The sequence below is a fragment of the Ammospiza caudacuta genome, chromosome 5 (assembly GCF_027887145.1).
Source record: "Ammospiza caudacuta isolate bAmmCau1 chromosome 5, bAmmCau1.pri, whole genome shotgun sequence".
Classification (NCBI taxonomy): domain Eukaryota; kingdom Metazoa; phylum Chordata; class Aves; order Passeriformes; family Passerellidae; genus Ammospiza; species Ammospiza caudacuta.
In genome coordinates, this window is record NC_080597.1 from 47402429 (window position 1) to 47474517 (window position 72089).

The 72089-nt window shown below is 38.6% G+C and overlaps 2 protein-coding genes across 5 annotated transcripts; one reads left to right on the top strand and one right to left on the bottom strand.

The window, feature by feature from the left end:
• Positions 1-23045: 23045 nt before the first annotated feature.
• On the bottom strand, positions 23046-29098 carry ATP23 (ATP23 metallopeptidase and ATP synthase assembly factor homolog). Of its 2 annotated transcripts, none has more exons than XM_058805071.1 (6): positions 28846-29098; positions 27554-27599; positions 27365-27446; positions 26948-27085; positions 24504-24587; positions 23046-23589 (listed from the first exon to the last, which is right to left on the bottom strand). In XM_058805071.1, the coding sequence occupies exons 1-6, from the start codon at positions 29027-29029 to the stop codon at positions 23386-23388; spliced, it is 738 nt and encodes a 245-aa protein (XP_058661054.1). In that variant the 5' UTR covers positions 29030-29098; the 3' UTR covers positions 23046-23385. The 2 variants fall into 2 exon arrangements, with proteins under 2 accessions (XP_058661054.1, XP_058661055.1); XM_058805072.1 differs by having other exon boundaries at positions 27554-27652; positions 28846-28982.
• A 59-nt stretch (positions 29099-29157) lies between these two features.
• On the top strand, positions 29158-47493 carry RPAP3 (RNA polymerase II associated protein 3). 3 transcript variants are annotated; one of them, XM_058806132.1, is made up of 17 exons: positions 29158-29216; positions 31060-31218; positions 31805-31945; positions 32361-32483; positions 33227-33354; positions 33872-33993; positions 34317-34387; positions 35310-35441; positions 36822-36949; positions 38579-38700; positions 40146-40216; positions 40379-40495; positions 42210-42421; positions 43545-43740; positions 44346-44443; positions 45838-45938; positions 47007-47493. In XM_058806132.1, the coding sequence occupies exons 2-17, from the start codon at positions 31063-31065 to the stop codon at positions 47096-47098; spliced, it is 2010 nt and encodes a 669-aa protein (XP_058662115.1). In that variant the 5' UTR covers positions 29158-29216; positions 31060-31062; the 3' UTR covers positions 47099-47493. The 3 variants fall into 3 exon arrangements, with proteins under 3 accessions (XP_058662115.1, XP_058662116.1, XP_058662117.1); XM_058806133.1 differs by having other exon boundaries at positions 29161-29336; XM_058806134.1 differs by lacking the exon at positions 29158-29216 and adding an exon at positions 29626-29644.
• Positions 47494-72089: the final 24596 nt, after the last annotated feature.

Here is a 72089-nt window from a genome sequence, read left to right on the forward strand (position 1 = left end):
AAAAGTCTCCATGGTTGTAAAAAAAATTTAAATTCTCTCATTTTTTCACAGTTTTAGATAACTGTATATAACTTTATTTCAGTATTTGCTGAGAAGAATTGAACAGAAGTGCTAGAATTTATGCATAAAAATTTTCAAAATACATTTTGTGCTAAAATATGCTAATAAAAATAGTAAAATTATTACTGCACATCAGTTTCATTATGTAGCTTATTTTAAATGGGGCAGAATATTTTAATAGCCCAAGCAAAGACATGTTTTATAACTTACAACTGGAGATATATCTGTAATTTAGTCCACAAAATATGCATGAATGATTTTAAGCTCCATTTAACTAATGTGTTTTGAAAAGTTTTTGCAACAGTAAATGCAACAAATCTCAGGCAAGACAAGCAGTAATGTTTAAGCATGGTTAAGAGTAATTTTTCATTTTGCAGTTCCAATTTTGGATCAGACATTTCCTCAGATAAGTTTCAGTATTATTCTGGAACATGACAGAGTAACAACCAGGTATAAGATTGCAAGCTGTGTCAATAAACAAAAATGCCCAAACATTATAAACTACTCACACTGTATTTGTTAAAGGAAAAATAAGGTTGTGTGTCCTTGGATTGACTGGGAGACCCTCTGGGAATTATGAGGTGCTCCACAGATTGATAGAAAAGACAGTCTTGTCCTGAGACAAGAGGTACTGAACACAGAGTTAAAGACAACTGAGAAGAAGTGGGGATTATTTGGTCCTGCCCAGTGCTGGTGAGTGTGGTCTAAGATCTGTTAAAGTCTCCGAATTCCAAAGACATTTGGACTTGCAAGAGCACATTGTACTCTGCCCATCTCCCATTCATCTGCTATGGAAAGTGTGTCCCACCCTTCCACTCATCTGCTATGGAAAGTGTGTCCCACCCTTCCACTGCTGTAAGCTCGGCTCAGGTCAGCAGTGCTGGGGTCTGGAAGGCAGGTTCCCATGTTTTCTCAAGTCAGTGGGAACAGGCTAGGTTCCTAAAACTGAACAAAGAATAACAAATAACTGATGTGATATATCAAAAAGGACTTAAAATATATTTTAATAATTACTTGCTCAAAACAGGTAAAGTTGTCCCATCAGAAGCAGTTGGCTGAAGCTTCAAAATGGCACAAAAAATCCCTGTACCCAGAGTCATCCCACTTATCTCAGGTATATAATTTACAGGAACCAGCTCAGGAAATGAGCACCTCAGTTGTTTCTTATGATTAATAACTGATCTTATTATGATTAATAGTTAATGAACTCTATGGAGAAATTCAGCACCTAAATAAAGTGATTTTTACAATAGAAAAAAATTAAACCCAGTTCCAGACAGAGGGAACAGAACTGCAGTTCTGCTCCACCTGTACTGAATTTGTAGATAATTTACATAGAAATATGCCCTCGTTCACATATTTCAAGGCCTGTGATTTTTTTCACTTGTGTCTATTCAGAAATTTAGTTTCAAGAGGTAGAATGAATGGGGTTTTTTTTGTTTGGATCCAGTATGTTTTGTTATTAGGACACAATTCTAGGGCTTAATGAAGAATCTAATCCTGGAAACCATTTCCACACACTTTATGGTCCTCAGGGAAACTATGGATGTACATTCTGCATGAGCAGATAGTGAGATGGACTGAAAACTGGCCATCTGAATGGCCTGGTCCAGAGGGTGGTGACCAGCAGAACAAAATCGAGTTGGAGGGCAGTCAGTAGTCAGATATTCCAGGGATCTATACTGGGTCCACTTCTATTGAACATGGTGGGGCAGACTGTACCCTCAGCAAATTTCAAGACACCACCAAACTAGGAGGAGAAGATGATAAGGCAGATCATCCTGACATCCAGAGGGACCTCAGCAGGCTGGAGAAGTGGGCTGACAGAAACCTCCTCAAGTTCAACACAGAGAAGTGCAAAGTCCTTCACCTGGGAAAGAACTACACCGAGTACTAATATATGCTGTGGGCCACCCAGCTGGAAAGCTGCCTCACAAAATTTGTACATCTACAAATATCATCAATATAGATGGGTTTTTTCAATGTGGGAAAAGCTGCCTTGATGTATTCTGTTTTCAGATGTTGTAGCAAAAAATGGAAAAACAGTATGAGAAGTATAACGATGTATTTTACATGATTGGTAGTTTTGAAATGAAAATACAGTTATACACTCATCTTTACTTTAAAGACTTGAACATTGCTATTCATAGAAAGGTGGGATTGAAAATGCAGCAAACAGAAACCTAGATAGTAGTAGAAATATAACCCATGCAATGGCAAATGCATTATTTATTACATGCTAAATTGCCCCATTAACACATTGTTTTTGACCTTGAAATATCACACTGAAGACAAAAGTGTAGTTCTGCCTCAATGCTCTTTGCTCTTTTTTTTTTTTTTCTTGCATTTTGTGCAGAAAATGACAAGATGTCTGGGATATCTGGCCATTATAAGTGTATCTGTTGCTACTCCTTGTCAAGAACATACATCAAGCATAATATTCAGATAAGTAAAGTGTGAAATAAAGGTCAACTAAACAATATTTGAGCAAATATAGACTAGACATTGATCTAACATTCAATTTCCTGGAATGAGAAAAATATTTGGGGATTAAAGGATTATAAATTAGGTGTGCAAGTTATGTGTCACCTCTGCATATAATAGAGGTTTTAAGATCAAAAAGAAAAAGAAAAGTCACCACTACCTGGAATGCAAACTTTGTTTGCTTTCTTGTGTCAGTGGCATATCAGACTGTCATGTAGCATAAGGCCTCTTTTCTTCCAAAAAAACCTCAAAACACACACAGAGACACACATACACAAAACCAAAACCCAACAAACAAAACAAAAAAAACCAAAAAGGGAAACCCCCCAAATACCCACTGACACAACTATTCAGCTATCTATTCCAGTGTAAATAAATCAGGTGACTAAGAATTAAGTCAACAATGTTAAAGACTCTGATAATAAAGGAATAAATGGAATAAAAATATGCAAATATTTTGCAAGCAACAATTCATTGTACTATCGTGGATGATAGGTGTTGGTGGTTGATGATTTCTTTTTTCTCTCCATGAAGAAACAGATCAAACCCAAGAACAGTAGCAGAGCTTTGAGGAGCTTTTGCCTGATTTCCCTGTATTACTCCCCTCTAAAAGCAAAATTAAAATTAAGAATTTAGATATAGTATATGACAACAACTGGAATGGAACCAAGGAAAATGCTCTAGGCATATTGCCTGCATACATTCAGGTTTCAAGGAGGTGGTGTGAGTTTCACTGAGTATTTAGTCAGATTCTTATATTAACAATTTACTCAGCCCAGAGACCCATGTAGCAGACACAGAAACAGTATCCTTTTTTCCGTGCTATTAAAACTATCATCAAAAGCTTCCGTTTCAACACAAAATTTGAAAATTCAAAAGCACTTGCTCACAATTTTGCATCATTAGTATTACAATTTATAACTTCAACTCAACTCCCAGTTCAATGTTTTAAAGATCTTATGTGGACGTGTATATTTATCTATCTGTGGCTGGTAGAATGTGCACGCCCATATGCCTGCATATAAAATAACAGGTGCGTAGGATGTAGTACAGAACACTTTAAAAACTGGTGATATTGTGCTGCTTATTTGACAGCCTGAAATAAAGTCTGGTGTATAAATATCTGTTTGGTATCAGAGGAGTGCCAATATTTTATTCTGGACCAAAAATACCCACAAGACAATACCAGTAGCAAGATGTTTAATTTCAATATATTCCCTCTCTCCCCCAATGAAGTTTGGTTTTTGTTGGTTTGGTTTTGCTTTTTTTTTTTTTTTTTTTGTAACAAAGGAAAATATTTGAGGGTGGTAGTAGTAGAAACACAATTTTCAAATGCTGTTTTGGAAGAGTTTTGCACAGTGAGGGTGAAACACATTAAAGACATTTATTATCCTCAGAATAAGATATGGATTTATAGAGAATATAAAAATCAGTAAGTGTGGCTGTTGGATATGTGTCTTAAATTGCTTCTTTTTTTTGCTGTCTTATGTATTACTCTAATGTATGAGAGCTGTGATTATTTTCTGATGTGAAATTGGTACACTGTTATTATTATTTAAATTTAATAATTGGATTTTGCTAAAGTCCTTGAGAATTTTTATTTCTAACTTGAATAAGGTCATCTCTTCATCTTTTACTTTTCTAAGATACATCTGATCTACAGAGCTATTATGAGTAGTACCCTTTCTTCATATTCTGTTTATATAAACTGGAATCTACAGGTTCTTTACCTGAATATTAAGGAATATTTTGCCATATTACACCAATTATATAAATCCTTAGTTCATTAAATTTTTTTCCAGATAAAGTAACATTGCCAAAGCCACTCTCCAAGAAATCATTGACAAAGGTAAAAATCATGTTTCCTAATTTCATTAATTAAACTGCAGGTTTGGGAAAGAAGACCCACTTTTAGGGGTATGAATTTCTTTTGCTAACAATGAACACTTCCACAGCCTTTTTCATCTACAGCTTCATCTACAACCCATCCACAAGGCAGGGCTGTGCAAGCTGTACAGCCCAAGCTCACATCCTCACCCCTTCACCACTAAAGCATCCTGCCTCCCAAGAACCAACTTTTAGAGGATGAAATATATACTGGTATATAAGAAGATAGCTTTTATTGATTTTTTTACTACATAAGTTTGCTTTAAAAAAAAAAAAAAAAAAAAAGAAACAATTATAATGAGGGAATGGCCAGGAACTCTAAGGTAAGGAAGATCTCAGAAACAGTTCTGAATTTATCCAGTAAACTCAATGAGGTAACACTTATAATGCACTTTTATTAAGAGTATAAAAATGGATGTAAATATTGTGTCAGAAACGGGCTAAGCACAGACTAGAAACAATACAAACTGTGTCTTTATGTGTGTTGAGCTACAGGGTTTGGGATCAAGTAACACAGCTCAAACAAAATTATTCATACTCAAATTATTCATACTCCACCTTAATGTGTCTAAACCCCTGTACAAGGCAGATAATTATTAAAATTATTCATCATTCATGCTAGTTATCTCAATAGTAAATTATTGGCAAATCTTTCGGATAATCTTTAAAAAATATTCTTGAAAGAAGAGATTTTAATATGTCTGAACAAATACACATTTGGTCCTAAGAGTATTTTTTTATTTATAACTTTCTTGATGCCTTGAAGAAATAAAAATTCGTGTGAGTATATAACCTTTGGTGACAGGAAATTTACTGATCCACTTACTAAATCAACAAAATATGATCAGAAGATACTACTGGCAGGGACTAAGTCCTTGCTCATTTATCAAGCTTTTATTTAATTACAACACTGTATACATAAACAACGAAGCTTAAGGGTCTGTAAAGAAGGTAATTAATGTAAAGCAGACAGTGGATGAAGACCTGATTCCTAAGATTTTGTCATGTCATTTAGAATATACAAAACATTTCTCTCCACATTTTCCATTAAACTCTCCTCTCCCTTCATCACAATGCTCAGCTTCTTCATCTTCCAGCAGCAACACTACAGCCCCTGAGACCCACACCTGTCACTCACCCCAACTTAGCCACTTCTGGTATTCTCAGTTCTCTCCCCCTGCTCATTTGAGGAGCATGGGACATGGATAGGATGGATCCATGGACAGTCACATTGGCAGCGTGGACCCGTAAGCCATATTTCCTGAGTGAACCAGCTTGGATGGTGCTTCCTATTCAATATTTTACAGGTATCCCCTAACACAGAACAGATGTTAACAGCTGTACCTCAGAGTTCTCTCAGATCCTGTTCCTCCACCAGCATCCTTAACATCCCTAGGTTCCCAGTTGAGCCACTCCTGAAAACTCAGGGTTCAAAGTTTGGTGTGCACATCTTGCAGGCCTGATGGTGCAACAGTTTTCTCGTCTATGTAGACCCACAAATGTCTTTCAAATAAGCATGCCACAATAAAATCTGGTGTTAATTGCAGTACTCTGTTATTCAACATATTAAAGAGGGAAAAGACTGAAGTAGAAAAAGGGATGAAATAGCATCATATCATTATGGCATGAATTTTTCCACATTTTCTCCTATTTGTTACACGACTTAAAGCTTGAATAAGCAGGGACATCCTGGGAGCTGTGTGGGTGCTCTGTGCAGTTATTCAGGGTATGTCTAAAAAAATCGAGTTAAGGACAGTTTTAGCAGATCCACAATGTGTGAGCAGACAGTCTCTGCAACACGTACACAGTGGTCAACATGTTCAGAAAGCAAATGCCTACCCAAGGGCAGTCGATTGGGCTAATCAAGCATGCAAAATATAGATGACCTGGACACAGACAGCTGTCATTTGTCCTGTTTCTGTTTGAGGGCACTCAAAATTCCCCAAGAAAAGGGCTAATGCTGATAGGAGACCAGGAGGTGAGACATAAAAGCAGTCAGCTACTGCCAAAATCAGCAACGTTAGCAGGTGTGTATTCCCTCATCTGCTTCTGAGGCAACCTGGGTAGGATCGCTGTAAAGTTACAGGCAGGACACTATAAAATTGGATTGCAGTAATTATGTACAGTACAAAGTCCTGTGTCCAGTTATTGTCTCAAGCTACAAAGGGTCTTGCTTTAGATAAAAAATAGATGCCAGAACCATTGATACTATCAATTCTGTTCTGTGGCAAAATTACTGCATAGCATCCAGCTAAAGATCTTCATGCCTGTCTAAGAGAGGAATCTGACCTATTATGTTTTACACAAGTATTTGTCTTACAATCTTCATCCCTATTATCCCTCCTTCTCAGATTGATTTTATCATTTTATGTAGTGTTCACTCTTAGACAGGCCTTAGTAGCAACCACCTGGCACAGTACGGCCATAAAATATTTCTCAGTATTTGCTTTTTTAAGTTAAGCATTAAGATGATTATGATTTTTTTTTTTATCAGGAGCAAAACCTATATGGCAAACTCCAAAACAATGGTATACATGGCATAGGTATTTATGTGCATGTTTGTATGCTCTCCAAACAAGTGACACATATTGAAATGTATTAGAGCACACATAAAATAGCACACTAAAATGATAATATCTATTTTTTAAAGCATGCAAATTGCATGCTTGTCTCAATAGTTTAGAAACAGATGGAGCGTTGTGTTTAGCACATTTCTTTAGAGTTTCTAAATCTGCCTGATGGGAATTCCATTACCTGCACCAGCTGCACAGGTGACCTCTTTGACTTCCACTTGCTAGGCTCTGAATATATATAAGACAGTACTGGCATGTTTTTAACATAAAGTATATGCAAATATGGACATATTTGACATGTTGCTGTAGTGCCTATTTAAAATGTATGCCATCTGGTTTAACCCTTGCACCCATAATCATAAAATGTTTCAAACTCTTTGTGCAATAAAATGTTTCTATGTCTTTCTCTTGATTAATCTACTTTACTTTTTTGCATAATCAGAATCAATTAAGATTCCTTTTCACCTATGAGTCTTTTTTGTTTCTTTTCACTGGGGAATGACACTACTTTATTCCTAAAGGTGAATTTTTCAGGCACTGAATATCTAATTTCCTCTCTAGTTGCAAAAGTTCAGGAAGATCTTGAAAGCCTTCCACATTAGGAATCTTATTCCTACAAGAAATAAGATACATTTCTTGTTTTCATATAAATATAGCACACAAAACATTCCCGCTTGTGTTTCTGTCTCATTTATTTGAAAATGTTAAAGTGAATGTGTCCCCTTTACAGTGTTTCAAAGATATCCTAAGGCTCTAATTGAAGAATTTCCTGCAGTTGTGTTAGTTTGTAGTCATTTTCTAGCTCAGAGCGACCACACACTTGAGATATTTACTCTGTTACACAATAGACAGAATGCTTCTTTCCTAGGAGTATAAATAACCTGAGATGTAATAGGCCTGATTTTAAGAAACCTCAAGTCAGACAATTTCCTTTGAATTCAAGTGTTGACATGAGTATGGTTTTGAAGGAAGATTTATGGCCCCAGTGAAGTTAGGGTTGATTGATAGAGAATAGGTTAATGACAATGTAGTGTTCCACAGCAAACAATCATAGGATCATGGAATGGTTTGGGTTGGAAGAGACCTCAGAGAATACCTAGTTCCAGCCCTCTGGCATAAGCAAGGACACCTTGCATTAGACTAGGTTGCTCAAAGTCCTATCCAACCTGTCATTCAGCACTTCCAGGGATGGGACATGACATCTTCAGGCAATCTGTTCCAGTGACCAGCCCACAGAAAAAACCCTGTCCTTCCACTTGAAGCTGGTCTGTGGACTGGCTTCTGACAGTTTAGCAGACTATAAAACAAGGAGACAAAACCTCTTTACTACCTGTGGTCTTTTTCCATTTCCAGTGATTACTCTTGCTATGTTTCAGAGTTTGTCACCAAGCAAAGGGAAAATACATCTTGTATGAAAGTCATGAATTTGCTCAAAACTACTACAGTGTAATCCAAGAAAAAATTTCCAGTTTAGATCTAATTATTACTTTTTTTTTTTTTTTATATGGGGAAAAGTCTTTGTTGTAACAATAGTAACAAGAAAAATAAAGAATAGTAATCTTGTCATGTGCTTGGTTTCTACCCCTTTTCCTAGTGTTACACACACCCTCTCTTCACTTGTGCAGATCCTGTGGTCGGTGGTTTTGGCCTGGCAGCAGTGATGGGTTATATGATGTTAATATTGGTGGTATCTTCTTTCTCAATAAGTGGTGTACATCACTGAGAACATTTTTATATGTTTGCTGACATGTTTTTACCCTTTCTTTATTCTCCAATGATCTGAAGCTCCACATTACAATGAAATTAACCAGATACAGCGCCTTTTACTTGTATAATGTACTATTTTATCTGTTCTCTTTGTTATCCCTAAAAATGGTGATATCCCTAAAAATGGTGATATCCCTAAAAGCAGTTCCAATTGTTGCTTCCTTTACTTGACCACTGGTGAGTTGTTTACAGCCCTGTGTCATAAGCAGCCTCAGTGTCAGCCTGTGCCCATTTATAATCACATCTGCCCTCCTCTGCTCTGCATTCTGAGTTTCCAATTCTTGATGTCTTTTCTATCTTACCAGGCTGGTATTTCCATATACTACATATTCATGGTAGCCAAAACTATATCATTCTACGTGGAAAAACTGCTTCTTATTGCTATCTTAATAAATCTATGATTTAATACTTTACAAGGTTAAAGGAAAGTAGAATGAATTAGTGACAACCATCTAGTCGATAGAAAACTCAAAAGTGTTAAAGCCAACCCAAGTAAAACAACAACAGTTCAGAGAGGGCAAGCCTGATGCACCTCTGTTCTGGGCCTTGCAAACTCATTTCGAAGTCTGTAGCCAGATATAAACAATGCCAATATTGTATTGCAGGTTTACAAATTCACAAAGTGTATGTTTTGTAACTACATATCTCATGAGAACCCCCCAGAGCTTATTTTCATTTTGTGAGGTGGTGGTTGCTTCTGAGCGCTCTGCATTGTATCAAATTCCCCTATTGAATTATTGTCTGGCAAATTTTCAGAGTCGGGATTTTTACAGAGCTGCTCTGATCAGTGTGCAGAGCACATCCTGACCTAACACACCCAGTTGCTGCCTGGAGCTCTCTCCTGTCTCCAATATGAGCCTGTGAGAGACCTGCCTCGCTGCTGCTGCATCAGCTGGGACTGCAAATTTGCACAGTAAAGGGAAGACACATAATCCAGGCAACCTTGGGAAAGAATTTAAAAAGAAACTGGTGTGAGGCAGAAATAGGACAGAAAATGGAATTAAGCAGGTTTTAGGAATGGGATAGTGGGAAGAACAGGAGGTGTCAAAGAGTCTGAGCTCTCAGGAGAGAAAGAGACATGATCAGCAAGAAAGCTCAGTGTCTATTCCATGTGAGGCAGAGAACTCACAAATGTAAAAGTAGCAGCATGTTCACCTTCAGCTTCACAAACTGCCTCACTGTGAGAAGTATAGTGATAATTCAAATACCAGATGAGTAATAATCTTTATTAAATTGCTAGATGACATTTAAGATATGTCACCTAAACTAAATGCAAAAAGTTCTACAGATCCACCCAACACCTAAAATATGATAAATTTCTTCTGTCTAGCACTAAACCACTCTCTATATTTCTCAGCACTGGTTAAATGTAAAAACATTGTCACCATGGTCACAGGGGTTTGCAGGTGAAGCAAGAGACGAGAATGTTGACTCCATGATCAGAAGGCTTGATTTATTATTTTATGATATATATACTACATTATAACTATACTAAAAGGAATAGAAAGAAAAGTTCTCAGAAGGCTAGCTAAGAATAGAATCAAAAAGAATGCATAACAAAGATCTGTGTCTCAGCAGAGAGCGAGAGCAGCTCTGCTATGAGTGGTCAGTAAATCCAAACATCCACAGGAGACCAATCACGGACCCACCTGTTGCATTCCACAGCAGCAGATAACCATTGTTTACACTTTGTTGCTGAAACTTCTCAGCTTCAGCAGGAAAAACGCTAATGAAAGGATTTTAATGAAAAGATCTCTGCGAAAAAATATATTTACTTTCAATCTTAAAACAGTTGGGCAATTAAAATTCTAATCTAAATTTACACAGATCAAGTAATTACTTATGGAAAGTGTTCTATAGGTGTTGCAAAAAACATTTATGGCTTACAATGGTCCAACAAATGCAAAAAAAGAGGCTATGCTTGCAAAAAAAGCACAAAACTTAAGATTGTTACTACGAATTTGAAATCTTGAAATAAAGCCAATCTTTAACCTAAAATCACCTAGAAAAGTGATTGGAACATTTTTGTTAAAAGTCTACATATAGGAAAAGGTTTCTGAAGTCTGATATCTAAAAATGAAACAACAACTATTTAATTTACTTTGGAAAATATTTTTTTTATTTTCCATCAAAAACCAGTTGAAACACGCAAGAATTTATCTGCCTTCAAAAGTCAATTTGAGCAACAGCAGTAATCCCTTCTTAGATGGAGAACACTGAAGCTACCTGTAAACCGAATTGCATTTTCCACAGATGACAAGGCAGCTCAGTGTAATGGAACCCAGGTGTTAGACTAATTTCTAATTTAACCATAAATGAAGAAAAGAAAAATATAATCCTCAATGCAAGTTGTTGTGATATTACAGAATCCATCATAATGAAGAAATGCCCCCGCTTTGCACAAAGGTTAACTGTACAAATGGCATTGCATCAACGGAAATGTTAATGAGTCTGTGTGGCAGCAGGTAAGCAGGAGCTGGCAGGAGGAAGCTGTTGTGGTAGGCAGATAATTACAATGGAAGTCATGTCTTTGGTAATGACTGGGATTCACATCACATATCTTTTCAGTCACAAGACAATTTCGCTCACTCTGTTTATGGTAATCTATGGGATTATTTGACAGCAAGGTGACACTTTGACTTTGGAACAAATTTCTTTCATAGACAGCACAATTACTAATATTGTGACATTCAATTAGACATATCACTGATGTATAATTTTAATTTTAGAAAATAGACAAACATAAGATATATTTTTTATTAGTACATGAAGTTCTTTTGGTTCTCAATTTGCTTTTCATCATGCTATTGCTTTGATCTTACTAATGTGTAGATGTTGGGAGAAATTTAAAAGCTGTGAGTTTTTAACCATTCAGATGCAGGATCAGTAAAGTAAAAGAAAAAATTATGCAAGCATGCAATTGTCTTAACAAGAAGGAAAACAGATTTCCAGGCAATGTTTATCTGTTTGTTATAAACTCTACCATGTAACAACAAATCTGTAGTGTGCTTTTCAGGAGGGAATTCTTTGTAGCAGTAGCTACACATACTTTATCATATTGCATGCCAAATCCCCAGCTAGCCTATTTACCTCAATCTCAAAAAACAGTTTAAAATAGGAAAATATTCAGGTGAAGAATCAAATCTCTGTGTCCCATTCTTCCCTTTATGGAAGGAATGTGAAATTATAGGGAAAGGACAACATTGCCAACAAATGTGGTGAGTACCTCTTGAAGTCCCACCCTGTCCTTGGTCTATGGCAGTAAGCAGGATGTCACTCTGAGTATTTCCTTGCAAGACCAGAGATTACAGCACACCACAAATACTTGCACCTAAGTGTTCTATAGTCACAAGTGATAAAATATATACTTTGGTAAGCAGAGTTTTCTGTTTGAAATTCTTCAATAAATGGTTTGTGCAAATGAAGTTTGGCTTCTGGGATGCAATGTGTCTAGTCACCTAAAGCACCTTTTATTGCTTCAGTTCTCTGAGCACCTCACCTTATTTTACACAACTCCTCATCTAAAATCTCTCTTGCTCCATAAAATTCTACCTTCACAAATACAGCATTGTAAAGATTAAATTTATGGGGAGAAAGAAAACAAGAAAGGAGGATACAATGAGGAGTATGAATATACCAGAAGCAAAACTTTGGTTAGAAGACAAAAGCATTTCTGTAAATACATTGCCTTACTATAAACATGGCTCTTGCCCTACCAGTGATCTCCCTTCTGCCCTTGATGTAGGTTTTACAATTTAAAGTTACATATCTGCCTTCTTTGTAGCTCTGAATCTGTGTGAAATATTTGTTATTATAAGTTATGGGATCTAAGTATTCATCAAAGAACAGTTATAAGGAACAATAGTCACTCTGCATCATTCTTCTATTGAACTTAGGTGCAAACTTTTATTCAGAATTTGGATTAGAAAAGTTGGCTTAGGTAACTTATTTATAGTCATGATGTGGAAAAAACCAATTTGCCATCAGTATCCTATTATTTCCACTTCTGCTGAGAAATTTGTGACTTGACTGAACAAAACCTAGGGCCTTAAGAGGATGTTGCTAGAATTTTTTAGACTAGCCATGTTTTTCGCTCTCCAAGGAGACAAGTCACAGTCATAATCATCTTACATTTGTAGAGGAGTTTTCGTGCCAAAGAATGCACAAATGCTTCAGAACTTGACTAACTACAAACATGAATCTTACCATTCACCATTAAATACCAGCAGCCTCTGTTGTGAAAGGTTTTTAACAATGCACTGTAAAGTTCACTTTAGTACAAGATATGGCTGCTATAAAGCAGGAGGAGTCTCAGCAGGCAGACAATAACACTTTAAATGGAAATGCAAAGACACGCTGAAGTTAACATACTACTTAGGAAGTGTGTCACATCAATTTAATGACCTTCCTTTTGTGTTTTGAGAGGACCATACATGCAATAGCTCACTGAGCAAGTTCAAGTGCACTTGATGCACTCAGGGAACTGTTCTCCAAGGTGCTGAGTACTGCGGTTCACAAGGCAACAAATAGTAAGTCTGTAAAAATGACAGGATTAAATGTAAGTAAGTTCTTAAGTGCTTTACTGATTAGAACTTCCAGAGCTGCATAAAAGAGTCTGTGTCCCTGAGAGTCTGACATTCACATCTTGAAAATAGGATTCCTGAAGAAGAGAAATAGAGGCAGTGAAAAGGTTTGGGTTTTTTCACTGGCACAGTTTACAAGGCCAGAAATAAGTAATTTAATCCTTTCTCCAGCCCATTCCTTTAGACTTTTCTTTATAAGGCTACAGCTGAAGACGACAAGGGTTCTGTTTAAAAAAAATCAAACGAAATGAAAACAAACAAACAAAACCCTACAAAAACATAAAGAGAACAAACAAACAAAGGAAAATAGCACCAAAACCCCCACTTAAAACATATCAGAAGAAATTTAAACAAAACCTACAGCTCTAAAAGACTTCTACACAGCTGTTAACATAACTATAGAAATGCTGGTTTCCACAGACATCTCCAGTGATGCAACAAAGATTGCACAAGAGGGAGGTTTACTCTAAGCACTACTTTAAGAATTTCTCAGGCAGAAGCAAATATACCTGAAGATGGATAGCTGCCACAATCACTGCTGCAGGAGGGAATGGAGAGAGTCAACAGCAGTTTGATGAGACTCTCAGGAGATAAGGAGCATGTCCAAGAGTCTTGAAGAAGCAAGAAAGAGGGTCATCACAGATAAGGGTGATTTTGAATAGGAAAATGTATTATCCTAGTGTTTTCCTAAAGTTCACCTGTGGAGAGCTTGGTTCAAACATGGCTTAAAGAAAGAGGCCATGAAAATATACAGCTGATGGAAAAGTAAAAGACAGGCATAAAGCAGCAGTTCCCAAGTCTATTTCTGTAAGTAACTCAGTTCTCAGGCACATTTTTATAAACAGCAGGATTCTCAGACCGTCTTCTCATAACAGGTAAACATTCTGTCCTTGGCTGGTCTGGGAACAGACTTGGAAGTTTTGAGAACTTTTCCATATCAGGGTGAGAACACAAATCTTGGTTTTAATAAACAAACCAGAGGTATTGAAAACAAAGGGAGGGGTTAATGTTTTCTCTGTAGCCTATCGTGAGCTCGAATTTTGCAATATGTATGATCTTAATTAACACGGTTATAAAAACGTGCCTTTTGGATCAATAAATCTGGAGTCGATGCTCATCAATTGGATGGTCGTCTCCCTTCACTTCAATATTCACCCATGGTTCTTCAGTCACCCTCAGACAACATGGGATCATCTACTCTCAGACACCCAACCTCTGGCACCAGATCTGTTGCCTTTTATCTCAGCATTTGGATTGGATTTAGATTGCTTACATTAACCACGTCATGAATGGCGACAGTTATGTGTCTCAAAAAGGTCTACAAAGGCCAATGCGCCAAGACAAAAAGTAACTAAACTAATACTAATACTTCATAAACATAATACTTTCTAAGATGAAATCTAATAGAAATGTTAAAGAAAATGTTAAAATTTACTTTTTTTCTCCATGTTAAGACTTTAGCACTGCACATACAGTAGATACCTTACTTCATGGTGATAGAAATTACATGCTCAGCCTTCACTGAATGGGGTTAGCAGATTTCTAAAAAATATCTTCAGAAAAGTACATTTTCTATGAGATAGGCATTTGAAAAGGCCTGTGAACAGTAAGATTTCTAAAAGCCTAACTGCATCAAAGACTCAGCTATCCAAGGTTCATTGACTGAAATCAGGAAGACTTCCTGAGCCCATGTGTGAAACACAGAGCATCTCTTTATTTCTGAGCAGAAGTCTTAAAGGTTTGCCAGCTCTTGGGGAATATTATGTCAGAGTATGAGTATTATAAAGAAAAGGAAGGGGACACCCTTGGTATCTTTTGTTTTCATGGAGTAAGTAGAAATATGCAGGAATCAGAAAAAGTTGGCATATATCCAGTCTACTTCAGTTAGTGGCTGGAGGAAAATTCACTCCACTGGAGTCTCAAGTTTGTTGTTGCTGAAATGGCTCCTGAAATATTAAAGAGTCTTTTTTTCCAGCCCTGTGATCGAAGAAGTAGTCGAGATTCCTCAGTTCTGGTTTTTGGATTTTTTATTTTCTCTTATCTAACACATTGTTTTTCAGACCTGCAGAGGTCTGTCCAGCAGGTCAGGTTGAGGTACACTGACCACCCTTGGGGCGGTGTTATCTTTTTATACTAAAAGTACATGTACTTTACTTACAATCATTTTCCAATACCTATCACCTATGATAGGCAGTCTGTCTTTATGCTAAACCAATCCAGAAGTGCCACCATCACAGCAGAAGATGGAGGACAAGAAGAAAAAGAAGAAAGACAGGACATTCCCAGATTCCTCCATCTTGCCTCTTGAACCCCCATTCTAAAACCCCTAAGATCCTAGGTTTTCACCCTGTGATAAATTCACTATCATTCTATTCAAACCCTTGTGGCTTGTAACTCTTCACACAAAGTTGGTAATTGTTTCCATGGGTTAAAATCGAAGGCACAGGTGTCTTTCACCCCATGCCAAGGTCTCTGAGCCCCCTGCCAGGGTCTTGAGTCCTCCAGGGCAGTCAGAGAAATGTCTTGGGTTCCAACACTGGAGGAATCCAAAGAGCAGGAAAGGATATTAAAGTTGTCCTTTTAAGTCTGCTTTTACTCAGCAGTCAGAAAATGCATCAAGATGGAACTATGTACCTGTGACCTTCTTTTCTTGTATTCCCAGTCCTATAGGTAATTAGTCTCCTACTCCTCATACCAGAAGGTCTAAGGCAGAAGGCGTGAAACCTGAGGGTAATATATATTCTGTGATACCAATGAATGCTCCAGTTCCCATGAATGAATATTCAGCCCTGACAGAAATTCAATTCAGTATCAGCATGAGGTCTGACAGGTAATCCCTATCCCCTGCCATGGTTCCTATGGTAAAGAAACATATTCCCCAATGATTTCCCAAGTGCATTCCAGTAAAGTGTCAAATCAAGAGAGTAAAATGTGGTGAGACACCAGCTGGCACCAACAGTTTGGCATGGATGCAGGAAGTATGAGGGCAGCTGAGGAGCAGAGAAGGACAGTAGGAGGAGCTGGGACACAGGAGGAGTGCAAGAGACACAGAGAAGATGCCTACAGGTATCCAGGTTTATACATGAGCATATGACTGGAGGTGAGAAGGAAGCTGTGTAAAACAGGACCTGGGGAAAGGGATTCAACTACTCACTCACATTCTGATCCTGGGGACTCCCTGGGAACTCCCAGCTGCCTCCCATCAGACCAGATTAAAGATATCAGTGTAAAATCCAGTGCTGTGGCATTAGGAGGTAGAAATTAAAAGAGGACACTTGGAAGAAATACCCCTTGTTCTCACACACATAACAGCAGATTCATTCCCTAAATAAAATTTCATTTATCTTCTTCTTTGTGTACATTGGAGATGCACAGTGGGAGAAGGAAAAGGTAACTAGTTATGAAAGGAAAAGAAGAAAGGCCCTCCTTTACTTGCACATGCAAAGTGTGGCAGTGCATCCCCCCATCTCCAGGCCTCAATATATTCTGAAAAATGCTTGCCAAGCCTCGGCCCTGACCAACAGCACCTGGGCTGGGCAACTGTTGAGCTTATCAGAAATACCATCTGCTCCCAGGAACCTCTGCTGCCTAATGACCTCCTCCCCATATTTTTTAACAACCTTGGAAGCTTTTTTTGCCTGAATAACAACTCAAGGGGAACAATATTTTTATTCTCATTCTTTCAAAGAAAGTTCCCAATCTGAAGTGAGGCCAAGATGAAACATTGCTATGACTAAAGCTGACTGTCTTGTGACCCTGTTTAAAATGAGATCGTTTGAGCTGTCCTGTCACAGCAGGCTGTGACCAGCAACCTCCCTCTGAGCAGAGCACCTCTCAGAGCCAGCAAACTCTCAGGTTTGCTGTACTTGAAGGACTGCCAAATGACAATAGATCTGAGACCCCCCACTCCCCGAGGCTCAACCCTTCACCCATTGACAGGACAAAATGCATCTGAAGAGGGTATTCCACTACCTTCAAGGGTACTTTTTCATAGTTACTTTGTACAGACTCTTTATGTCTGTGTGCATGCAAGCATGCATATCAAATGTGGGAGAAATGCTGCTCTCCTTGATTCTTAAGTACTTTAGATTTGTAAGGAAGTTAGGCCTGTAAGTAAATTACTATTGTGATATAGCAAATCCTATATGAATTCTTTGCCAAATTGTTTAAATTATGAAGTAAAGTAGGTGAAATGTTGTTAAGTTTAAGTACTATCAAATTTAAATGCTGTTAAGTGCTATTGGACCCTTAGGGTTTGGATTGATTGGCTCTGAATTTTTTTTGTTGCTTTTCCTCAGTGTGCCCTAACCATCTAGTAAGTAGTAGATTAAACCTTGCCAACAAATTTTGTCATGCTGCCACTGTTATATTAAACTTGTTCTTACTGATGCCTTTGCTGGCAATTCTTTAATCAATCTTTAAAGAGTCTTTCATGATACAGATGCATAGGAAGAATTTGAGTAGGAAAGAGGAACAGGTGTAATGTGTTCATGGAGAAGTAATTCCCTCAAACACGGAGAAAACAGCAGGACAGCAAATGGAGATGAAAGAAAATCATTCAACCCTGAAACATTCTGGGAGTGGGAAAGGTGCCCCGAAGGGCTCCACTTTGCACTTGGAAGGAGTGAGGGGAATTGACCAAAGTGCCTGGATACTGGAGGGTCCCTGCCGGCCCTGCAGCCAGCATGCTGCCCAGCAGCTACGCAGCCTGCCTTGCTTCCAGCCCCTTCCCAAGCAGATCTCTGTCAGTGGAGAACATGGGTTTAGAACCAGCAAAGAACTGTTTTGCTGAGAATGGAGGCTCAAACCAAGATGTCTCTTCGTTATTGGTTCCTTACTCAGCAGCACAGAGTTCTTTGTGCGTGCCCTTCTTCTCCTTTTCCCTACTTTCATCTTCTTCTCCTTTTTCCTCCTGTCATCTTTTTCTTGAGAAAAGTGAAAGTAATGGTTTGTCTCCTAAGCTCTGAATTATTTTCTCATGATCCATTAAAGAGTTACAACTACAACAACAATATCCAAAAACCCCTCAAAAAATAAACCAAAAAACTCATAAAAAGCCAAAATCAAACAAGCAAAAACCCCACCCAAACTAACCAACGAACCAAACAAAAAAAACCCCAAGTAAATCTTTGTTTTCTAGTTTTCTTTTTAATCAGACATACAGGCAAGCTAAAGTATGAATGTTAATTAGTTAGTTTGGATGGATTTCCATAGGATAATAATCTCTTGGTGCTGAATTCTTCAAAACTAGCAAGCAATAAGAGTCCCTGACCAAGCTCTGAGAAATTCTGAACTTTTCTGTATTTCAGAGTTGGGTTTTTCTGTTTACTGATGATTTTTGTTGTTTTCACTTATACATGCTACAGTCTCTAAAACAGTTTTTAAAAACTACAATCAATATCTGAAGGCTCCTGGGGTAACTGACATACATCCATGCAACTGAGAGCTAGGTGCTACAAACTTTAAAAGAACTCTGCCAAGTAGCTATTGAGTGATGTATGTCACAGCTAGCATTTCCTCTCTAGCAGAAATAAAATAACTGAAGGCTCTTTATTAAACTACTCTTCTGTGTAAAATTATGTATCTTTACTATTTGGACAATGATGCTCTTCTCTTTTGGTCAAAACTTGATAATCTTTCAGATTTAAGAGAAAAAATTACAACATTCTGAAAATTCAGGCATGAGGAATAAGAGATTAAGCTAATGTAATTTCATAATTGTGATTACCAATGATGGGTCTTTACAGCTTTAACGTTTTGGTCTGCCACATGCATCCCAGCATTTATCTAAGTGTCCCTGTGAACACAATCACACTCCAAAACAGCACAGTTGGCAAAAGTATTTCCATACATGTTTTGAAGTTTTCTTCTAAAGGAAGCAAATATTATTTAGAAATAGAAAAAAAAAAAAAGGAATTGAAATACAGTTTAATTTTGAACCTCTTTTAATATTAAAGTTATGCAAGTTTGATTAAACCAGAAATTTTAACCAAGAGTGAACTGCTCACTGAAGAACAGCTGTGTGTAGTGTGCAGCTGATTTTCCAGAGCACTATGCTGTTCTACAGTCCTTCAGCTCCCTCTGCTGCTTATTCGATCCACAAATTTTTCATATTTGCACAGAGTTTTTACTTGTTTTTTTTTAACCTCTGTTTTGATGTGAAAAAAGGATGCAGGTTAAAATTGCACCTGAAGTAATGAAATGATTGCTCAAATTGATAAACAGTATGTGCAAAGTTCCATGTAATTATTGTCCCTCCTTTTCTCAAGGAATAGAAGCCCATTAGATCATCTTGATTACTTTCTGGTGACTTGCTGTGCATACATTCTGCCATTATAATTTGACTTGGTATAACTGAAAAGTATCCGTTGCTTAAACTGACTTTTTCTGGATATGCAATTTCATTTCATAGAAATTATTACAGAGAATCAAAGAATCATTTGGGCTGAAAAGATCATTGAGTCTGACTGTTAGAGTAATGATGCCAAGTCCACCACTAAACGTGTCTTCTAAATACTTTCAGGGATGGTGACTCAACCATTTCCCTGGACAGCCTGTTCCAATGCTTGACAATCATTTCCATGAAGAAGTATCTCCTAATACCCAATCCAAACCTCTCCGGGTACACCTTGAGGTTGTTTCCTTTTTTCCTGTCACTTGTTTGGGAAAAGAGACCAGGCCCCATCTGGCTACAACCTGCAGTAGTCATACAGAGAGATAAAGCTTTCCCCAGACCCCCTTTTCTTCATTATAAAGAAGCCAAATTTCTTTAACTGCTTTTTATACGACTTGTGCTCTAGATGCTTCATCAGCCCTATTTCCCTTTTCTGATCATGTTCCAGCACTTCAAGTGAGGGGCTTGAAACTGAGCACAGGATTCAAGGTGTGGCCTCACGAGTGCCGAGTATAAGGTGATGATCATCGCCCTGGTCCTGCTGGCCTCACTATTTCTGATACACACCAGGATGCCATTGACTTTCTTGGCCGCCTGGGCACACACTGGCTCATGTTCAGACAACTATCAACCAACATCCCCAGGTGCAACTTTCCAGACACTCTCCCCTCAGCCTGTAGTGCTGCACAGGCTGCCTTTCATAAACCATGCTGGCTGGGCCTGACTCCTGGTTGTCCTGTATGTGCCACATCATGGCACTCAAGATGATCTGCTCCATGACCTTCCCCATCTCAAAGGCAAGTCCAACAGGCCTCTAGCTCCCTGGATCCTTTTGACCCTACTTGTAACTGGGCATCACATTTGCTAACCTCCAGTCAACTGTGGCCTTCCCATTAGGACTGCTGATAAATGATGGAAGATAGTTCAGTGAGCACTTCTGCCTGCTCCCTCAGTATCCATGGTTGGATTCCATGCAGTCCCAGGCACTTGTGTCTGTCTAAGTGGTGTAGCAGGTCACTGAACGTTTCCCCTTGGATTCATTCTGCTCCCTGCCCCTGTCCCTCACATCAAGGGGCTGGGATCTCAGAGAACAACTGGTCTTACTACTAAAGGCTGAGGCAAAAAAGGCATGGAGTACCTCAGCCTTTTCCTCATTGTTACTGTTTCCCTTCCCATCCAATAAGGCATCCATAGTCTCCTTAACCCTCCTTTTGTCACAAAGGTACTGATTGAAACACTTTTATTTTATGCAATAGCCGGATTAATCTCTAGCTGGGCTTTGGCCCTTCTAATTTGCTCACTGCAAAACCTCATGACATCCTTGTAGTCCTCCTGAGAGGCCTGGCCTTTCTTCTAACTCTCCTGTTTCCCCTGAGCTCCTGCCAAAGCTCTCTCTTCAGTCAGTCTGGCCTGCTCCAGCCCCTTGACAATTTCCCTCCTGAAGACTGTCCAGCCTTCTTGGACTCCTCTGACCTTCAGGACCGCCTCCCAAGGTACCCTGCCAACCAACCTCCTACACAGGATGAAGTCTGCCCTCTGGAAGTCCAACGTAGCAGTTCTGCTCAGTTCCCTCTTTACTTCTCCTAGAATTGCACAAAATCAAACATTTTGTGATTACAGCACCCAACATGGTCTCCAACTGTTTCACAGTGATCTACTATGAAACATACTATATGTTAAGAATTGTGTCTTTCTACAACTCAATATTCTCTTTACTAGCAATATTTCCTGTAGATATGTTTGAATAGATTTTCATAATTAAATGTTTGATGTTCACCTATCAAAAAAAAAGCAGCTTGTATACTTGCATTTTCTAGTTTTTATTGCTGTATTTTTCATTTCTAAGTAGACTTCATAAAGCTTATCCCAGATAGAAGACAAACGTATATAATCAAACTATGTATTGGTCAAAATACAATATAAATGCAAACACACACACATTAATTAAAGCAGAACTTTGGTATAAAAAACCCAGCATCATACATCATACTGATTAAAATGGTGACTTGAAAAATAGTAAAGGTTAAGGGACTATTAACACATACTATTATGCTGATTTCAAAGCATCTCTGATCCTCAGAGGATTTTGGAGACTCCAGGTCTATAGAGACTGCATGGATAACAGGAAGCCTAGAATTCAATGTGTAATTTTCTCCATAGGTATCTACGTTATTATACCCATTTTTTTCTGTTCAGATATTCAGCCATGAGATTATGTCAGTCACTGATGAATTACCCCAGAAAAATAAGATTATGAAATCTCCATTTGAAATTCTGTAAAACTACTGAAGAATCTTAGTCAAGACCTAACTTCAAGTACAACAGGGATGACTTTCTGAGGGATCTACATCAATGCTTAGCCCCAGAAGCAATGGTTCCTGTAGGTATGAATTATGCTACACCTGGAAATAAATGAAACCCATTCATAGCCCAACACAAACAGAACTCCTAATTCAGGCTTGATCAGCTTTCTCAGGCACTTTGTGTATGCTACGCTTTGTCCTTTGTGAGGACTGTGCTTAGGTTTTAATCTTAAAGTGATGAAACTGATCAGGAAAAGGCAACACACTGTTGTCATCTTCAGGCACCTTGTTCCTGAGTGACACCTTAGAAGCAGGACCAGTGGGCTGGAGATTTATCACATGACTGAATACTTCCCAGGAGGAAACTACAGAACGATGGTCAGATCCAAAACATTGTAGGGATGTGAAATAAATAGGTGGATTGCAGGAGCCCAAGTCTACAGTCAAATAAGGGCCCTGTCAAAGGCTGCCAAATTCTGGAGGTACTTGGGATTACCTCCTCCTTTCAGCTGCAGCATGTCAGGCTCTTGAAAATGGTGCATGTGCTGACATTTCCCTTCCAGAGCAGTTCAGTGCCTCACTGCAGCTCAAGTCCCACCAGAGTCTGCTGCCCCACTACAGTCAAATTAGGTATTGGCCGAAAAAGCTCCATACATTGACAGTCCTCTTGTCACAAAACATTTTGGAACACAGAACAGGAGAAGGCAACACTGATCATCATACCTGGTCCTCCAATACCAAAGACAATGAGGACATGAGCAGCATATTCAGGGCATAAAGGACTCAAGTCACAAAAGCTTTCCCACCACTGGAAATGATAACCACCCAAGAATTTCAGGACATGCTCAAAAGCAAATGTGGCGGTTACTAAATTTTGGGTTTACCCATAGTTATTAAATCTAGAGCATAGAGCTGTAGTTCAGGGGCCCATCTTTTAAAATAAAGTGATGAAGATTATCAAGTTCATTACTGTGTATCGAAGACAGGGAAAACATTAAGATTTTATGGAAAGATTTATTCAGTGGCAGCAAAATTTCAGAAACCAAGTCCTAGTCAGCCAGAGTGAAAAAAGCACATTGAATTGTATTTGACAATCATTTGGCATACTAAATTATCTTTGTGGAATAACAGGAGAGCAAGCACCATTTTTAGTCTTGTTCATTTACCCCATTTACTTCCATGGAAGTTGGCTCACAAAAAATGTCTAAAAAATTAATTAATACGCTTGATAGATTTGCCCTTTCCACGTGCACTGTGGGCATGGACTGTAACTCCAGATGTTACTGAACAATCAGGTATTAATGTAATTCCTCACATGGCTTTCCCCTCCACCCTTACAAATTAGCAGTATAGCGATCTCTGTTCTGAAAGTCTCTGTAAGCACGTTTTGCATCTGCCTTGCTGTGTGGGATTCTTCCAAAAGGTTCCAGATCATTGAAGCAGGCATCAAAAACTTCATCCACAGCTTTTTCTGCTGTTTCTTTGCTAACTTTTCTAACAGCCAGAATGGAACGAATTGCTCTGTCTCGTACACAAGTCTGAAGTGAAAAAAAAAAAACCTGTCATTATTAGTGCGACTTTTTTCCACATTTTGTATCCTACTGTATAGGCAACAATTTTGTATGAAAGAAGAGTCAAACAGTGCCTGTAGTAAGCATTGAAGTACATTTTAGTTCCATCCTGTGTAAACAATGCGCTTTAGTTTTCCATGTACACATAAACCATGAAATAATTAAAAGACATTCCTTAGAATAGGAATTAAAATACAATTTGGCATTATTTGTAGGTATTAAGTATTTGTAAAACTTGACCTGGACACAAAAAAAAGGTTAGAAAGCGACAAACACAAATACCACTTAGGTTCTTTACAAACTGAAATGCTGTGAAACAATGGAATGACTTCTTTACTGGCCTTAATTTTGATACTTCTCTTCATGGCAACTTTTTCTTATAGTTTCTTTGCCAAAAGACCAGAAAATATGTAAACATCATCTACAAGCTAACTGCCACTCTAAAATGAGCAATTACTTGGGTCTCAATCTGTAGACTTCATTACTATTCACAAAAATAATTCCTACAAGACTTAATACACATGATTATTTAGAAATCTTCTCATTTTGCTACCTTCAGTTTTCAATAACTTTTTAAGAGTGTCAACCACTTAAAGTGGATAAGGTATTTCCACTACATTTCCTGCCATGGTTTTATTAGCCATCCATTGTTAGTGGTAATGCTTTAAAACATGACTAAATGTTCAGGGATTTCACTCCAATAAAAATAACAAGGTGGGGAAAAAAACCTAACATTGATCATTAAGGGTTAGTAAAGAGGAAACAGCAACTCCATAGCATCTATTTCTTTTTCTAAAATTTTCAGCTATGAAAGCTCAGAAGGCTAAGACCAAGTAGGTAACATAATAAATTATTAGATTTTTAATAGCCACAGTTTTTACCTGATGGTGCCCTTTCAATCCAAATTTAAACCTGGCTATTTCATTCATCAAAGTACAGTCTCCACTGAGATTAGCAGCTCGAATCTATTGAGAAAAATAAAAAATCACAAGATCAGAGAGACACATGAAAATACAAAGTCCAAGAAATTGTAACAAACATTTTTCTTCTACACTTCTGATGACTGTTGGTAGGGGAGATTCTGGAGGCCACTTTAGCTTCTTAAGCACCTGTTACTACCATACCCTCTACATCCATCTCAGCCTCAGTGAACTACAACAACCTTCAGGTTTCTCCAGGAACTACCTCTTACACATCCCTAAAATATAAATAAATGAGCAGTAGAGATTATATGTGTGTATATAGATGAACTGCTAGAAGAACATGGGAAGTAATATTATTCTCCCCAATCGATATCAGAATCTGTTACAGCAGTCAGGAAGAAAGGCAGATACCTTCCAAAGACTACAGATGCAATACCAGAAGAGCTGTAACTCATTTGTTTTGCAAAAACCTACATTTAGATGAGCATGTATGTTTTAGCTTAACTGTCTTGTCCTCTACACAAGAATTTCTTTTGTCTGCTAAATATTTTATACCCTACACAGTCTGTTAGGAAATGTACATAAATCCTGATTTCCTATAATTAAGTACCAGAGTGAAAATAAATGCATGGAAAATGTGAAAAAGGAAGAATTAGAAAAGCTGTCAACAAAAAAAGTAGATACCATAAAATTAAGTAATCAAAATACCTGAAATGAACAAATAATCCTGACAAGATAAAGAACAGGCACAATCTTGATTTATATAAAACTTATGTTTGAGGTTTACATACTTTATTCTGCACTGCAGAAATGCTTGGATAAAAAAAAAATAAAGTATATGAAAGTTAATAATTAAGAATTATTGTATTAGGTTTACATGGCAAAGTGTTGGCAGTGAGGGGCCTCCCAGAGTGGCTTCTGTGAGACTGCAGAAGTGGCTGAGCCTATGTCAGACAGAGACTGTTTTAACTGGTTTTAAAACAGACCCACCATTACTGGTGCTGGTTGTATCTCTGTGATGACGCATTCAAGAAAGGATTAAAAAACCTACAAGGCAGCTGTGAGACAGAGGAGTGATGAAAATGTGAGGGAAACAGCCCCACAGACACTGAGGAAGGATGGGGAGGAGGTGCTGCAAGCATCAGAGGAGAAGACCATGGAGACAGAGGTTGTCTCCCTTCAGTCTGTGAAGGAACACAGTACAGCAGATATCCACACTGCAGTCCAAGGAAGACATCACGACACGAGAGACAAACATGCCCTGAAAAAAGCAGCAGCCCATAGAGAGCCCATGCAGGAGTGCATTTTCTGTCAGGAACTGCGGGCCTTGGGGACCAGTGCTGGAGCAGTCCATTCTTGAAAGACTGTATGCTGTGGAAAGAAGTCAAGGTGGAGCAGGTCTTGAAGAACAGCAGCCCAAGGGAAAGACTAATGCTGAAGCAGCTCATGAAGGGCTGTATTTCGTGGGAAGGGCCTCAAGCTGGACTAGGGAAAGAGTGCAAGGATGAAGAAGCAGCAGAGACAAAGTGCTATGAACTGACCACAGCTCACACTCCCTGCTCCCTGTGCCACTTGGCAGGGTAGGAGATAGAAGAATCAGAAATGAAAGTCTGAAGCTGAGCCTGTGACAAACTTTTCTGTGACAAAATGATACAGATTACACCAGAAATCAAATAAAAGCATGCAGATTCATACACACAACACCTGTGTCACATACACAAGAGGAATCCCTCCCAGCCTGTGCTCCATTTAATTTCACCTCCTGAAGTGTCAAGTGTTAAGGCCCTTAAAACTCAAATGTCCTCTGAAACCACAGAATTATAGAATGGTTTGGGTTGTAAGGGGACTTAAAGATCATCAAGTTCTTATCTCCCTGCCATGGGCAGGGACACGTTCCACTAGACCAGGTTACTCAGAACCTCATCCAGAGGTGATGGATTCATAACTACAGTGTGCTAGCAGCAATACCACAATAACTCAAAAAATGAATGTTAGAGGAAAAGACGAGTTTGTTGTTAATCAAAAAAAACTAAACAAAACCAAGGTTACTGTGATAATCACCCAACATACCATGACTTGCATGGGATAAAAACAATTCTATAAGCATTTGATTACCATGTTAATGTGTTTTCACTTCTAACAACTCTCTTATTTGTCAATAACCACTTCTTACACTCACAGTAATCACATTCTAGTTAGTATGACATTAACTCACTAATATTTGTGAAAACTAAGTATTTGTTTTCTGAACAAAACTATTTAGGTTGACCTGACAGAAAGGACAAAATGTATTAACAGGATTAAAACAAATTAATTGTGTGTAACAGACCATGTAACACAAAGCAGCCCTAATAACCAGCAATAATTAATAAAATGACAACATTAGAAGCATTTTAACTTACCTCTGAACATGCTAAGTGTTTGACATTTTTAAACCAGTCAACATGTGCACGGCAGTGATCAAATGCATGAATCAATTCATGTGCGACTACCCGGTTCATATGGGACTGCTGGCGAATGTTGTTCTGACACAGAACAATCTGCAGAAGAAGAGATATAGGTAGTCCTTTCACTAAGTTTCAACATCTCCCTTACTTCTAAGAGACACACCACAAGCAGGATTTAGGGTCCTTGGATTGATGTTTTTCAACATTAACAGCCTTATCATACTGAAGTATACTAGTTCCAATGCCATGGAACATCTTTCATTTCTCTTGTTTTCATGATTAACTCATGTATCAGTATGGGTAGATTTAATCCTAGCCACAAAACACTACAAAATTGCAGTCCTTTGAAAGAGTACTATGTCCAGCACCTACCTGAGATGTGGCAGCATCAAAACCTCCACTGACACAGCCATCACAGTTTTCACAAGAAAAGTGCCGGTCATTGAAGACAGTGCTGAAAGGCCCAAACAAACAAAGCCACAGAAAAGAACTTAAAAAACTTCAGTCACTACTTATTACAGTGACATTAGTACACGGAAAAAGACAAATTAGTTTACATACCAACCAGATTGCTTCAGAGCCTCAAGAAGAAGTCGAGCATATGGATCTAGAAAAACATTGCTGCAATCAATTTCTCTAGACAAAACTTTTGAAAATCATCTATAAACAAAATATAAAGACAGTCACGGAAAAATCAAGAAAAGCTCTATACACGCAAATTTATACTTTGCAATATTTAATCCTATTGCAATGCAACTGGCATCTGTTACAGATCAGACTATGTGATATAGAATCATAGAACTGTTTGAGTTGGAAGGGAGCTTAGAGATAAACAAGCTCCAATCCCCCTGCCTTGGGCAAGGACACGCTCCACTCGATCAGGCTCCTCAGAGCCCCATCTAACTGGGCCTTGGAACATGCCCAGATGGTGCAACCACAGCTGCTCTGGGCAACTGTCCCAGTGCCTCACCACCCTCACAGTAAAAAATTTCTTCTGTGTATCTAGTCTAAGTTTGCCCTGCTGCAAAACTCGTTATTCCTTATCCTATCACTGCAATTCTTGATGAGGAGTCTCTGTCTGGCTTCCACGTATGCCCCTTCAGACACTGGAAGGTTGCTCTGAGGTTTCCATGCAGCCTTCTCTTCTGCAGCTGAACAGCCCCAACTTTCTCAGCCTGTCTTTGTAGGGGACGTGCTGCAGCCCCTTTACCAACGTGACAGCCATTTCTAGACCCACTCCAACAGTTCCACCTTCTTCTTATGCTGGGGGCACCAGAGCTGGCTGCAGTACTGCAGGTGGGGTCCCAGGAGAGCAGAACAGAGGGGGAGAATGACCTCCCTGGAGGTATGGCCATGGTCTTTTTGATAGCCCAGAACACAGAGTAAAAGCTGTTCAGGAATCAAGTCACTCCTGACATTATTTTATTACTAATAAACATAAATAGAGCAGCCTATAGTGACCATCGTTGCTTGCTGTCAACACGCACAGACCACATCAAACAGTGCAAGGGGCATAAATGCACAGACATTGACAAATCATCTCAATTTCTCAGGAAAAAAAATAGAAGTACAGGAGAACCTTCTTATAAGAAAAAAGCCTCTCTCTGCCACTTTCGAAATTGTATTTTATCTTAACCAAAATCAGCATATTCCTAAATCAGCAGCCGCACCCCGCCACCGGCTCGGGCGCAGTCCGGCGGCCGCGGGGGTGCTGCGGCAGGAGGGCCAGGGCCGGGCCCTCCCCCGGACCCGCGGCACAAGGTCACCGCCGCTGGCGGCCGCGGGCGGCCCGGGCTCCGCCTGGCACCTCTCCCGCGCCGGGCCGGGCCCGCAGGAGGACGGGGAGCGCTTACTCGTTTCCAGGGTCAGCCTCAGCATCAGCTGGCACTTGTTGTGGAAGGTGAAGAGGCTGCGGACCAGGAAACTCTGCGGCTTCTTATTTCGGTCCGGGAAGAGCCGGTAGCCTAAATCATCCTCCTCCTCCTCCGCCCCTTTCTTTTCAGCCGCCGGTGGCGAATCCGCTTCCCCGTGCCCCATGTCAGGCCGTGCGGGCCCGCGCCTGCCGGGGGCCGCGGGGCCCGGGGCCGCGCCAATCGCCGGCCGCGCTTCCGGCACGTGGGCGGGGGGCCGGGCGCGCAGGCGCAGTTGGCTCCTGGCGGCGAGGGGCCGCGCGGCAGGCCGGGAGCGGGCCGGGCAGCGCGGGAGGAGCCGCGGCGCGGCGCAGGTGAGGCCGGGGCGGGACGGGGCGAGCGCGGGGTGCGGTGCTCGGGAGGCGCCGTCCCGCAGCCGCATCCCCGCCCCTGTGGGCCACGGGCGGCCTGGCCGCGCGGGGAGGCGAGGCGAGGTGAGGCGAGGGGAGCACAGCCTGATGGAGTCAAGGCCTCGCTTGCACTTGCGGGCGGTGCCGGGGCTCGCAGGGGCTGCCCTGCCTCGGGGCCTCCTGCGGCGCGGCCTCGGCGCCCGCCCCAGGGCCGGCCCGTGCTGCGGCCGCTCCAGGGGAGCCGCTGGGAGCAGCCGCCTTCGGGCGTTGGGAGGGCTCAGCTCTCAGTTGAGAGTCGAATAAAAGTGCCCTGGAGGGTTTAAGGGCTGCGCCGCAGAGGCTGCTGTCAGTGCGTGGGTTAAAGGCGTCGCTAAGCTGTGTGCGGCTAGTTGGTAACGGAGCAATTTGACTTTATACACTTTAGCAGGATGCTTTAGAGTGGCAGAGAATAAACTGCCAGACTTCGTGTTAGGTTTTCGCCTGCGTGAGAATACTGTTATAGTCAGACATAGGAAAAAGGTCAATAGATTACAAGATTTTTTTTTTGCATGCTTTTAAGTATCTTGTGTCTGCCTAGAAATGCTAAGCTGTCTGGAATATTTGATGTGTCCCTGCCCAAGTTGCTCGAAATTAACAGACTGAATATTACAGTGGTAATTTGGCATGGGACAACAGTTGAAGGTGGATAAAAACATAGTAAGCTGCTTGACTGAAAACGTGATGAAAGCTATGTATTTTTGGCTTCAATGAAAGTTGATTTCTGTTTTGTTTGAAATAGACCTAATACATTGTTCAGGATAATTATGTCACCACCTGTGCCTGAGCTAGGGAGAAACAAACTGCTGCAGCAGGGCATCCACTCATCTGCTTATTCCTAAGCATTTAAAAACCTTTCTGCTATGGTAGCATTAGTTCACTAGTAATTGTACAGTGGGTTTTTCCATCTCTTTGAGACCCTTGTCTGTAATTATGGATGGCACATTGTACCACAGAAATCATTAGCTTTGTCTGGCTCATAAATTTTTATATTGTTGTGCTACTAGGTTATTGTACAGGTGTGAAAAATAACGTTAAATAAAGCATGTCAAATAGCCTAGATCTTTTTCTTCCTTAAAAGTTTTATGTGTAGTATCTCTACAAATAGCTTATTTATATGTCCATGAGGCTTGTAACAGATCCTGAAGCTCGCCATCAAGAGGTTATAGTTAGCAACCATTCATAACTCTTTGTCTAAGTTTGTATTTAGCTTATCATGAGTTACTTAATCATGATTGTTTTCAAAACATGTTTGTTTCATCCTTTCTGGTTTTTGTGCTATGCACTGTACACATATGGGATTTCTTTTTTTTTCTGAATTGTAACCAAAATTTTTAAGATTACTTTTTAATTGTGACTTGATATTTTTGTGATAATAAAACTTCTTTCTCTTAAGACAACAAAATTGAGACAGCAAAATCTATGAAGACAATCAAGTGTTAATAATTATTAAACAGTGTTGTAGGGACTTGCTTGCAGTTTCAGGATTACCATTCACTTGTTGGGTGCTTTACCTTATATTTAGTTAGGAAAACATGAATTGCTGTTTGTTATTATATAGTTTTATTGGAATAATATGGCTTCCCTTCATTTTTGAAAGACGTTTAAACTGTGTTTCCTCTTTAGTCTCTTAATGTTTAATGTTCCTCCTATGCTATTGGGAAGTCTGACTGGCATGTAAGTCAGACTTGTTAATTTTGAAGTAGCTAGCTTCCTTCACTACATACTTCCAACTTCTTTTTAGAAGGCTTTTTTCCTTGAATTTTGGCAGGTTATGATGAGTGCACCGAATAAAGCGATAGAGCTGCAGCTGCAAGTGAAGCAAAATGCTGAAGAGCTGCAGGATTTTATGAGAGAATTGGAGAGCTGGGAAAAAGATATTAAAGAAGTGGATTCTGAACTCAGGAAACAGAGTGGGGTCCCAGAAGAGGTAAGAAAACACAAGACCTGTGTCAGTTCAGCTGTTCATACTGTGATAATATTTATAATAATTATGTTTTGCATTAGCAAAATTACATTTTTTTACTTAAAATATCTGAATAGAAGGCGTAAACTCATCCATGTGTTCTTCACCTGAAGTAAACTACAAATTCCTCTGTAAACTGCACCACCAACAGAGCTGTGGGCCAGTAGCACCAGAAGGTGATGAGGCCAGTAAACTTTTTATCAGTTCTGGGTAGATCTATGAGAATATTTCTGTTTGCAGCATCAGTATTGGTAATTTACTGCTGACATTTAGCATATTGAACTGATTCTTTAGTGATACTCTGAAGACAGTTGTCTTCTAAAACTTGGTTTTATATCATACATGTAATATTTACTATTAAGTGTTGAAAGATTTATGCTTGTAGTTCTTAGTGGTTTTGTAGAGCTCATGAGAACAGCTTGCTGGATGGATTTCTAAAATAAAACTAGCCGCTAGATATGTATTCTGTCTAGATACAGGTGCTGCAGATTCTTCAGTGCAAGTGATTTCCACACATCTGTTTTATAATAAGTTACTTAATTCTGTTTAGAAATTGCCACCCATTCGAAACAAGGCTTTTAAGAAAAAGAAGAAAAGCAAAAATAAAGTCCCTTCAAAGATAACCTCTGAGGAAAACAAGAAAAACAAGATCAGGTCTTACGATTATGAAGCATGGGGAAAACTTGATGTGGTGAGTCTTAAGATTTGCTTTGTTGCCAGAGTCTTGTCCCCAGTTGATTCTGTGTTAAATAAGATTTTGTTCCAGTGCTGAGAATCAGTCCACTAGTCAGTATCTTACTGTGCTGGGTACTGTATGAACATAGGGTAGCTTTCACCCAAAAAGATTGCAAATCTAGTATTTGGAATATTCATAAATACTTGGGTTTTTTTGACTGTGCTTTCATCTACCAGATTGAATTTTAGTTTAAGGGGAAAAAAACCCTGTTTTAACAATAAGCCTATTAAAAGGTCATAATTCTAGTAGAATATAAGACTAAACACAGCTGTCAGTATTGGAGGACACATTAGTAAAATCTTACTTGTATTATTTTGCACTGTTAAATTACAATGAAGACAACATCTTGGTTTTTTGTTTCTGATTCCAGGATAAAATACTTGAAGAACTTGATAAAGAAGATAGTACTCATGATTCTGTATCTCCAGAATCAGACTCTGAAGAAGATGGAATTCATGTAGATGCTGAAAAGGCTCTTGCAGAGAAGGAAAAGGTTATAGAATAGGAAATAGAAAGAGATCTGTCTCAGGCTTCGTTGCCATAGAAGGAGGCTAAATTGTGTAGCAGCTTCTGTGTGTTTGATAAAATCCTCTGTTTGTAAGCAAACACCTAACCCATCTGCCAGTCAATATTGACTTCAGTAGTTCTAGCTTTGCTTTGGGTTTTTGTGGGTTGTTTGTTTATTTTAAATTGTCTACATGGATGATACTTGTGTTGTATTCCTGCTGCTGTGGGAATTCCTTCACGTGCAGTCTACACTGAGAAGCTGAGGTATCTTTGGCCATTATTATCTTGGCTGCAATGAGGTCGTTGAGGATGTGTGTGAGGTAAAAGTTGTGTCCCAGAGGAGGCAGAAATGAAAATGTTGGCTTGCAATGCAAAGATGCCAAACCTAGTTACTGAAAACTTAAAAAAACCTCATTTGGTAATTTAAGTAGCTGTGTATATGCTTGTTATACATTTCTGGAAATGACCTAGAGACAGTGAAAATGAATATTTTATAGACCTCTGTTAAAGAATATACAATGAAAATTATTTAATATGGTGCACTTAGAATGTGTTAGCATATTTCATAGTAAAGCAGTATTTTATGAGAAATGTTGAACAAAAATATTTAAGCATTTCTAGAATACTTTGTATTTTTAGGGGTTTTAATTAGCATTGTAGCTGCCAATATACAGTAACTTGCTGAAAATTCTGAAAAATGCTGAAAAACTTGCTCTTTTCTATTCACAGGGTAATAAATACTTCAAACAAGGAAACTTTGATGAAGCTATAAAATGCTATACTAGAGGGATGCATTCTGATCCGTACAATCCAGTATTGCCCACAAACAGAGCATCAGCCTTTTATAGAATGAAAAAGTAAGCCTTGCATTGTTAAATCTGTGCTATTTTTGTACTTGAAATGCTACCTTCAGATTTTTGGTCTAGTTTTAATTCTTGATTTATGCATCATGCTGTGTTGTTGCAACCTGCCTTCCAGTTTCAAAGTAAAATAGGAATCACCGGGAGAAGCAATCTGCTAGTCTCCCTCATCAATTTTTCCTTGGCTTGCACACTAGCAGTTCACCATCTTCTGTGTTAACAGTGTAAGACTTCAGAAAAAAGAGGAAGAGAAAGTTAAATTGCCTTTCACATTCAGTGAGCTCTGTTTCTAAGGCTTTGATTTGTTTTGGGTGAAGAAAGGGGAGTTAGTTATTCTTTCTGCTCTTTTCCTTTCTTGTTTTAATGTATTCAGAATCAAGAAACATGTAAGTACTTGGTTTGTGCCCCTGCTGAAGCATGTAAGAGTCCCATGTTATCAAGAACCTGGTGAGCCTCAGAGTAAGATGAACTGCTGAAAATTTGTGTCCAAACTACTAATTCATTTTTTTGATAGGTTTTCTGTTGCGGAATCTGACTGCAATTTAGCACTTGCTTTAGATAAAAATTACGTAAAGGCTTATGCGAGAAGAGGAGCCGCTCGCTTTGCTTTGAAAAATCTTCAAGGTGCTAAAGAAGGTGGGTCTTTTTTAAAAATCTTAAGATGCAAACTTGTGTGATCATCTTCTTTAGTGTAGGAATTTAATTTTCATTTCCTGTAAACAAAGAAATACCATGTTGCATATTCTTCTGGCAAGGTAAAATTCAAGTAGCAAGTCCAAATTATAGCGGTAGATGTTAGTAGTTGTTGAATAATTCAGCTTTAACTGTTCTAGAATGATGTATTACTTGAAATATCTCAGGCTTCTTGGGTAATTACAAAAAAGGTACATCTCAAAAGAATGCTCTGCTTACTGGTCTGTGCTTCCTACCTGTAACATACTTTTCTGGTCTTCTGATAGATTATGAAAAAGTTTTGGAGCTGGATGCCAACAATTTTGAAGCAAAAAATGAACTGAAGAAAATTGATCAGGTAAAAAGATTAATAGATTCTAACATAAATTAATACATCCTGTTCCATTTGTATCTGTGTCAATTTTTATAACAAGAACTGATTCAGTAAATTCTCAATAAAGATGCTTTTTCTGGCATCTGAAGTTCACTGAGGTCAAAATCTTTAATGGAGTTTCTTTTGGAGAAACTCACACATATGCAAATATCAGTGTAATATTGGATCCCAGATTAAGACTGCATGTGTGCGCCATTTGGTGTCTTTTTGCACTTGTTGTTGGTTGGGTTTTGGTGAGTGGGTTGATTGGTTAGTATTTTGGTATAAGGAAGCGCAGCACATGAGAGAACTTCCGTGTTCTCTTGGCCATAAAACTGCATTGCTAGCCTGCTTGTAGTCCACTGATTGCTGTGGTCAACCAAACCAGAAAGTTGTTCTAAGAGCAGAACAAAATCCTCCTAGTGCAAGTTAGATTCTTTTCACAACAGGGAGAATGTTAATTATTATGACTTTTGGAGCTGTTAGCTCACCTGTCACTTCTGTATGAATTTGCTTACGCCTCTTCAACTGTGTTTTTGACAGTGCTTGAAAAATTTATTTTCAGAATGAAGATGCAAAGTCTCCAGTAATTGAAGACATAAACGATACGTGAATTGGACATATAGAAAGGTTCCATGAGTCATTTCATGCTGTGCTTCAGAAGTTACATACTTCTAATTTACCAAGCATTATTCTGACTTGCAGTCCCTCAAAGAAATACCTTTTCAAGAAACAAATTGTTTTTAAATTGTCTCTTCAATTTGTATTTCATTTACAACACAGGCACTTCTGTTAAAAAGCTTGGCAGATTTTCTTATCCTAAAAGTTTAGAAATTATTGTAATTTATGTTCTGAAACTGTTTAAGTGGGAAAATACTTACTGAAGGGGAAAATTATGTTTTTACAGGCTCTGTCATTGAAAGAAAATTCAGAACAGAAAGAGTTTGAGGATGCAGTCAGAACAGGATTAACAGATGAAGAGAAGCAGCGCATTGAAGACCAGCAGCTCAAGCAGAAGGCAATTGCAGAAAAGGATCTGGTAGGTCACAGGTTCTGGTGCAACAGGAGAAACCTAGCAAAGAAAAAGGTGCTGTTGTACTGTTAGTTATGCTGCTTTTGGTTATGCAAATGTATAAATTAAACCTGGCACCGCCTTGAACTTTATACATGGAATGTCCTTGATGTTACTTCAGGTGTTTCCCATTTTGCCTCTAGGAAGGTGAGTGGGACAGTGAGCTCTGTTTGGATTTGTCTAGAGGAATACTTATAAAAGGTAGCTTTTACAGCCCAGATTGTATATGTGAAATTTCAAATACACAGTAAGACAAGTAGAACTTAAACTGCACTTTACAAAGATTCCATTTCTCCATTATTATAAGTGTCTTGATGCTTCTTGTCCAAGGGGAGTTGTGGCCTATTTCTTGTTTTTAGACCTCTGATTACATGATGAATAGTAGTTATAAAAAGGACTTTGGGGGTGCAGGCAACAATGACAATGAAAATGTATCTCTAGATGCATAGTCTTGACTCACAGTTGGTTTATTGATTTCTCCCTGTCACCACTCTTTCAATAAATAATTAGCATTACCAACTGAACCATAATTTTTCTGCTCACTGACCTAGCTATGTAACTCCTAACTTGTTATCATTCAGGTTTGCTATACTGGTTGTGAGAAGTAATCAGATAAGAATGAAAGTATGCATTAAGGAGCAAGAGTTTGACTAGGTCTCAGAAGAGAAATTTCAGTCCAATGCAATAGTTCATTGGCAGCAGAGCTGACTCACTGCGGGCTTGTTCCTGGTGACATGGATCAAGTCTGAACTGTGGCCTTTCTGGTTTTTTGTCAGTCAGTAGGGTAGTAGCAGAGATGTGCAGCTTCAAATCAGTATTGAGAAGCAAAAGGTAATGTTAGTTCCCCAGAAACAAACAAAAAAGGAATGTAATTTTCTTGTATGGAGCATTGATTAGAAAACAACAACATTTGGACAAGTAATATTTGAGTATAAGTTTTATGGAGCAGGATAAATATGAATTTGTGAAGTCATAAAATCATCTTGAAAGGGGAATTGTAAATGTTCAGCTTGTGTTTAAATTCATGAGGTACAGGGTAGGTTATCCTGCACATCAAGCATAAAGCTAAATAAGTTGTAGACTTACAAGTCTGCATTTGAACTATGCATGTAGCAAAGATTTTTTTTTTTAATCCTTGAAGTATTAGAAAGTATTAAGATAGTTTGGAGGCAGAACACAAAAACGTAGATAGGAAGAAATACGCTGTAACTGTCTGCCCTGATGTGGATGTTCTTTGCAATTCATCTTCATAATGTTGTCACTCTCTGCAAAAAAGGATAACAAAAAGTTAATTGCACTGAATTTTTACAATGCTGTTTTTTTTTTGTTCGGACCTTAATATTCCAGGGTAATGGTTATTTCAAAGAAGGAAAGTATGAGGCTGCAATAGAGTGCTACACCCGTGGTATCGCAGCAGATGGCACCAATGCACTGCTGCCAGCTAACAGAGCCATGGCCTACCTAAAGATTGAGAAGTAAGTGGAATTGCACATGCTGTATTGTTTGGTTTAGATCACGAGGAATAATGATCCAGCAGATTTTCACTCGAGTTACTGTCACTCCTTCTCATTTTTTTTAGAATTCAGTATGGAATAAATCAAATTGAAAGCAGTAAAGGAGAGGGAACAAATCTGTATGTGTTATCTCAAAATGCAATTTGTAGGAAGCAAGTACTGAGAGAATAAAATAGCACCAGCGTGAAATAATGGTTTCTGAAGTTGGATTTTCATTCTTTTATGTGTGCAAAATCCAGATATTCACCTTTCTGGAAGGAACTGTCCAAAGTTTTGTGTTCAGCTATGAAACCCAGTCCACTACTAAACATTGCTCTGTACAAAGAAGTGAATTATAACTTCTGACTTTGGAAGGAATGAATAACAGCTTTTTCTGGAAATTTTTACATGTTAAAATGGTATTTTTAACTTCACTGATAGAGGCATGTGTGTGTTGCTTGTTTATTTGTAATTAAGCTTTATCCAAATAACCCAGAAACTGTATGGAAATTCATGCTTTCCAGCAAATTAGATAAGTTCCATACAGCCAGTTTTTAGGTGTGAACTTCGTTTGACTCTGTGATGGTGTGGTAATTTAAAACATGTAAGCTGGTAGCCTGAAGAGCAGAGGGTTATGTTGGTCATCTGTTTTAATGTGACATGACTTGAGTATCTTTAGAGACCGTAGATTGATCTCAAACTAGGATGAGTTGCATGGATAGTATTTCTGACCCAACACTTGTAATTTAAAGGACATCAGAATGCAATTACTCTTCTGTGAGATTCAGAGGAAGCAATACTTTAATTGAATGACCAAGCAAGAAAATTGCTTCTCTATGATGAATCCTGTATCATGAGTCTTTACATTTCAAAGAGGACTAAATATAAAATGCAACAAAAGCCCATTGGTATTCTCACAAACCAAGCGCTAGTGCTGATGAGAACAGCAAATAAAAATTAATTTGCATAACTTTAACGATAGTTTGAACATGGAGAGGAGGGATGAATGAAAATATTTAATTAAGCACGTAGTGGAATCATGATCTAATGTAACAATATAAATGGGATGAGGAAATTTAATCTTAAAATTAAGCAAATGACATTAATGCAAGGATATTTTGAGTTCTCATTCTGAAATAGTTAAGGACAAGTCACAGAATTCCAAATGTAGAAAAATTTATACTCATGCATACTTGCTTCTCCTCTCTGGTATGTTTTCTTTGTTTGTAATGGTATTTCTGGTTTTCAGAAGTACAAATCTATGGTACTAACTTGGATTTTAAGGCTGTTGTTGAATTTTTAAAGTGGACTCTGCTCTGACAAGCTTTAATGTGTTTTTTTTTTCTTTACAGAGGATGTGAATTTTTGTAATACTAAAAAGAGTCAGTACTCTGTTTTGAGATACCAAAAGATACAGCTTAAATTTCAAGGGGCTGAGAAACCATATTTTGTGCGAGTTTTTTTTAATCACATTTTAGCTCAGTGATATGCTTATGTATGTAGGTAATGAAGATCTACCTTTATATTTTAATTGGTTTGGGAAGTTCCATCATCTCAATTGAAACTGCCCCTTGAAACTGATTATTAATTTTGTGCTATGCTTTTGCTGAGGTACAAAGAGGCAGAAGATGACTGCACACAAGCTCTGCGCTTAGATGCTTCCTATTCTAAAGCTTTTGCCAGAAGAGGAGCTGCCAGAGTTGCTCTTGGGAAGCTAAAGGAAGCTATTCAAGGTATGATTTTGAATTAGCCTAAATATGGTAGGTAAGAGACTAGGTATAAGCACATCCTACTCTTTTTTTATGCTAACTTACTGAGATTGTCAGTGTAGAAGTCAAGAATGAAGCAGTTTCTCTTGAATTTCACTGAATATGTGTAAAAACTCTTGTGTTGGTGCCCACATAATGGAAAGACATTTTTCACACATTTTGTGTGAAATTACAGCTGTTGCTGCTTATGATAAGTGGTAAGAAATAGTTCGGAAAGTTCATTTAAAAGTAGGGAATTATATAGGCATTAGGATTACTTATAAGGGGACAGTGAAGTAGATTGAGAACTGACTGAACAGCAGATCCTAGAGTGTCTTAATCAGTGACACAGGGTCTAGTTGGAGGCCTGTCTCTAGTGGTGTCTCTCAAGGTTCAATACTGAGCCCATTGTGGTTTAACTTGTTCATCAGTGACTTGATGAAGGGGCAGATGCCTCCTCAGCTAGTTAAGTGATGATACAAAGCTTGGAGAAGCAGCTGATACCCCAGAGTGCTGTGAGGCTTCCAGAAGGACCTTGAGAGATTGGAGAGATGGGCAGAGAGGTACCTTCGGAAATCCAAAAGGCAAATATAGGGTCCTGCACCTGGAGAAGAACAACCCCTGCACCAGCACAGACTGAGGCTGACCTGCGGGGAGAAGGACCTGTGTTCAACAAGCTGCCCATGAGCCAGCAGTGCCCTTGTGGCCAGAAGGCCAATGGAATCCTGGGCTGCCTTAGGAAGAGCGCTGCCAGCAGGTCCAGGGAGGTGATCCTGCCCCTCCACTCAGCCCTGCTGAGGCACATCTGGAGTGCTGTGCCCAGTTCTGGGCTCCTCAGGGCAAGAGAGACATGGAGCTCCTGGAGTGGGTCCCACAGAGGGTGACAAAGATGATCAGGGGAAAGGAGCATCTCTCTTACGAGGAAAGGCTGAGGGGGCTGTGCCTGTTCAGTGTGGAGAAGAGATGACTGAGGGCTGACCTCACCAATGTCTGTCAGTATCTGAAGGAAAGGTGGCAAAAGGATGGAGCCAGGCTCTGCTCAGTGGTTCCAAGCAATAGGACAGGAGGCAACAAGCAGAAACTGATGCACAGGGAGTTCTACCTGAATATGAGGAAGAAATTCTTACTGTGCAGATGATCAAGCACGGGAGCAGATTGCCCAGAGAGGTTGTGGAGTCTCCCTCAGTGGAGATATTCAAGAACTGTCTGAATGCCATCCTGTGCATTGCACTCCAAGATGGCCCTGCTTGAGCAGGGAGGTTGGACCATGTGACCCACTGGTGGCTGGTCCTTTCCAGTCTTGGCCATTCTGTCACTTACCTGCCTTTAATTGTTTTTAGAGCTATGAAAGGAAAATAGAAGGTTAAAAATCTACCATGTGTACATTGTAACTTGAAATATCTACAGTTTCTATGTTGTTTTTCACTCAGATTTTGAAGCTGTTCTGAAGCTGGAACCTGGAAATAAACAAGCAATAAACGAACTCACAAAAATAAGAAATGTATGTATGCTTATTTGGGTATAGTTGGGTTTTGTTTGTTTACGAGTTTTTTGTAAGGCTATAGTAGTATAAGGTTTTTATTCTTTATTACATAATTTTTAACATATCTTGTATTTACTCATGAAACACCTGATCTTTTGGACAACTTGGCATTTTTTTCAGGAATTAGCTGAGAAAGAGCAGCAGACTCACCAAGAATATCCTGCAATATTGATAAAAGAAGCGGAAATCAAAAATATAGTGAAAATGATAGATAATCCATTACAGATTAAATCAACAGTAAGTTGTTACATGAATTGCTTTCTATAATGGTGGGAAAAGTAGAGTTTGGAGTTAAAATCTGCTTTCTATATTCTAGACTAACCCCTGATAGATAGCCTTCCCTGTGCCAAATACATAAATTTGTGCTTTTGTCCAAAAATACATAAATTTACTCTTTTGATATTTTTCAAGAATATATGCACACATGGAAATACTGATGTTCACAGCAGTGGTGGGATAAGCATTCAGCCTGCAGTACCACCCTCAGCCAACATGGCGTATGCATACATTTATAATGTGGAATAGGCAGGCAGCCCCAAACCCTGGCTTGTGCCCATAGGTGACATTGCAGTTGCGAGTAAATGAGAGAAAGTTGAGAACCTCTGGGTAAACTTTCCTTCATTTCTACTGCTGTTTACAGTTTTTACAGCAGCCATAGTGGTTATAAGATAAGTTGCCTCCTTGTGCCTCCTGCTGTCACCTAGGGCTGCTTTCCGGAGAGCTTTGGGCATGCATTTTCATTCATGTAAACTGCAGGACAGCTGGATATTGGTTTTCAATAAGCAATGTATTTGGACAATGAATTATCAGTGGTTATAATCAGATGAATGAGTTATAGATGAAAAAATGTAATACCAGGTTTCTTTATGTATTAGGCTTCCTCTTTTAATACATTTAATCTTTATACATTCAGCAATGAGTTGTGTAAATACAAAGAGTGCTTGTACTTGGTTATGTGTATGCACTCATTCTATTTGAAAACCTTTGTTTGCCCTCATAAGTAATGTAATTCAGATGGATAGTTTTAATAGAAAGTGTGTGATTATTTTGATCCTTTGGGAGAGAGGAGTATTATGTCCTCTCTGTAACTAGAAACATTATTTCTTTAAACCTAAATGAAGTAGCTGAAATACTATAGACAGTTATATTTATAAAGTGTTCACTTTGGCTGCTAAATTAAATGAAGATGCTAGGTTGGTTGTATTCCTCTTGTTATTTTGTTAAGGTAGAATAAGTATAGATGAAACATCTGTGCTTTTATTGCTGCCATTTCCTAGAAGTCTAAATTGTTGAGTGTGTTTAAGCATGTGCATTTGCATCAGTATTTCTAGAGCAGTACATAGTGTGTTCATGTACAGGAATGAAGTTCAAAAGTAAGAAGCGATGAGAGCTTTTTGTCTAAGACCTGTGATGGTGGTACTAGGTGATGGTCAAAAATAATGGGGATCATGAAGAATTTTTAGCACATGGTGGAATTAATTACCTTGGGATGTATGTTACTTGGTCAGTCAGCAGGGTTGAGTTACAGAGATTTATTATATGAAAATTTGAAGTTGTGGGCCTGTGTTGTTGGATATTTTTTGTTTTGCTAAATTACAAAGCTGTACCACGTAATGGGACAAAGTATATGATAAATCTTGCCTATTCAACCTTAGTGTGAAAAAGAGTAAATTTTCAATTATTACTGGGAAAACAGACTGCATATGGAGATCCATAAGGATACACTGGTTTATGAGGGTAAAGCAATAAAATTATCATATCAGGCTTCATGTAGATTTTTATGGTTTCCTGGTTTTGCCATTTACCTTTATGCAGAGTGTCTTCTCTGTGCACCACTGCTGAGGTAACTGGCTATCATCCAATTATTTTAAGTTACACACAGCTGTGTCTGGAGTCTGTTTAAACACTTGTGTTGAGTCCACACGTGACATGAGCTCTGTGCTCTGTTTAGAAGCCATTGCGAAGAATAGAGATTGAAGAAGTTGATGATGATGATACATCAGATGGTGACTTGCCCAGCACTACTTTAGTCAATAACTGGAGGAATTCAGTGAGTGTTGAAGCAATAGAAGCTCTAGATCAGGATGATCTGTTGACTACAGTTGATATTCCAAAAGCAAAGCACTTGAAAATAGAAGAAATCAGTGATACATCACTATCACAGTAAGTATAATAATTCTGATCCTCTTTTTAAAAGCTAACAGTAGTTTAAATATAATGTTAATTTCCAGATGTCTACATGTGGTGAGGTTTTGAAGATACTTTGGAGAATCTGAATTGGAAAAGCAATGTTGAAAGAAATGGGTGGTTCTTGCATGTTTGCCTTGTTGACCACTCAGTGATTCAGACAAATATGGTCCATTTAGTCAGGTGGAAAACTCAGAATTATATTGCAAATATAAAAAGCATTTGTCTGCATGCTGTACTCTTTCTTGCTTGGTCACTCCATCTTCCCTAGCTGTTTTTACAACTTTTATTTGTTGCTTTTAGAAGATATTTTGAACAGAGTTCAAGCATTCTTTGTACCCCAGTTACGTGAGAGAAGAGGAGCAGATGAGTGTCACCACCCTTTCCTCTGCTGAGGCAGGTGGTAGCTTCAGATGTGCTCAGTTTCTAGGTCACACTGTTAGTTAGGCAAACTGAAGTTTGTCTTGCTGAAACTAGGCTGAAGTACAGAAACTTTATCCTTGCTCAGTTTGAGAATTCATTGTCCACTGCATCGGCGCTGCCTCATTCTGTTGATATAAAGAATCCTTATCAAAGAACTTCTGTGAGAAGCACTGGCCCCACACACGTTTTCTAGCTCAGTTAGATGGATTTACTGTGAAGAGCTGAAGAAAAAAGTATATTCTTAGCCATTTCTTAATTTCTAAAAAATCAGTGGACTTAAATGAGAAATTGTAGGACAAAAAGTAGATCTGCTGCTATCAGTGTTGAAACTAGTTTATCCATTTGACATTGTTACTGCTTTGCATTATGAAATTACAGAAAATATGATTTTGTTTGTTTTTGGCAGGTATATATGGGAGTAACCTACTATAAAATGCAATTATTTCCAGAAAAAAAGTAGAGAGAGGCTGATTAAATTTAAGTATTTGCAGATGTGGGTTTTTTAGAAAAGGTGAAGAAAAGGAATTTTAAAATATCTGCTTAAACTAAAACACTATCTTTTCTAAAAAGTTTTCAGTATTTTAGCTTTTATTGAATAGAGGGATCTCCAATTAGGTCTCACTGTAGAATTTCCTTAAAAGTTGATTTGATTGTATGTTTCAAAATACCTTTGCAGGCTGCCTGTAAATGTGAAAGGAATTTCATCAACAATCCATCAGTCTTCTCCTGCAAGCCAACAGAGAGAAAAAGAAATCAGAAGGTCATTTATGTCTGCTTCTCCAGTTCCTCCCATTCCTACAAATTCTTTCCAGCTTGAATCTGACTTCAGAAAGTTGAAAGACTGCCCTGAAAACATGTACTTGTACCTGAAGGTATGAAACATAGAGTATCAACAGTGTTTGGACAATTTCTTCAACATCAGTTGAAGAAACAGTACCCTTAGGTGGAAGGGATAGATATGTTTAGAGTGCCTCAAGTATACAATAATCCCTTTACTTAATTGTCTTCACATAACAATAAGCAATCTGATGCACATTTGAGTTTTTCTTCTTTTGTGCCTTTTTATTTGCTTTAAGTACAGTCTCTGCGTTTTTTTCAAATATAGGCCCTTCTTTAAAGACTTTACATTAATAACTATTAAATTATAATTTTCTAATGACTGCTTCTAGGGTAATTAGATATAGCAACATTTTTACTGATCAAATGCTTGAAACAGCAATCTGCTTAATGTGTACTTTTACTCACATTTATTTTGAAAAACAAAATCACTAAACATTTTTTTAAGTTAGAAATTACCATTAGTAAAAAAACCCAAGCAAATAATCAAAAATAGTTGTTTCATGTTAAATTCTGTGATTTGGTTTTTTTTCTTTCATGCACTTCAGCATTGTCCATGACCTTTGAAAAATGCACGTGTAATTCTCATGACTCAGTTGTATTTTTTTGTCTAAAATTAACTTTTAAAATTTTTCTATAGCAAATAGAGCCCTCGCTTTATGCAAAGCTGTTTCAGAAATCCTTAGATCCAGACTTGTTTAACCAGATCCTGAAAATTCTACATGACTTCTATATTGAGTAAGTTTAACTCCTCCTTTGTTTTACATTGCTTACTGCTGTTTTGAAAGGTTTGGTGGTTTTGTGGTGGAGAGAGTTTGTTTTCTTGTTTTGTGTTTGGGAGTTTATTTTCTCTCTAGGCCCAACCTCGGGCTTACAAATTTGTTTCCAGCACACAGCATTACGTGAGCATAATTAGTGAAATAATTGGAATTACTTAGTACATGCTTCTTAAGTAGTGAAACTCATAATGAAAAAGCATGTAGAAAAGAAGTGAAAAAAATACTTTTACTGAGTGTTGTTGAATTGTGCTTTGCTAAAGAGCACCAGAAACTTGCATTAATTAGTATGAAATAACTTTTGTTCATATTATTGTGTATTCTGGGAGCACATAGAATTTCCCATTGTCCTCTATTTTAACTTTCTAAAGCTCAGAAATTCAGAGGGTTTTGGTTTTATGCCACACTTACTGTGATGCATTCAGACTTAATTATCTGCTAGCATTTTACAGTTGCCTGTAGCAAATGTGTATTGGAGACTGAGGTTCTGATAAGACAGGACCTGACAAATTATTTTTGAAATTTCTATCCATGCTACCATTTGAGTCCTAAAGTTCATTTTGTCTGTCAGAGGCACTGTATTGCTTTTCTGTATTACACTGTCTGAGAAGCACACACTCGATGTTTTTCGATGTTGTTTTATGGAGATAAAGCAAGCATAAATCAATGTTTGCCTTTCCCTTGGCTTCCTTAAAAAGTAAAATATCTATCAAATGGGTGAAAAATGCTGTCTTAGACATACAGTCCTGCATTGGGTGATACAACTTTAAAAGGCTAGGAAACTGAAATTGTTTGCTGTTAGGTAAGAGTCCTGTCTCCCTCCAAATGAAATGTGAAATTATAACAGAAAGATACTATTTGTTAGTATTTGTAACAAAGGCAGTGCCTGTTTACTGTTGACCAAACAATGTGAAATAAACACAATCTAGGAATTTTCTGTATGGATGAAAGTTAAGGCAGCTGTAATTGGCTCAGCTTTTCAATGAGCTTCCTAAGGCCACACGTTCTGCTTCTTTCACACTACCTGATACATATAAAAATAGTGATATTTTGGCCAGGTGTAAGCTTTAAATCATGTAGTAGGTATTCTGTACATGACCATCAGCCAAATTGCATCAGTCTAGGTTTTTGTATTTCTTCACTCTTGCTCAGTAGAACAATACCTATATAAAGGTTTCTGGATATTGACTTTTTGCTTTGTGAATGGACAAGTGGAAAGACAAAGATAGTGAATATGAAAGGGGAATTTTATTTGTCCTTTAATTTCTTGTTCCTGAATTCTTCAACTTTGCTTGCAGCTACTGAATATTTCTAATCACCAGTGGTTATTTTTATATTTTTAATAATCTTCTTCAGGAAAGAGAAGCCATCACTCATCCTTGAAATCCTCCAGAGGCTCTCTGAATTAAAAAGATTTGATATGGCAGTAATGTTTATGTCAGGTTCAGAAAAAAAAAGTAAGTAATTTGGTAGTGTCTTTGTGATACTGTAGAATCTGGCAAAAATATGTAAAACTTAGCATTACTCTTGTTTATTCTATGTAATAATCATTTTAGTTGTCTAGTTTTTTATTGTTTTAGAAGTTAATATGAATGTAATGTAATTTTTCTTAATCCTTTGACTCTATTTATTGTTTAGACTAGAAAACTACAGCTAAATCCTCTTATTTTAGTCAGTAATACCACTGCATTTTATTCTGATAAAATAAGCTTTGCCATCTTGTCAGTTTGTAGCTGGTAATGTTACAAATTTATGAATTTGTATGAAATCCTACATCTGAGATCCAAGGTATCCAGATTATACAGTTTCCACAGTTTATGACTATTTCTTGGCAAATCCTGACTTTTCTGTTGGCAAAAGAATGAGAACAGAGTCTCTAAAGCACTCAGCCTAGTTGTCTGTCCTGTTCTGGAGGCATCAGTCATGTTAGTTTGCAATTTGTGTTGACATTGGCTTGAATTCATGGTTTTTAAAAGTGGGTTTTGTCTCAAACTTTTTCTTTATTTAGTGCACCAGACAGACTATATAATAGAGACTCTTAGAAGAAAAACCTTTCTCTGGGTCTGTGTAAATTTAAATTCACTATCTACAGCTGAGTTTCACTAATTCATATTTCAAAAATTTTTAAGTATATGGTAATCTCCTTAAAATAAAATGACTTACTGAAGTGCAGTGCCTCTTATGAATGCCTTTTCCTGATGTGAGCTTGATCTGCCATTGGCATTAATGTTTGTCATCTGCATATAGTGGCATAGTGTCAAGTTAGTGAAGAAACTAAAAGCTCTCTGTTGCCTGGATTATACACCTGTGTAAGGAAGTGTTGCTAGGCAGCTCCTGGGCATTGAAACAAAGTGAGAGTTTTGCTTTTCTACTTGTGTTCATCCTCCCAGTAGTTCAAAAATGTATTTGTATTTCAACTGTGTAATCTATATGCCCCTTACTTTCACCAAGGAAAGAATTGGATTAACTTACTTAAAGAATGTGAGTTAAAAAATAAGGATTCATGTTGGGATTTTCTTTTTCAGTTACACAGGTATTATTCAATCATGTGAACCATATGGGATTAAAAGATGCTTCTGTTGAAGAATTGGAGAAGAAATACGGCATTTTCTCTTAGCAAGATAGCTGATGTAAATGTCTAGTTTTGCACCTTTTTCATGCAGAAATTAGCTAAGAAGGCTGTAAAGACTGCAATTTTGTTGCTTTTTATAAATAATGAAACTCTTAAGCTTGGGTTAGCCAAATGGCAAGTGCCTGAAGAGATCATTATTTAGTTCTGAAGTACACTTGTTCTCCAGTACCTGAAACAATATGGATCTACATTTTCTTCAGTGGAATCTGTTTGCCTGAAAACCAGTTGGGCAGATTGCCATTCAGGATCTGGACTGTAGATAGAGATCTTTATTAAAAGGAAAAAGATATTTATAAACATGTCTTTGTTTATCAAATGCTGTATATTAGAATTATGCATGGGATTTTTACTTTAGAAAATAAACTGAATGTTGAATTGAAGATGTTATATTTTTAAGGGTTTTTTTATTAAGATGCCTAAATCACTCTTCTGTAAAGATCCATCACATCAGAATTTCTGCTGTGCAAAGTGAATCTGAAGTATGATGGCAAGAAAATTCCAGAATTTTTACTTGAGTTTATCTAAAAGTGAAGTTTAAGCATTGTGGTAGCTGAGAACCTCTGAAGCTATTCCTGTGAACCTCAACTGTAATTGCAGAATAGAAGGAAGACAGATACTGTAGAATTAAACAAAAAGTTTAAAGGAAAACACTTTCTGTCTTCTTTCAAGAGTACTTTTAAAACAATCTGGTGAAACCTAATCCTTGTGGGTCAGTTGTTCCTGAGTGGGTAAACCCCTTAAGATCGCTCAGGAGGCTAAGCAAAATACCTCAACAGTAGAAGGCAAAAGCCTGAAATTAACTGAAATTCTTAGATAAGATTGAGCATGAGGCATGATAAATTACTGCTCACATGACCAGAAGGAAGTAACAGCACTTGTCAAGTATACTGTACCAAGTATACACTCACCAAGTGGTGGTGTAAGCTTATCTGCTACCTCTTCCATCCTGCACATGCTAATGTCCTGCCAGTTTGCTTTCATCCTGATTCAGCCCTTGTGCTGTGCTGATGTTTTTCTGAAAGTTTTGGTTTGGTAGTTGTGCTTTTTTCAGAGAAATTATTAAATAGCTATAGCATTCAAAAAGATGTCAAACTTGCAACATGAATTAGTAGGTAAAGGTGTAAATGTTGTCTTCTATGCAGTCAGTATTACAAAAATAATTTTAAAACATTTGCAGCTATGTTATGTCCTAAGTAATATACAATCTAGTTTAAAAAAAATCAAACAAACTGAACTGCATCCTCAGGCCTGGTAGCAATTGACAGGAATGACATTAGTGCTGGACCCCTAAGGTAGCTTCAGATTAGCTGTGGACCTGAGTGAGCACTAGAGCAGACAGTGCTGCTGGGGGAATGGAAGGCTCCTTGCAGTAAGAATTGTCACTGCTGGGTGTGTCCCAAGTTATTGACAATGGGCTATTTATTCCCCTTATTGTAAAGCACTTTGCATAAGGTATTGGTGATACTGCTGTAATTAGTAAATGATAGGGGTTGGAGTAGTTACCTGATTTGTAGATACAGGTATATCTTCCTATGGACTGTTGCAAGGCGTTCAGCGTAGAGCAGAGGTGTTTGCTTGACTACATTATCCTAATAAACCATTTGGTACCTCCTCAAAGGCTGTTGTATGAAAGCTGGTGGTTGGCATAGGGACCTTCCAAAGTAAAAGCAAGATCATGGCAGAAGGATTTGAAACTCTAAGCCAAGAGTCACCTATAACCTTACTGTGCTGTGCTCTTAAAGAAAATAAGCTGTCGTTGTTGGGTTTTGTCCAAACTGCTAGTTTTACAGATTCCTGTTCAGGATTTGTGCATGTTGAGGAGGGCTGATGAAGTTTTCCAATCATGTAGAACATAGTGAGGTGGATGAGTAGACCTCATGTCTGCTTATGTCTCAACCTTGCTGTTGAATTTAGACTGCCAAGATTAGTCTTGCAGATGATATGCTACTGTAGGGTTTTTCTTTCATTTTTAAATGCAGCACCTGAAGTTACTTTTCAGGCATAGAAAACAGTGCAATATGGAGAGCAGAATGCTGGTATTCAGGGAACTGTCAGCTCCACCTGCTCCAGGAGATGGCACTGTTTTTCCCTTTTAAATTGTTAAAGCCTGCCAAGTTTCTGAATTGGTAGGGTTTGGTAGAACATGGAGAGATTCACAGATGTGAAGCATGTAAACAAACCTTTCTGGAGAGAGAAGTGAATTTTTTATTTTCTTTTTTTTTTCTTTTTTAATCCAACACACTCTACAGTGATTATAGCCCTGTTGTGTTGGAGAAAAAAAGGGTTACATAAATAGTGTAAAGCAGTTAAAATGTGATATACTTCATAGTTCTTTGCTGTGTTAGAGCATTTGTGGTGTCAAAAATATGAGATCGTGTTTGCTGTAGTGATGGATTCAGGCTTGAGTTTTGAATTATTCCTTTACTTACCAGTATTAAATTATGTTTTTCTAGACAACTTTTTAGTTCATCAAGATAAGTTTTAAATTTGGATATTGTCCTCCGGTAGATCTCCAAGACAGTCAAACTCCATATTGTCTTTTAACTCCATAACCCAAGTTGTTAGAATATTGAGGGAACTTATCCTAGGACTTACTTCTGTAGAACATCCTTGAAGCTTTCCCTTTTGACAGTAGACTGTGACTTTATTTTCTTTTTTTGCTTTCCAGCAACTCTGAGTAGCTCTGCATTCATAAAGCAATTGTTTACTCTGAGCTGTGTTTTTCTTGCTTATAAGGATGTCTGGTGACAATCACACATCAAGATAAAGACACTTGATTTACTGCTCTTTCATTACACTGCTCTCAAAAAAAAAAGGCTTTAACATAACTTGTACTTGGCAATACTTGTGTCAGTTACTGTGGAAAGCATAAATGAATGTAGTTTGAGTACTTGTTCCCAAAGATTTTTAGGAGTTTTTTCTAGGATTGAAAATTAATGATTGTGACCCTGCTCAAGAAGTTCATGCTGCTTTTCTTCTTCCTTTTCGTTTTATTTAAAAATAGTAATTTCAGTTTGCCAATTCTCATATCAACAACTACTGTTGCTTTTGAAACTACTTTTTAAATAATTTTATTTATATAAATGTATATATCATTTTAATAACTTTAATATTAGAATAAGGTTAACATACCAGTTTTTGATATTTGGAGTATAAGTCTTCAGGGTCCAGAGAACCTGTGAACATCAGTTTCAGGACATTTAGGTTCTAGCTCATTCTTCTCCTTTACTAGGCAGAGATCTTTCTTTGTCAGTGATGTGAATGCAATTGCTTGTAGGTGCCATCACTAGGGAATCCTGAAAAGGAAACAGATACTGAACAGCTCATTACCAGTGTCATCAGCTGTCACTTGTTTTCTTCCATCTTCCATGACTAACATTTCCATTGTTCAGGGCAGTTTTTTGTTTTAATGCTGGTGCACTTGACAGTGCAGTCTCTTCTTACTCCTGTCAACTACTGCTTATTTTGTTTTCCTCTTGTATTTCTATGTTTTCTTGTTACTGCTACTTAATAATTATTAAACAATCTCTCCTCATTTCTATTAGTTACATGCTTTTCTCTTTTGAGATCATTGAAGAGCCCTTTGTTGTTCAGAATGATCCCTTTTCACACTTGCTATCCTTTCTTCTCGTTGCCATAATTTGAGCTTGTTATCTTGATATTATTTGGTAGCTGCCAACTCTGGTGTCCTCTTTTCAGCCCTTTTATTTCTCTCCCATTAAACCTTAATGAGCGATGTTGCAGCAGAGGAAAAAGAGAGAAGATGAAGGAAATAAAGTTTTTTAAGTTGTGTTTAGATGCCGTAGTGTCTAGGCAGCTTGGGATTGCTCTGCAGTCAGTGTTACAATCCAAGAGTGTGGAGTGTTAAATATACATCCTCTTTTCTCTCCTTCACCTGTGTCCCATGTAGGGGTAACTGTGAGGCAAGGAGTCTGTGCCAGTCTCTTCTGCCACTGGGTTTTGTTTGTTTTCAGTAAATCCATGCTTTTCTAGGAACAGCAAAAAGGACCTTAATAATAGCATAGGGCTGCACATGTATTGTCTCTTACTTCTCTTCAGGTAAGATTCACCCTGTAGCTTTTCTTTTGGAGCAGCTGTCAAGCCACTCTTTCTCATGTCTTGGAGAGCAGTTAGTGCTTTGAATTGCATTCTATCTTTGCTATTTTTGCATTATGCTTTTTTGACTTCCTTAAGGTGTATTTCTAAGTGTTGTATTATTCAGAGGACACTATTGCCCTACAAATCCTTTGTTAGTGATTATCCTTGAGAGAGCAGGAAACTAGCCTGACCTCTATGGGGATGCATTCTAAACTGGAATCTAGTCTTCATGCAAGTCTGTCAAATGACCTAGAATTATATTAGTGATTGATCTGACTTTGTTTTCTTTGCTGGTTAGGCTTAGGGAAGGTACAGCTTTTATGATAAAAGGTGGAAGTGTATTTTCAACTGTTGTGTCTTCTCTTAAGCATGCAGTTCAGACTGAACAAAATAGTAAAGCTTTATGGGTTTCATGCATCTGTCACTTTTTCTTTGTACCACTTCACATAAACCATTTGTATCAGATCTTTCTTGTTACATCTGTCCCTATGTGCTGATTCCCTCTCTGAATGTCTTCATTTTCACTGTGCCTTTTCTGTTCAAAACATTGTATTCTTCACTGCCTTCCCCTTCCTGTCATTAGTTACAAGCAACTCGGCTTCTGAAAGTGTCATTAGAAGGCCCCTTCTAGTTTTTAAATATTTCTGCTCAAAGCTCTTTATTTCTGAAGGCTCCTTCTAGTAACCTTGCTTCTTCAGGCTCCATTTTGTAGAAGTATTCCACTCTAAAGTCTGACTTTATAAACTGAAGTAAATAAAGCAAAAACCCCTTTTTTATTCTTTTTTCTTTTGTTTTCTATTCAAGTAATTGCTCAGTTCAGTTGTGGTTGAATACTTCAAAGTCTCTTACTTTCTTAATAATAGCAGAAAGTAGTGCTTTCTTCAAACTTCAGACCTTCCAGTCTCTCTTCTGGCAGTTGTTGCATTAATGAAGTTTAAGATGACAGTATAAAAGATAGACTTGGTTCCTTGCCCCAAGTAAGTCTACCTCATTTTTAAAGCAAGAAATGTACCATGAAGCCTGAATAATGTTACATTAACCAACAACTAAATATACAAAAGTCTTCCTTGTCCTGATGCCTGATAAGATAGATTAATGCTCTGTATAAACTATTTAAGTCCTGTTTTGTGGCCCCTTATTTAGACAGGTCTTCCACAATGAGCTGAGCATCAGATCAGTCTAAGTGAGGAGATCCACAGAAACCCCTGTAAGAGACTGAAATGTTACTGGTTAATGGTTCAAACAATTGGCCAGTTGCAAGCCCTGTAAGAGACTGAAATGTTACTGGTTAATGGTTCAAACAATTGGCCAGTTGCAAGGGTGCTTAGCTGAGGCCAGTTTTGCATCCCCCAACTGAAGGGGAGGAGGGGGTTTTGTGTGGGGTGGGGAAACCTCTGACCTACAACAGTCTGAGAGGGTGAGAATGGTGAGCAGGACAAACCAACTTCTGTTCAGCAACAAGCTGGATTTTGAGCCAGATAAAGGAAAAGACTAATGAGAAACTGATGTGAGAGGCAGCTGTCATGTCTTATAAAGTGTCATAAAACCATCAAAGACTCTTAAAGTGTCCCCAGACACATTTCTGGGCTTCTTTACCAGAGAATGATCTACAGTGTTGAAACAGAGAGTGGTTTATAATGAATTGCTATCACTTTTGGAAGAATCAGTAAACACCTTGCTGACTTGAGAAAAACATACTCCAGAGCCTTCACTGGGAAGTGAAAAAGCTGCTAACTTTCTAAAATAGTACAAAGTTCAGATGTTTAAAATAAAAAGTAACGAGCTACTGCTGTACACCGGAGCCTGTGTGTAACACCATGTAGCATGTGAGGCTTGAGGAGTCCAATTCTGTCCTTAATGTTCAAATTTCTTTGCTTTTTGTGATTGGATTCTGGTGGGTGTGAAAATTAGCCAGGCTATTACAGGTTACATCATACTAAATGCAATATTTAAGTGAAAGTGTGTGGGTTTTTTTCAAAAGATGGGTAAAAACATACAGGACACCCCCTGAGCTGAGAGGGGCAAGATGATGGACATCTCTCTGAGCTCTCATGGAGACAGGTCCATCATCTGACACATCATGTCATCTGGGACGCAGATGCAGAGTCCTGCATGTAATCCAGGAACTCAGTGACTGGCAGCTGAAGGAAAAGTGAGTTTCCCTTTCACAAGACTCAAGATCAGCATATTTTTTCAAGCGTTCAGAATTTCAGTCTCAACATTTCTCTCTACTTCAGTAAAATCCAAAAATTGGTGAATGTTTTTAACATAGGATTTGCAGAAGCTATGAACAGGAGAACAAACTCCACTAACCCTTTTTTAGTAACTTCCACTAGCTTTGCTCTCAGAATTACATTTTGTCCTGGTCTTTGTCCTTTTGTGCTTGTGCCTTCCACATACTGGGTTTATGTGAAGCCAGCTGTACTGAGGACAGATTCCTGCAGTCTGTGCTCCCATTACCGGACTTTATCAGGACAGCTCTGCTGCTTCAGATGCAAAGAAATTTGGCTCAATAAGAATGCCCTCATGCTGCATATAACACAGCCAGGCTTTGATTGTACTCCTACCTGGTTTGTGCTGGTAGAGACAGGAAACCATGGTACCACACAGCCAGAGCTCTTTTCATAAGGCTCCTTCCTCCAACTGCAGTAATGCCAATGCAAAATATCATGGGGATCAGCTGCTGTGCTCAGAGGCTGATTATAGGGATTATTTGTTTCTGTTCAGCTACCTGGAGTTACAATATATGGCTCTTCATCTTCAGACCTCAGGCTTAAAAAGGTTGATAAAGGATGTTTGTTTATCATTCCCAGTTGCCTAATGCATAAAACAGTTTATTCTCGTCTTCATTACTTTCCCCTGCTAATTCCCTGTGCTGATAATTTGCCATCCTTCAGCCTGCCTGTGCTCTCTTGTTGCTGCCAGTTCCTGACTGAATACACTATGTGTTTGTCAGAGCAAGGAGGATGTTTTGAATGAGTGGAATTAAATCAGAATAATAGTCCAAAGAATATTTTCAGGCACCTCAATGTATTCAATATCCTTGTGTACAGGATTCCCCCATGAACAATAATGCACACTGACAAATTTCAAAACTTAACAAGATAGATGTTTCCAAACTGATGAGCATCTGTTGGGACATTGCCAAAGACATGTGACAATTAAATGTCCATGTGCCTCTAAAACTCAGGAAAAAACAGCCGCATTATGAAGCCTATGGGAGCAATGCTGTGTCCAGTTTTACAGTTTTATTACAGGCCACAGGCACACTTGGACTAATCAGTCCTTGGAAAAAGAAGGGAAGTGGAACAATGAAATGAGTGATGAGACCAAGCTACCCATCATTATATTCCGTGGTTTTAGGGAATTGCCTCATTTTGAGAATTGTCCCACTTTTGTGCATAGCCTTATGTCTCAGGCAAGTTCCTCCCTGGAAATCATTTGTCCTTTAAGTTCAGGACCTGGATTTTTTTTTTTTTTTTGTTACTATAGCTGTATTTGTGTGCTATCACTGCTGCATTAGAAGCAGATTGTCACCTGTGAAATTTATCATAGAATCACAGTCTGAGTTGGAAGGGACCCAGAAGGATCACGAAGTCAGCTCTTAAGCAAATGGCCAGTATAGGGATTGAGCCCAAGACCCTGGTGTTATTAGCATCATGCTCTGACCAGCTCAGGTGGAACATCTGAGACTTTCAGAGACAATTAGGTGACTGTTGCCCAGGTGTAGAGATGAAATTCTCCCCTCTGGCAGGAGAAAGTAAAAATGTTTTCTTCTGATGGGGAAGGCAGCTCTGGGTCTGCAGGAGACTCAGGGTAAAGGGAGGCACGCTGAACTTCTCAGTGGGGGAAGGTTCTGGCCTCTGAGAGTTAGAAGGAAAAACAGAGCAACTTTGGGCCCACGTTACAGCTAAGAGGGCTACTCATTGAAAATTGTATTTGATGAAATTTACATGAAATACCCTTTTTCCTTCCTAATTATACAGCATAATGACTCAAGAAAATCCATGGACTATTTATGAAGTGAATTTTTTGAAGGGAAAGCTATGAACTATATTTGATTTAATTTATTTGAAAAGCTCTGAATCTGACACAGCTTGGGAGAAAGGAAATGCTATTAAGGAAAGAGAGCACAAGGGCTTTATCTTCACTGAATTATTTCTGGCAGCGAAGAAAACCTTTGGCTCTTCAATTATTTCAGTCCCATCCTGGAGTTTGTTTCCTATCACCCAGTCCTGGATTATCTGACTTGTCATATAGGATCATAGCTCCTTTTTCCTCTTCTATCTAATGCCTAAAATGAGAATCTTGAGTCCTCTTCTTACTTACCAGCAAGACATATTGTGACAGTAAAGTTTGAAACTTCACAGAATTGCATAAAATCCAGTATCAGGGAAACTGATACCAGACCGCTAGGGTACAAACTGGAAATTATTTTTCCAGGGATAACATATCTCGGGACATGGCTGTTGGTATTAAAGAGCAGCACAAGAGGATTAGGCATGTAGGGAGGGTGTGAATGCAGGATAAACAGATAGAAAGACAGGATAGGAGTGTCCAGCTGTTGGGTCAAGGGAAGATTTTCTTCCCTGAAATGACCCACTGGTGCTATTCAAAGGCAATAAAAAAGTCAGAGAAGAGAGCCACAGCTTTCTGCTCTGACAGAAAGACTAAAGTTTGCCACAGCTCCTTGTTCTTTCTGCCCTGATTTATCCCAGAATCCTTAAGACGCCACACTAGCTGATGCAGATTTCTTCTGATCACCAATTCATTCTCTCAACGTAAAGTGTGTTGATTTATGGATAAATAGAACGCGTTGGCTGTACTGAGCCTACTGCTCATGTTTGAGCACAGTCGTGGAAACAATGCTTCTTCTTAAAAGAATAGAAGTAGAATGGCAAAGTCAAGCACTCAAAAAGCTCAAATTGCCAGTAACGCCCAAAGTGATACTTAGCTTTATACAACCCATTTGTAGTGTCATTATATTGCAAAAGTTCTACTGTCATTACTTTGCAAGGGTTCTATATTGCTAGAGTTTTGTACCTCCTTGATGTTTCTCGCAGACATCTCCTCTAGGCACTGACTCATCCTTGTCCTCACAGCAGCCAGCTGACTCCAGCTCCCCTTCAACCATGCAATCCACTCTTTTATAACACTCTTCTGATTGGCTACAGCTGTGGCCTGTTAATATCAGGCCTGCTCCTAATCTTTAATAATTAACCCAGTTGCAACTTTGTAGAGGATTAGATTACTTTCTATACCATCTTTGTTTACTTATATTCTGTCCCCCTACACATTTGTGTATTTTTCATATGATGGTATAATCTTTAACTACATGCTTCACCAAATTTCTTACCTTCTAGCAGCCATGTTTAGAATGTATTTATCTTACAAGCATGGATTGTTTGTGTGAAATATTAGCTTTTTTCCAGGGAGATTTTTTGGTGCCTGAATTTAACCATCAAGAGGTCAGCCTCTCTGCAGCACAGTTCATGCATTTGAGTGTTTCATAATACAGTTGTTCAAAAAACATCAAGCTGAGTTGCAGCCACAGGGAGCAAAGTGAAATGAATCTAGTGGTCCTTCCTCAGCTGGGTTTTATAAGTTTCTTGATAGCATTGGTGACAGCCGTGCACAGTTGCCCTGCTCTCCCTATTTAAGTACTCCTCTCTTTCCTGGCTGTTTGACACCAGAGAATCACCTGTCTGACAGACAGACATGCACACAGTTATGTGTGTGTGCCAGTTCAGCTGAACCACATGCCAATGTCTGTTTGCTTTATGTTACACTGGAAATGAAAAATCACTGTAAAATCTACATCATCAATATATTTCTTTATTAATTTTTGAGTGCCTTGCTCCAGTAGACCTTCATTGTTGCTTTTTTTGGTTGTATTTTTTTTTTTTTGTTTTTTTTTTGGTTTGGTTTTTTTTTTTTTTTTTTTTTTTTTTTGTTCTTACTGGTCTGATTTTCCTTCCTACTTTTCTTTTATTCATAAGTACTAATTAACTGTGCCTATGAGCCATAACGCTTTTCTAATGAACAAGCCATGAGCTTTGTGAAAGCACCTTAAAAGACATGGAAAAAAAATCCCGCTTCCAGCTGGGCCAAATGCAGCGCATCTCCTTGTGTCAGTCAGGTTAAAAGCAGCTCCACTGAGTAGCCCTTTGGAGAGTTTCTGGAGCTGTGCAATTAAAATCAAGCCTGGAAGCAGCCAGAGCAGCGGTGCTCAGACACGTTAGCCACGGTGAGTACCGTGCTAGGACAAACACAGGGGAGACTGTGCCAGGAGGAGAGGGGCTTCCTGGGGGCCTCCTGAGGCTGTGCCTACTCTGATTTGGGACATGGCCCTCCAAACTCCCCGAAAAATCCACCACATTTAAGAAAAAAGAAAAATGTCTGAGGACAGAGTAAAGGGAAAATGTTTCAGGGAAGAGCCAGCTCAGCAGGAAGATGTGGAGCTAGTGTAATTGGAGGTGCATGGGAGGTTCATGCAGCTTCACAGGAAAATCACTGTAAATGGAGAGGAAGGATCAGTCCTTTCTGGAAAAAGGCAAAATGGGAAAAATGGGTTGATTTGATGCCTCTACAATAACAGAAAATGAGATGCATCTGTATCTCCATCCCCTCTTTTGCAGGCAGATACAAAAACAAAATAGCTCTTCAGTGCTTTTATGTTCTGCAACGTAATGGGCAAAAGAGAGCATTGTGAAAAAATAATTTAATTCACACTATTTCCTTATGTTTTATGCCTTTTCAGTGAAAGATCCCACGCTGAACTCTTTACGGTATTAAGACAAAAGGAATGGGAAAGAAAGAATAGAAATCGACCTCCATTTGGAGAAATTAAAATCTTTGAATATAATACCAAATGAAATTGTTGTTGTGAGTCATTGTGTAGCAGAGAAAAAAAATGGATATCTGATTTGCAGAAGTCCCTACTTGATTTGCAGAAATTCCTGTCTTTAATTCAAGGCAAATGAAGCAAATGCAGGTCTATTGCACGAAGGAGTTTTCTTCAAGGGGCTTCAGCTATTATGCACTTCATTTAGACCAGACGTGCCACAAGAATGAATGTTATGTACAATAGGCAAAGCCTGATGGAAAGCTGCAAGAATGAAGCTGCATGGGCTGAAAAATGTCTTCCCTAAATTTCTGCACTTCTTGCACATTGTCCATGGAACAGAGCCTGGAAGGAACCCATAAACAGCATTTCTCAGGCTGCGCTTGCTCTGCTGTATGGAGAGCATGTCATGCAGCGGTGAGAACAGAAGGCAAGGGATGGTGGGGGATAAAGAAAGGATCAGGACCCTCTCTTTGGCAGTCAGACCAGTGTCCAACCTTTTCTACACCCCACAACTTGTTGAAATCTCAGCAATTCTTCCTGTGCCAAGACGGGTTTGTGAAACACTGAATGAAAACCCTGCTTTTGGAATGGGGAATGTCGCCCATTCCCCTCACCAGCTGAGAGTTTCCAATAGCATATGCAACACACATATTTTCCTTCTGGCTCTAACACTGTAGCATCACTTTTCCTCAGTTAAAGACACCATGTGAAAACATGACAAATATGAATATTTCATGATTTTTTGGTGCTTCTTTGGACTTCACACTACAGTCTTATTCATGACACAAAGAAAAACAAGGTTAGAGCAACACTGATTTTTTCTCATAATGCTCTTTTATGTGTGAACATTAATGGAAGAAAAGCAAAGCAATGAATAGCTTTATAGAAAAGCTTCCACCAAAGGGAAATTAAAAGAGGAAGATGAGATTAAGTGTGTGCAATCACACCAAGTGCATTGTGACTTTCGATTTGGTTGTTATGCTGGAAAAGCCAACATTAAACCTGGTGTAGAAAATAAACATACAGAGGGGAATGTCCAGTCAGAACAACCTGACTGCCAACCTCATAATTATATTTGTAGCTTATAAGTTTTTTCTAAATCTTTTCCAATAAATAGATAAAAAGATAAATAGAATAAATTAAAATTTCAAATAAAAACTGCTCTTGAAAAAAAAAGAAAAAATAAGAAAGCACCATCAGAAAAACTGGCATAATGAAAACAGCAATAAAACCAATAAATCAGGCTGAGCACAGTACAGGCTGCCCAAAAGCCCAGACTTTGAATGCAAATTAAGGTAAAAATAAAATCTAGCATTTTCCCTTTCAAACTGTTCTACACTCTTGACTTGTACAACTTGCATTCATGAGTACGACTCTTGCTATTTCACATTCTTATTTAAGAGGGCTTTTTATCCTGAGGCGTTCAAATTCCTGCTGGAGTATCTCAAGTTATTTAATAATTCTGTAGTTTAATTATTGAGATGTTTGCAATTTATATCCAGCAAGTCCAGCAGCATATTGGAGATTTGAAAGGTACGATATATGTATATTCTCAGCAGCAGAAGAAATAGAAACAGTTTTCAGTCTTGTTGGGTTTTCCACATAAAATAATGATGGGAAGAGAAGCTTTTTGGAGGTTCGACAACAAAAGAGGATTTGGAACCCAAATTACTGTAGCAGATCTTCTCTTCTAATCTATCAGGTAAAATATCTTTAGCGCATCAATTTCACTGCTGAATTTTCACAGTCAGCTGAAGTTCCTCACAGTGGGTACGTGCTGACCACCAAAACCCAGAGAGGATAGAGCTGCACAACCCCAGCAGATACTGAAACCAGTTGGGGGTATATCTTCTCTACCAACAGGGCTTAATCCTTTAGTTTAACCATACCTCAAGAGAAAATTTGGTGTCCCTACACACTCCCTAAGATCACAGTGGATGAACATCAGAGGAAAAAATCCTGGTTCAAATGCCTTTCTCATCCTTACAGCAGAAGCCAGTGCCCTAGAATATCCTGGGCAGGAAATTCTAAAAATTCAGCTTTGAATGACCTCGATAAATGTCTGCTTTGAAAAAAATATGGAAGAATGTAGTAGAGTACAAGCATACAAATCTTGACCTCTCTTCAGCTACTGGGAGGAAGTTTTATAACTAGTCTATAACTGCATAAATACTGGATTGATTGCTACAGGAGCAATATCCAGCAGGTGGGCCACATATCTTGAGTAAAGTCCCATGCTAAAACTGAGCTAAACAAAACATGGTTTTATTTGCAGAACATTCCCTTGCCTTAATATTAGTTGTACTTGTAGCAGTCAGTCTCAATGTGCAAATTGGCCTTTTGACTTAAGTGGCTATCACAATCTTTCCCTCTCTTCTCACTCCTTCCTACTGTGAAAATAAAACCCAGATTCAGGGGGAAAGGAACATGCAATAGGTTCCAGGCAGACCTCCAACCTGGATGGTCAAATCCCACATTACTAGGTGTGATGGTCCTCTGCTGGAAAACCACTTAAATAATTTTCTCACAGAAGTCTCTGAGGTCTCCATTTGCATTGTAGCATGAAGTCCGCATTCTCAGGGTAGATTCCCACATCTATCTCTGAAAAAAGTGAAGAAAGGGGATTGATGAAAAACTGAAAGATGCTGCAGAGAAAGAGTATGGGTTGTCCAATGTGTTTGTAGACACAGTAGGAATCCATGCATAGACATAAACTATCAGAGGGAGAAAATACCTCAGCATCAAAGCCGTGTTCAATGCGTGGGAGAGCCTCAATATAGCTCAAATATAGCATAGTGAGCAGATGTCTTTACTACCATAAGTTTTCTTAGACCTCCCTGCATTTACAGCAACAGCAGAGAATCACAGTCTCTTTCATTCAAAAATTATAGCAAAACTCTATGTTGCCAGTCATCTTTTATATCAGGCTACGAGGCTACAACACTCACCTACAGTAAGAGATCTGCACTGAAGGCAAAAAGAAAGAGGGGAAATTAATGGAGGGAAGATGAAATTTCCATTTCTACTCATGAAGCCAGACTTCCTTATGTGGAGAAAGCAAATTTCCTTGTAGCCAAACTCAGGAGGTGTAGTCTGAATGGTAAAGCCACAATAAGTGGAAATGCCTCAAAAGTAGATATAACTCACTTGAACTCATCAGGACAATTTTTTTTTTTTTTCACTGAAATGGTGATTAAGCATTGGAAAAGGATACCCATTGGAAAAGAAGTGGTAAAGTGACCATCCTGGAGGTATTCAAGAAATGACTGGGTGTGGCACTTAGTGCTATGGTTTAGTTTACATGGTGGTGTTCTGTCTAAGGTTAGACTTGATTGTCTTGGAGTTCTTTTCCACCTATAATAATTCTATGATTTTATGATTCTATGTCAAGTTTCTGAAAAGTATTGCCTCACATCAACCCCTCTGGCTTTGAAAAGCTCTCCAGAGTCAGAGATGATAAATACATAGCAGCAACAAAACAAGGTAGCAGGAGAAGCAACTATCCCTCCGAGCACCTTTCCTCTCAAACATTGTAGGAGAAGTTGTTTACAGTGAATGGTTTGCTTCAATTTTTGTTGAAAATATTATCTAAAATCTCACTGAGTATGGCTATGGTGGAGACAGTATTGGGCTTTTTCACTTTGCCTCAATTCATTGGACCCTTGGATAGACAAACTTAATGGAAAAAGTTTCAAATAAAACCCATGGGTGATTTACTATACAAAACTACTATCAATGAACTCTTAAGAACAGGACTAACATGAATTATTTATGATGATGTCTTTTAAAACTATTTTATTTCCTATTTTAAAGCTGAATTTCTGGAAAGCAATATTGAGGTATGAAATGTTCCCATTTATGACAATTCTAGAGTTATATAATAAGATTTCTCTGGCAGATTTATTGCTTTTAATTAGAATCAAAAGTGCAGACAAAAGTCATAGTTATAAGAAAATGTTATGTTTTCATTAATATTTTAATAGAGACATCTGAAGCAGTCATTTTACAGAAGAATAAGTCAAGTCTTCGAATATTTGATTTCATATGTAAGTGGAACAAAAATATTGATTTAAATACAAGGTATTATATGAACCAGGTACAGCCTTGAGGAAATAAACTGGTGTGGAACAACAGCAAAAAAAAGAACCAATTTTGATCTTTTTATTAGACTGTTGCCAACAAATATATGAAATTCTGACTGCCTGAAGTCAGGTGTCAGAAATTTTTTTTAATAATGTAAATAAAAACATGTAATCAATATAGCATTTCCTGAATGGATGCTAAAATTGCTTCATCTTTTTAATTAATCTCTTAGGCATGCGCTGCAGTTTGCATTGAAAAAAAAATCACATACAAATATATTGATCCCTCCTTGTTAAAATGCATGCTCTGCTCCATGTTTATCCATTGTGAAGAGGGGAGAATGGTTCTAAACAGCACTGGTAGCAAAAACACCCAGCCTCTTTCTCTCCTTGCCCACCATTACTTGTCACACCTCTAAAAATGTATATAGGATGGTGGGTGAAATTTAGCCTTCAATTGAGTACGAAAAAGGAGCAGAGGACTTTCACTTACTGCTACATAAATTGGTTTTCTAATCTCTGTTTACATGTGATAAACAATATGAATTCAAGATCAATCTATTTTTTTTTTGCCTTATAGGGGAATTTTAAGAGCATTTCAAAGAAGGCAGTGACCAGCACGTAAGTACTTTCCAAAAGTGCTACCTGGACTCCTGAAGCTGTATAAGTACAGCACTCTGACCCAGGGAGATGGAGGTAGCTGCCAAATTTCTCTCAGCAAGTCTGACTGTAGGCTTGAGTGTCTGTCTCTGTGCTGTGCACCATTACATAACCATGCCCATCGTCACACCTGGCTGCAGTTGCTTCTCACTTTCCTCCCACGGTCGCACCTCATTCCAGTAAATCTCAGCCATGGAGGCTGCAGCTGCGTGCCTCAAAATTGCTCTTGTTTTTCCTATCACCCCTGAGACATCCCATATACAGGAAACTTGATTTATCTTTCCTGTCTCTGTATCAAGACCAATAATTACATTCAGACAGAGCAGATGACAGCATCTGGCTGTGATCTGGAGATGGCAGGAGAGGGAGAACTGCCTGCTCTTTGGTTGTGGTTTCTAAATTCCAGTTCATTACTAAAATGACTTCCTAAGTTCCAACAGTACTTAAGCTCTTGCTGGAGTACAGCTTAACTTCCAGATATTAGTTTTTATTATGGGTAGGTTCATGAACTCTTAAGTGCCCCCCAAAGTGTTTATTGGTGATTTTTAAACTATCTTGGCAAGACTGGAGAGCTTCACAGTACTCTACATTGTTTCCATACAACATTCTTTTCACTACAATATTTTATATTTAACATATGGATTTACTCATCAGGGAGCATAGAATCACAGATTCATTTAGGCTGAAAAAGACCATTGACATAATTGAGTTTATTGTATGAGAATATAAGATGAGAAATTAAGTTAGGTACAAAGTTTAAAGCACATTTGATTGCATTCAATCTTAAAAGCCTCAGGAATAGTGTGAGACCTATCTTTTAAACACCTCTCTTAGTTCACAACATGCAGAGCTGACATATATCATGGGACAGTATGCCTTTAATCTAAATTGTGTTGAGCTTGGCTCTAAATTGTGTTGAGCTTGTCTCCACACTAAATCCATCACTGTGTCTCTTTAGGTGGGGTTAGCTCCCAGCACCCCCTCTTGGTGTCCTTACCCACACCAAGCTGTAGGGCAGGACAGCAAACCAGGGATTAGCAGAGACCAGGCAAACATCAAAAATGTGTAGCACTGGCTCTGCATCCCAGACCATCATCCTCACTGGCAAGAACAGCCAGCTGGCATGGGCACAGCCTTCTGACTCAAATCTATCTGACTGCACAGTGCCACACTGGTGTGGGTGTGGGTGTGGGTGTGGGTGTGGGTGTGGGTGTGGTTGTGGATGTGGGTGTGGATGTGGGTGTGGGTGTGGATGTGGGTGTGGGTGTGGATGTGGGTGTGGGTGTGGGTGTGGATGTGGGTGTGGGTGTGGATGTGGGTGTGGGTGTGGATGTGGGTGTGGATGTGGGTGTGGGTGTGGATGTGGGTGTGGGTGTGGGTGTGGATGTGGGTGTGGGTGTGGATGTGGGTGTGGGTGTGGATGTGGGTGTGGGTGTGGGTGTGGATGTGGGTGTGGGTGTGGGTGTGGATGTGGGTGTGGATGTGGGTGTGGGTGTGGGTGTGGATGCGGGTGTGGATGTGGATGTGGGTGTGGGTGTGGGTGTGGATGCGGGTGTGGATGTGGATGTGGGTGTGGGTGTGGGTGTGGGTGTGGATGTGGGTGTGGGTGTGGGTGTGGATGTGGTTGTGGGTGTGGGTGTGGATGTGGGTGTGGATGTGGGTGTGGATGTGGGTGTGGGTGTGGGTGTGGATGTGGGTGTGGGTGTGGATGTGGATATGGGTGTGGGTGTGGGTGTGGGTGTGGGTGTGGATGTGGATATGGGTGTGAGTGTGGGTGTGGATGTGGATATGGGTGTGGGTGTGGGTGTGGATGTGGGTGTGAGTGTGGATGTGGGTGTGGGTGTGGGTGTGGATGTGGTGTGGGTGTGGATGTGGTGTGGGTGTGGATGTGGTGTGGTGTGGGTGTGGGTGTGGGTGGGGGTGTGGTGTGGTGTGGGTGTGGGTGTGGGTGGGGGTGTGGGTGTGGGTGTGGATGTGGGTGTGGGTGTGGATGTGGATGTGGGTGTGTTGAGGTGGGCTGGGGCTGGCTGGGCTCTTTGTGAGCAGCTGCTCCTGGGTTCAGGAGATGGTCCATAGCAGCAGCCATGCTCAGGCAAGACCTCAGTTTGGAGTGCTCTTGGCAAGAACTGTAAGTGGTTACAAGCAATCCATTATCACTCTTGACTTGTTTGGCTCCTTTCTGTATCTTTCTTGGGGACACTGCAAAAGCCAAAGTTGTGTTTACATAGCTGTGATCCTCCTTGGCAGTCTCCCTGATCTTTTGGAACCTAAGTGTGGCACAAAAATGGCACACTGCAGGCACAGGTCTAGTAGCCCTAACTCTGCTTATCCATTAAAAAGCAGTATAACAAAAGGTTTTGTTTTCAGTCTCTCTTTTTGAAAAATAATACTGGAAAGACACACACATTCTGTTTCAATTAAATGCCAGGAATCAACCCAGAAAAAACCAATACTTTACTGGGGTTCTTTGCTAGCATCAGAAAAACTACAATTTTTTTCCAGTCAGGGTTTGTTGTTCACTGCCTTGCAAAGGGTTGGTAGGGATCCTCAGGAATCACATAAAAGAGCAAAACAACTTTTCTGTCCTCAATCCTTCTTCCGCTTGAAGGTTTGGTTTCCTCACCATGAGCCTCATTCAGACTTGGATGCCTACAGCGGTTTTCCCACAGGGCATGCCAAAGACAAGCATACCTTCTATGGATAGAGTGGGGAGAAGAAGCTAGAATCTTTCCTCTGGCCTGGAAGGTAGGGATTGAGAATAATTTCTTATAATTTCCAGGTCAATATCCTACTTGTTGTCTAACTGTTATCTCCTCCTTCCATTTAATAAATTTCAATTACTCTGAAATGAGATGCAGTTAACAGAAGAGATGAGGAACCTCCTTCTCTGCCCTGTTTGTCAGAATGGTTCATAGTTCAGTGATCAGATGAGGTATGGAAACTGAATTTCCTCAGAGGAAACAGGGAGTAGTCTAGAGATTTCATATGGTGTGGGACTCTTCTCACTTTAGAAAAACAGAGTAAAGGAAAAAAAAAAAAAAATAAGATAAGGTCATCTTTGCATCTTTACTTCCCACCCTGGCTGGAGCTTTTCTCCAGTCAGATGATTCATTACCCCCTGATCAGACCTTAAACTGAATATATTTGTTCAACTCTTCTTCACAAGAGCAAATTTCTCACTAAGACATCTCCATATGCTTAGTGTTGTAATATAGTAATTATTGAAAAATCTTGCTAAAGAAAAGTCATTCATAGGAGTATTTTTAGAAGAGCATCCTGCTGTCCCCATGGTATCCTCAATTATTTTGGATCTGAGGACTTTGAGACAGGCTAAGAACCCTCTGCTTTCTAACAGAACAGTTCTACTTAATTGAAGTAACATAATTTGGAAGCACAGACAGAGATAAAATTATATAAAAATAAACCAGAGCACAAAAAAAGAGAGTAGGCTCACATTTGTCACCAGATCCGATTTTTACCTCTTACCCTTCATCAACACATAGTTTACCCATTTGAAGTGTTTTTGCATTTCTGTTATATGTGATGCTATCAGATCACTTCATGAGCAATTTTCACATAACAGAGTAAAATAAACAGCTTCCAAAACATATCAGAGACACCTTCTCTGTATATTATTTTCATGTCAAAATTCTTGAAAAAATAAGTTGTGAAGGGAGCCTTACAGACATTATTCTGAAATATTATGCTGAAATATTCGAAATATTAAAACCAAAACCTTATTTCCTTAAACTATCTGTGAGATCAGTATTTTTTCTAGATGGAGAATCTGCAACATTGACCAAAAAACCCTAAGCAACTCCATAGCCATTTCTTTGACTTTTTGAAACTTATTTTCTGTCCTCATATTGCAACTTCTTTAGCATACTATTGAAGGAGTAAATGTCATTCGTGAGTTATTCCCCACAACTCACAATTTTTAATGGTCTCAGTGGGAGCAGGTTTGCTCTCAAGTAATGTATTGCTGTGCCAACACAAAATATATTTACATGTCAGTCTTGTAAAATGTGAGAAATGAAGCCAGGAAACTTATATGTGCTACCAAACTTCTTCCAGTCAGATCACCAGACCTGACAAACTGTTAAACAAATATCACCAACATTTGTGATACCCCTGTGAGTATCAATAGGATGGAGAGCTTATCTCTAAAGGACTTCAGATAATGCTGGGAGGCTTCAAGCTGTCCAGGAGCTGTTAGACGAAGTTATCTTCAGCAGAAGCATCTCATCATGTGCAGAGCAGGTCCTGAAGCTCCTCAGCCTATGGAATGGCATGTTCACACGGCCCATGAGAAGCTCTGCTTTGGCTGTGTGGGCTGGCACACACGACTCACCTGTTGCCACAGAGGTGGCACGGCCACCAGAGGGGCAGGCGCAGGACACAGCCACATCATTTCAACCTGCTTGGGTATGTGCAAATCACCACCCACACAGGGAGTGAAGGGAAAAAGGAGAAAAATAGCAGTGAGATCCCGAGTTATTTCCCGTCTGGTAGGAAACGCCTGGCACCATGGTAGACCTGGTGGCAGCAGAGGGGGAGGAAACCCTCCATCACACTCCAGCGCAACTTGCTGTTAGCTTTCACCGCTAATTAAATCAGCACACAGCCTGGACCGAATTTACTCTGGTATATCATGACTTAAACTACTGAAAAAAGCAATCAAGAGCCATTACATAATAGAGGGATTGATCTAATGGAAGATTCTTTGTCTAAAATTGTGGTTATTAATTCTTGTACTCCCACAATGTGTATCAGATATGCAGGATGGGCTCATGCAAAATCCCAGTCCTATGCAGCCAAAGATATGCTCATCTCCTGTGATTTATTTTAGCTGCTTTGTCTCTGTATTAAACAAGCTTCTTGTTTAAAACTGTTGGAGCAAGTGAAGATAAAGGCCATGCCACTTTTTCCCCTAATAAGCTGTCATTACCTAAAAAATTATAAATGTTGGGCTAGTGCTTTCATACAATATGAGACACTGTAACATAGACATTATTTCATTAGGTGGTATTTAAATCTTCCTCTACCTTCTATAACTGCATTTGTTAGGTTGCAATTTACAAACTCTATTTATTGTGATGTCACTTCATTGCAGTTCACTGAACTCTTTAAAGCAATGGAGTCACTTTTCTGAAACTTTCCTACTTTACAAGGTATTTGTCTTTATTCACGAAGCCAGGTAATTTTATTTTTAAACCTTCAAACTCTGAAAATGAGTCATTTCATACACCCTCTTCTGTCTCATGTAAGACATATTAGCTTCTTAAGGGAATAATCCTGAAAATATCTCTTTAAATCACCCAGAATACGTTTCTCACATTTGTGTATGCCAATGTTGTCAGAATCAAATTTTTAATGTGGGATATGTGTCTAGTCTAAACATGACTAAGAAGTAGCACATATTTCCATAGCCACAGATACATAAGGTATTTCCTCTTTGCCATAAAAAACATGCCTGAGAAATTAATGCCATGAAATACCAAATGCAAATTTCACAGACCCAAAAGTTGGATGGCTACACTATTTTTTTTGAAAGAGTAAGTTACATTAGCTAGTAATGAGAAGTTACCCTTGAGCTGACAGCTGCTAGTCAGTATAAAACTAATATTATTTTCCTTTTTTTATATTTTTAAGAAAGGAGGCAAGGCTCTATCTTCTGGACCCTTAAAAATAACAGTTGTTATATGAGTTGGTTTCACAATAATACTTCTGTTGTTAGAACTCACAACAGGGACTTCTAACACTGAAAGGGAAAGAAATGTACTTTCCATCTACTTTTCTTCATGGCTGGAGAGTGTAATTAAGTACACCATTTCTAAAGCGGGTTCATTTTTGTTTTATTTGGCTTGGGGTTTTTGTTTGCTAGGGGTTTTCGGGGGGGTGTGTTGTTTTTTTGTTTGTTTTTTTTTTTTGTGGTGGTGTCATATTTTTGTTGCTGTTGTTTGTTTGTTTGTTTTCCCTTCATGGGTTTTATTCTGTCCTTTGAGAACTGTATACCTCTTCAGGTGAAAATAAAACAACATTCACTTTGCTGTGTTTGTGTGATGGTGAAGGATAAGAAATGTCCATTTATATTGAGTTGGATTCAGAAACTTGAATGGGAGCTGGGCAGAGTCTATCACTTTAAAACTCCAGGTGTGTACCCGGGGGGAAGTTATGGTTATGTTGCTACGGTATAGCCTGGAGCAAACTGTTGTTTGCTATGCAGCCAGATGACACTGGAATGTGGCTGCTCAATTCGCTTCCTTCCCAGCAGGCTGCCATTGCCACCTCCATCTGATGCTGTCCTGGGACAATATATGTGCCCCTGTCTATGCCAAAACCACGCCAGGAGCACTGTCCACAGCACTTCCTCCTTGCTGGTATTTTACTAAAGCAGATTTTTAGGTGTAGTCCTACAGACCCAAGCTGCAGGGCTGGTCCCAAGCTCTTGTCACGGTAATTCAAACCCTGCTGTCTGAAACCAGCACAGCATCTTACTGGGAATTCTACTGGGTGATAGGGTGGGAAAATGTCAAGTAACAAGGCTTGTTGTCAGACCTCTTTGTTTTCTATTCTAATTTCTTTTTGGAAATGAGTCTTATCTCCTGACAAAATATCACCTATCCTGTCCAATACGCGTAAGAATCGCACAACAGAAGAAGGATGGGGTGTGTCTGGAAAAGCTATTTCTGCCACAGAAACAGTAGGATTTGGAGACACATGACTTATTCAGAAACTATTTCTTTCCACTTTTTAAATTTCCTATCTCAGTCCACAATTCCAGTTGCTAGCAAAAGAGTCATCAAGGAAATTTCACAGAAAAAAAGATTGACTTTCAATTTGTATTTCTTTTGTGGTCTACAAACAATATGTTTCCTTTAAAAGAAGCTTATTTTTACTTGAGCTTCTTGAATTGCATAAACTGCTTTCTTACAAAGGAAACCACAAACACTTTTGATCATGAAAGGTAGTTATTTGTGTGAAGATCAATATAAACACAAAAGTTACATTTTGAGAGGCCCAGTTTACAGCCATTATTGGACATCTGCTGTAAGCAATTTGGCCAAGTGCAGAAAACGTTTTTACAGCCTTATTGAAGAGGTGATGCCATGTGACACTGAGGGAGCACTTCTAGAAGAATAACAGATGTGAGAATTAGCTATTTTAAAAAGTGTTGCACATTATGAACTGGCAAAACGCACTGGACAAACACTGTTTGCTTGGAACAATACAACAGACATCAAAATTTGAGTTCCCTTAATCCACAGCAAAAAATTAGAGTCAAAACATTTTGTTCAATGCTTTTGATACTGCATTTAAAAATCATGTTTAATTAAATATAATGAGATACAACCATGGAAAAATTCAAAAGATATTTTGATTAATCTACCGTGGACAACTAATTTTCAAAGTGAGAAGAAACCCGTTTATGTTAAAGGATTGTTCTTTTGACATTGGTTAAAATGAAAATAAAATTTTACAATACTGGGATTGATAATGAGCCTAAGTCTGTCACCCATAGTCATGCTATTTCCCAGAATAAAGAAGGAGAGCAACATGTGGTACTTAACCAAGATCTACCTTGTTTTGTTCGTGCAAATCTGCATTTACTCAGATCTGTGTCAAAAATAATTAAAAATCACATCCTGGGATACATTTGTAATATCACCTACTTTAAAGTAAGTGTGAAGAAAGGTATAATTTTTATTTATGTATAATTTTAATATATCCATGTACTTATTAAAATCATACAGTCTTAATTAGAGTTCCTTAAAAATGAAAGAATTAGGATCTTTTGACCATAAATGCAAGTTGCAAAATAAAGAAAGAGAGTAAATAAATTAGTATTTAGATAAACTTCTTGATTAAATGAATCTTGCTAAAAGCACCAGATGCAAAAAAGACAAAAGACTAATTGTCAGCCTCAGTGATGCTAATCGAGTGATTGACTAGCTGATTACAATGAACCACTGCTGTTAGATTTCTGTGAGAATTGTTTGCTCTTGAATTGTTGTCACATATAGAAAATGGGTAGGGTATTTGGTAGGGTATTTTATATGCAATTATTTTGTCTATTTATATAGAACACATTTTCCCCAGGAAAACATCTCTTATTGTAAATTGGGATTTGTGTAGTACACAGGTATTTTTTCTATAAACAATATTGACTAGACTAATATTGGTGGGTTTTATTTTTAAAACTCTACATAATGTCTAATTTGTCTAAATTTGTCATCATTTTTGATCCATGAGCTTCTTCTAATTGCCACTGAATGTCATTTGCAATCTCATAGAAATTTATAAATAATAAGTGAAAATCAGAAACTCTTCAGCTAGTGGAAGCTGAGAAATATTCAAGACGTAGCAGAGGTTCACCAAATGACATATGACTGAATACTCATAACAGAAAAAACCTCTAATTAGACCTATCTGAGCTGTGGGAATATAATCAACAACCTCCCATTGCTAACAATACTTAATTTGAAACACCTTCCAAATATGTGACTTTGTCATGAGATGTGTTTAATTTATGTAATTGGAACAGAAAAAATATGAATAATTAGCAAGAGACTTTCTGGAAGCAGCTGTCATATTCTTAATGGTACCAAAAAAAATTGAAAACCCATGAATATTTTCAATAATTAGAAAACAGCATGCTTTTGCTTGCAGATTTTGCCTTGTCTTCTTTGTTGGTGCTGCACAAATACGTAGGAGTACTCCTGAAGAGAAAGAGAGGGGAAGACAGCTGCTTTACTGCCTCTGTGCTTCTGAAGTCCATTTTGTCACCTCTTTATGTATGAGGATTTTTGTGCTCCGTTAATCTCATACTGGCAGGTGTCTCCTGTGTAAGAACTCGATGGACGATCAGGAGGAGACTGAAGCCTCTAAGCCCCAGTCAAAACAGTAGCAAACTGACTTGACATTTTGTCCAGCAGCATTTTTACACCTACATTCACAAGAGTTTCTAGTTCTCCAGCCTAAGTTACCGGGCCATTACCATAGGTCTCATAGCCTAATTCCTTCTTATGCACATCTGGGGGGAGAAAAATGTTTGAATCAAACATTATTGAGGAGCAATCTGAACACATGACACCACAGCAGTCCGTCATAATAAAGAAAAGGCAAGGAGTAATGGCAGAAACCTGATGCAACTTATTATCCCAAAAATGTTTGTCTTTTTGTATACATCCTTTGAAGTGATGAGCTAGATTTGATGGACTTAGCTCAAGGTTACACTTTGCACCTCTGCAACTCTCTCTTGGGTAGCTTTGCTCGGGCTCACAGGATC

Excerpts from the sequence above, each read along its gene's own strand:
- RPAP3 (XM_058806132.1), top strand. The coding sequence starts at position 31,063 with ATGATGAGTGCACCGAATAAAGCGATAGAGCTGCAGCTGCAAGTGAAG. Across the intron at positions 35,442-36,821 it reads CAATTGCAGAAAAGGATCTG|GGTAATGGTTATTTCAAAGA; the intron begins GTAGGTCACAGG and ends TTAATATTCCAG. Across the intron at positions 43,741-44,345 it reads ACATGTACTTGTACCTGAAG|CAAATAGAGCCCTCGCTTTA; the intron begins GTATGAAACATA and ends ATTTTTCTATAG.
- ATP23 (XM_058805071.1), bottom strand. The coding sequence starts at position 29,029 with ATGGGGCACGGGGAAGCGGATTCGCCACCGGCGGCTGAAAAGAAAGGG. Across the intron at positions 27,086-27,364 it reads TTGATGCTGCCACATCTCAG|ATTGTTCTGTGTCAGAACAA; the intron begins GTAGGTGCTGGA and ends CTTCTTCTGCAG. Across the intron at positions 23,590-24,503 it reads GATTGAAAGGGCACCATCAG|ACTTGTGTACGAGACAGAGC; the intron begins GTAAAAACTGTG and ends TTTTCACTTCAG.